Raw genomic sequence first — 72,089 nt, forward strand, 5'->3', positions numbered from 1 at the left:
CAAGAAGTCGAGCTATAGGAGTAAGGTCATGTGGTGTCCTGCTTGACCCCTCACCAAATGGCTCTTGAAGCATGGTTGGACAAGATATGTGGGTGGCACAAGTCCGCCGTGAGGGCGTCTCAGAGGCTCTGTCTGACCATAGCAAACCTCGTGAAAGGTGAATGGGTGACTCTAGAATCCTAAAAATCTCTCTGACCCTCGAGCTCTAGAGCCTATAGTCATGGCCTCTGAATGCAAAGTGAATGAACCCATGCCTTGGGTCAATCCAAAGAGAAGAGTAAAACTCATGGACCCATGATAGAACATAGCGACTAGTGCGTCCAAGAAGATCTGTCAACCCTAGCGGATATGAGAGGTGAGGACAGATCTACTCGCCTGCAGCTGTAACAAGTGACTCAATGGAGCAAACTCTCTATGATCAGAAGGCAACTCCACTATTTAGATAAGCATTATAGAAATCCTCCTACAGTACTATATAGAAGTGCTCTGAAGCATGCTCATCCCACCTCGGTGGAAACTAGTCCTCAAACTGCATGAAGTGGAGCTACTGCACCTGTTTAGCTATGGCTACCCTCAAGTCAAGGTGAACCATGGGAGGCAGACGAGAGCCCCCCTCTGTGCCTCAAGCCTTAGTGACACCTGAGTGCGTGTACAACCAGAGCATCAAAGCTATGGCTATGCTGTCTACTCTATCTCCTCAGTCTGCTCTAGCTACTGAGTACCCTCTATCTGCTTCACTAGCTGTGTCTGCTGCTCTATCTCCCCCTAAGGCTGACTCTCCTCTAAAGCAACACACCATCCTCCAAGCATGATAGTCCTAGTTGGACTACCATGAAGACTCTCAACCCTCTCGACGGTGGCCCTCTGAGCTAGTGATAGCTGATTGGCAATATAGACACCACTCATAGATCCACCTCTCTCCGTTCGCTCAGCAGCGACTGCCACTGCTGCTCTCTCAGTCTCCACATCAATGAGCTTCCACTTCCTTATTGTGGTCTTTTTTTACTTCCCCTTTTCTTGAGCAGTCAGGCAAGGCAGAGGCCTTGGATCCTCATCACCTACACCACCTCTAGAATTCTTGACTCATGTCATGCTGGAGCTAAAGAGAATTACTACCATGGACCAGAACCAACTGCCAGCTGACACTTGCGAGGCTTGGCCCCGATCCGTACTCGTGGGCTTGGCCCTGAGTTCACTAACAACTGCAAAGACAACCATAAGAGCATTGACTCGCTACATGATAGAATAGATAGGATATATAAATAATCACAATATTTATCTACAGATGTGAAACCCCGAAGAAGCAAGCAATAGATACGAAATTGAAAGCGATGGCTTGCTACCTGACGAACCAGCGATGGAAGAGCAAAGGAGAGGATCATGGGGCACCACTGGGTCGACAATGAAACATCTAGGGTTAGGGTTTGGGCGTGAAGTGGTGAGACGGCCGAGCAATGCAATGTAGCTACGGTGGATGGTGACTAGGACAATCGGTGGTGCAGGTGAAGCTTAGGATGTGTGCTGGAAGGAGCCACTACAGTGCAGGTAGGCAGCGTGGATGCACACGGGCATGGTGGAGCAGTGCTACACTAATGTACATAGGCGTGGTGGCGCTAGTGCATGATTGTAGCAAAGGAGGCGTAGGCGGCGGAGCTGGTGCGCTGTTGCGGGCGCGGGTGAGGTTGGCGTGGGCACAGCGGTGCAGTGCGATGGCATGGGTATGGTTAGGGCAATCTTGGGCACGGTGGCGCATGTGACGTTGTGTGATGGAGGTGGCATGGAATTAGGGGATTAGGGCAGCAAGGGCGCATACGGTGATATATATGGTTGCCCCCACATGACAGACAAGGAAGCGGAGAGAAATCTGGATCTACTCTATTTCCACTGACCGGACGCTCTGGTGGCAATGACCAGACGCAGCCACCTGGAGTCTGATCAACAACAGAGAGTTCCAAAACCCTTCAAATCATGACCAGACAAGTCCGATTACCCTTGACCGGATGCAACCAGAGTCCGTTCGATCCTAAGTTCGTCTTCTTTGTTTGACCGGATGCAGGGACACCTTCACACCGGACGTAGGATGAGCATTGTTTCAATGTCCGGTCACTCCTGTGCTGCTTCTGTTCACCTCCTGTGAACTGACCGAACGCTGGAAGCAGAGTTCGGTGCAGCTTCTGATCACCCTTTTTCAGCAAATCTTCAATGTTCCTTCGCGCTGCCTATTCCCAATCAAGTCCTTCATGAATCTTTAAGCTCCTTTTTAGATGATTTGAGCTCCTTGAGTTTGGATGACATAGTTTTATTTTCTTCCCTAAGCTCAACACTAGCTTTCTCCGCTATGTCATATTTAGCTAAGAGTGAGTCATTCTCAAGTTCTAGCTTTTCATTTTTAGGTCTTGTCTTTCTAATGATTTTAGTATATTGGTTTAGCAACTTGACAAGATCATCATATGAAGGTGATTCAAATTCATCATCACTATCACTATCATCATTGCTAGCATGATCATCACCACTACTATCATCATCATTTTGTACCTTTCGTTCACCCTTGGCCATAAGGCATAGGTGTGTAGAGGATGATGGCGGTGGTGTCGGTGAAGATAGTGAAGACTCAATTACAATAGTGGCCACCTTCTTGTTCTCACTTTCATCATCAAATGAGCAACTTGATGAATCAATATCCATGAGCCAATCACCATTGATGTATGCCTTGCCAATCTTCTTCTTATGGAAATCCTTCTTCTTGCCATCCTTCTTCTTGTATGGCTTGTTTTTCTTCTTCTCATCATCATCTTCATCACTTGAGTCACCTTTCTTGCCCTTGTACTTCTTATACTTGTCTTTCTTGGGCTTGGGGCATTGATGAGCAAGATGACCAAGTTCTCCAAAATTATAGCAATCCATCTCAGATATTGGCTTCCTTCTATTACTAGTGAAGAATTTCTTCTTCATCCCATCAAACTTTACACTGTTCTTGTTGAGCTTCTTCAGCATCTTGGCGGTTCTTCTCACCATTAGAGCAAGACTTGCATCATCAATTTCATCATCACTTGAGCTCTCATGTTCAACTCTTGCTTTGCCCTTATTCTCTTGGCTAGCCTTGAATGCCAAGTCTTTCTTCTTGGTGGAAGAGGAGCCATCTTGTGGTGTAATGTGCATATACATCTCATGTGCATTGATCTTTCCCAATATTCGAGTTGGTGTAGCGATGGAAAGATCACCTTGATGAAGCACGGTCACAATATGCCCATATTTGTCAATGGGGAGGACACTCAAGATTTTTCTTACAATATCAGAGGGTTGCATTTGTGTAAGTCCTAGCCCATTGACTTCTTCTACAAGAACATTCAAGCATGAGTACATCTCATTAGCACTTTCTTTAGGAAGCATCTCAAATGAATTAAGCTTTTTCATAAGAAGATGATAGTGTTCCTCATGCTCACTCTTTGTTCCCTCATGGAGCGCACAAATGTCTGACCATAGTGTATGGGCGTCCTTGTGGTTCCTCACACGGTTAAACACATCTTTGCAAAGGCCTCTAAAGATGGTGTTTCTAGCCTTTGCATTCCATTTCTCATAATTAACTTCATCACCTTGAAGGTGTGTGGGATCCTTAGATTTGGGGAAGCCTTGAGAGGCGGCTCTAAGAATTCCAACATCTAAAGCTTCTAAATAAGCCTCCATGTGGATTTTCTAATAAGGAAAATCATCTCCCTCAAAGATAGGAGGAGGTCCATCCCCGTGGGACATCTTTCTCTAGGCGGTTAAGCCTAATTTAGCGAGCACGAGGCTCTGATACCAATTAAAAGGATTAAGATGTCCAAGAAGGGGCGGGTGAATTGGGCTAATTCTAAATTCTTTGCAATAATTAAGTCCTACACTTAACCCACTTCACCCCTTGTGCCTAGAATGTGATTCTATTGATATACCGCACAAAAGTATTGCGCCCTAAGTTCCAATCATACTCTAGCATGATAATTCTAGGAATGTAAAGACATGAAATAAATTACTCAAATATAAATGCTTAAAGTAAAGAGAGGGAGAGGAACACGGCGATGGTTTGCCGAGGTATCGAAGTTGCCACTCCCCACTAGTCCTTGTTGGAGCACCCGCGCAAGGGTGTAGCTCCCCCTTGATTTGCACAAGGATCAAGTGCCCTCTATGGGCTAATTCTTCGACACTCCATTGTGGTGAATCGCCCACAACCGCTCACAACTTGAGTTGGGTCATCCATAAGCTCCGATGGATGATCATTGAACTGTCAATCACCACCAAGCCATCTAGGTGATGGCGATCACCAAGAGTAATAAGCACAAACTCTCACTTGACCACAACAAGCCTAATGAGAAGGGGTGGATGCACACTTGCTACTCTCCTTGCACTAATGAGGCCTTAAGCTTGGATTCTCAAATCTCAATCACCTCACTAGGCTCTTGCTCTCCTTTGCACTCTCAAGGGTGTTTCTTAGCTGAACAAATAGACAAGAGACCTCCCTTGGAGGAGTGGAGTAAGTATTTATACCCTCTCATTCAAAACATAATGTTTGGAGGCTAAGTCATCACTCTACGGGGTGATTAGATGCTCCGGTCTAGGTGATCGGATGCTCTGGTTAGTTATCCCCGCCACTTTGTTAGAAAGAGTCATTAAATTCTGACCGGACTCTAATCTACATCCGATCAGCACTGACCGAATGCGTTCGGTCAAGAAAAACGCTCTCTAGAACCTTACTGATGTTGACCAGACGTTGGCACCCAGAGTCCGGCCACTTCGCTGTTTAGCATCCGGTCAGCACTGATCGGACGCATCCGATCAGGAAACTCCCTCTCTAGAACCCCTTTGGAGTTGACTAGACACAGGCACCCAGCATCCGGTCACTTTTCACTTAGCATTTGGTCACAACCAGATGACTCCAGTTGATCAAATAAACTAACTGGACTCACCCTTCAACATCTGGTCACAACCAGACCAGCATTCGGTCAGTCATTTGACCCTCCATTCACTTTCAACTCGAAATCCTTTGTGAATGAACTTTGCTCCAATTGATCTTAGGGCTACTCCTGAGCTACCTAGTGCTAGATTTGACAAGTGTGCACCACACCTAACCCACTAGACTCACCTAGGTCAAGCTACTAGTCCATACCCCCCTTAATAGTATGGCCAGAGGAAAAACAAAGTCCTAAACTACTCAAAGTGTCTTTTCAACACCAAACGACACTTAGAACTAGTCCATCCTTAACCTTGTCGTCCATCCTTTGAAAACTAAAATGATTTCCATCGATGAGGGCATGACAACCATGATTGCCCAATCATTTGCCATTACCATAACCTAACTTAAATTGCCTCTATAAAACACACGTTAGTCATAGTAATCTCATGTCGTCATTAATCACTAAAACCCAACTAGGGGCCTAGATGCTTTCAAAGTGGAAGCACTTGATGAGAGCCTATCTTATAGGTCTTCATCCTAGCATTTGGGAGGTTGTTTGCAATGGATTTGAGCTACTGATTGATCCTAAGAATCCAATACTAGAAGAGATGAGAATCATTCACCTAAATGGTCAAGCCACAAGTGTGTTGCTTAGTGCCTTGGATGGTGATGAGTACAATAGAGTGATTAGAGTTGGTATTTCCAAGCAAATATGAGACACTTTGCACCTAGCATATGAAGGGGTTGACAAAGTGAGAAAGGCAAGAATTGATTTGTTGATCTCAAAACTCAACCGGTTTGTAATCTTGGATGGAGAGGGGCCACAAGAGATGTTTGATAGGTTGATGGTAATGGTGGGCAAGATTAGAGGCTATGGTTGTGATGAGCTAGATGATCATAAAGTTGTCAAGATTATGTTGGAAGCTTATTCACCTAGAAATGAGACCGTAGTCACTCTAATTAGAGACAAGAAGAAGTTTGAGTACTTCACACCAAATGATGTACTTGGGAGGATCTTGACCTTTGACATGCAAAGAGAAGAAGCAAATGAGAGGAAGAAGCTTGGAGAATTGCAAGCAAAGCTAGAAGACATCAAGATCAACAAGGATATAGCTCTCAAGGCCAACAAATCAAGCAAGTAAGGCTCTACTAGCAAGTCCAAGACCAACAAGCAAGTTTCAACTAGCAAGCCAAAAGCAAGCAAGCAAGTTCAAGAAAGAGTAGAGACCACTTCATCCTCTAGTGAGAGTGAACATGATGATGACCAATATGAGAAAGTGGATGATGTTGCTCTCTTATGAGGAGGTATCACAAGGGGCTAAAGAAGCAAGGCTACAAGGTAGTGAAGAGAAGCTTACCAAACAAGAAAAAGAGGACATGCTACAATTGTGGAAGCACCGATCACTTTATTGCCAAGTGTCCATATGAGATCAAGGACAACAAATACAAGAAGGACAAGAAAGAGGAGAAGGCCGACCATAGAAAGAGCAAGAAGTACATGGGAGAGGCTCACATTAGGCATGAATGGGACTCAACTAAAGAAAGCTCAGGTGAAGAAGATGAGAAAGTTGCAACCATTGCTATCCATGAGCCATCTTCTTCACTAAGACTCTTCACCAACATGTTCGATGATGACTACTACTCCCCTCACATTTGTCTTATGACAAAGGGTGAGAAGGTAAAATCTAAATCCAAGGCCAAAGCTCCTCCACCCCCACCTCCTAGTGATATCTCTAGTAGTGATATTAGTGATAGCTCTAGTGACGATGAATCTAGTGATGAAGAAATAAACATGATAACTAAAAATTTAGATGGAAAGACCAAATTATTCATCACTAAGATAATGGAGGACTTAGAGAGTGTCCAAGCTGAGCTAGAATCTAGAGCAAAAACTCTTATCCAATAAGAGGATCTCTACATTGCTAGCAAGGAAGCTCTTGCATTAGAGAGAAGTGAGGTGGAATCCTTGCACAAGGCCTTGGCCAAAGAACAAGGGGACCATGCTTCACAAAGAAAGAAAATATTGCTCTTAAGAAAAAGTATTGTGACTTAGATAAAAGCACAAAGAACTTGAGCTGTAATATAACATTCTTTGGGACAGCAACTCACATCACTCTAAGGCAAAGGATGCCTCTACTACCTCCACTAGTCAAGGTTGTGGAAAATATTATAATATTGATTTGAATGCTTATTCCACTAACCTTGCAAACATGGAGGCAATAAAAAAAGAAATTGCTAGACTCAATGTGATCATTGGCAAGGGCTGCTTGAGTGGTAAGGCTCAAGTAAGTGACAAAAAGGCAAATAATTCAAAAGTGCCTCAATTCAAGCAAGGGAGACACCCCCAATCAAGCATGGGCTTGGGCACACTGCAGGAGCCAAGACAAATGGAAGAAAGATCATAAATGGCTATGAGTGTGTCAAGTTTGAGAGGAAGAAAAGAGTTGGTATAGATTAGCCTGCACAGATAGCGACAGTGCCGTAGTCTAGAGTGGTAGTGTCGCACCACAGTAGTGCCATAGTGAAGGCCGGATGTGCCACTCCCCACAAAAATGGGAAGGCTACCAACTCAGCTCCTAATCAAACTAAGCCCAAGAATAAGGTGTCCCAGCAGAAATAAGTTTAGCAGAAGACAAAGGAATCAGTGTGGGGCCCTATGAACAATATGCCTATCAACCAAAGTTTCAACCACCTCGATAAAGCTTGACTTCATGTTTTGTTTTAAGGAACAACAGCAGTGAAAAAGTGGTTACCAAATATGTTGGAAAGGAAGCCAACACATATAGGAATACTTCTATTTGGGTTCCTAAATTTCTTGTGACTAACATGCAAGGCCCCAAGTCAAATTGGGGACCTAAATCAAGCAACTAAATCTGTTTTGTAGGCATACTCCTTCGGTGGGTCAAGTTGGGTACTTGATAGTGGATGTACAAATCATATAACCAGAGAAAGGAGTATGTTCTCTTCATATACCCCAAAGATGGACTCAAATGAAAATATTCTCTTTGGAGACAGCTCTTAGGGGGGTGTGATTGGTCTCGATAAAGTTGCTATAATCCTTGAGCATTCAATTACAAATGTTTTACATGTTGATTCATTAGGTTATAATTTGTTGTTCATCTCTCAATTATGTGAGATGGGCTTCAATTGTCTCTTTACGGATAAGGGTGTGGAAGTCTTTAGAAGGGAGGATTCCTCTATTATGTTTATGGGTCATTTAAAGAACAAGCTTTACCTAGTTGATTTCAACAAAAGTAAAGCTAATCTTGAGACTTGTTTAGTGGCAAAATCTAGCATGGGGTGGCTTTGGCATCACTGATTAGCCCATGTTGGGATGAGGAACTTGGCCAAACTTTAAAAGGACGAACACATCCTTGGGCTAACAAATGTTCACTTTGAGAAAGATAGGATATGTAGCGCTTGTCAAGCCAGAAAGCAAGTTGGCGTACCTCACCCACCAAAGAGCATCATGACCACGACGCAACCATTGGAGCTCATACACATGGATCTCTTTGGACTGGTCACCTACCTAAGTATCGGGGGTAATAAATATGGTCTTGTTATTATTGATGATTATTCCCATTTTACTTGGGTATTTTTCTTGTTTGATAAGTGTCAAGTTAGAGACAAAGTGAAGACTTTTGTTAGAAGAGCTCAAAAGGAGTTCGGTCTCCCCATCAAGAAAATGAGGAGCGACAATGGGACCGAATTCAAGAACACCCAAGTTGAGGAGTTTCTTGATGAAGAGGGCATCAAGCATGAGTTTTCAACTCCATACACCCCTCAACAAAATGGTGTAGTAGAGAGGAAGAACCGTACACTAATTGACATGGCAAGGACAATGCTAGATGAGTACAAGACGCCGGACCTCTTTTGGTGTGAAGCCGTCAACACCGCTTGCCATGCCATCAACCGCCTCTACCTACACAAGAAGTTGAAGAAAACTTCATATGAGCTTCTAACCAGTAACAAGCCTAAGATGTCTTACTTTAGAGTGTTTGGGTGCAAGTGTTTCATACTTAATAAGAAACCCAAAACATCTAAGTTTGCACCTAAAGTTGATAAAGGTTTTCTTCTTAGTTATGGATCAAATGAGCATGCCTATCGTGTTTTCAACAAAACCTTTGGGAGAGTTGAAATAGCGGTAGACATGACATTTGATGAATCTAATGGCTCTCAAGTGGAGCAAGTTGATTCAAGTGTTGTAGGAAAGGAGGATCCACCATGTGAAGCAATCAAGCAATTGGCTATTGGTGATATAAGACCACAAGAAGACAAAGTCACTGAAGTGGAGGTTCCTCAAGCTGCTGATGAACAAAGTTCCGCTGATGTACCTAATGCTAAGGGGGAGACGACCCCTGCTGCAAATTAGTAGAGCGGCAGTGCCGCACATAAGAGTGGTAGTGCCATACTCCCTCTAACAGCAGCAGCAAGTCCAACTCCGATTCAAGGATAGAACCTAAAACCTACATTTGAACAAGAAGATAATAAAGATCCAGAAGATGGACATGAGGCCATTGATCAACCAAGGCTAAGGCAAATAATACAATGGGATCATCCCATTGACAACATCCTTGGGAGTCTTCGAAAGGGGGTAACAACTCATTCATATTTAGCAAACTTTTGCCAATATTACTCATTTGTTTCTTCTTTAGAGCCTCTTAAGGTAGGACAAGCACTTGGAGACCCGGATTGGGTGATGGCCATGCAAGAAGTGCTAAATAACTTTGAAAGAAACCAAGTGTGGACCTTGGTGGAGAGACCCAACACCAATATCATTGGCACCAAGTGGGTCTTCCGCAACAAGCAAGATGAGAATGGCGTGGTGACAAGAAACAAGGCAAGATTGGTTGCTCAAGGTTTCACTCAAGTAGAGGGATTGGACTTTGAGGAAACAAATGCACCGGTGGCAAGACTTGAAGCAATCCGAATGCTTCTAGCCTATGCCGCTCATCATAATTTCAAGCTATATCAAATGGACGTGAAGAGTGCATTCCTCAATGGCCCCATTCAAGAACCTATCTATGTCGAGCAACCACCGAGTTTTGAAGATCCCAAGTTCCCCAACCGCATCTACAAACTCCAAAAGGTGCTCTATGGGATTAAGCAAACACCAAGAGCATGGTATGAATGCCTTAAGGAATTCTTGTTTAAACAAGGCTTTGAAATAGGCAAAGCCGACCTTATCCTTTTCACTCACAAAGTTGGTAAAGATATATTTGTGTGCCAAATATATGTCGATAACATAATATTTGGTAGTACTAATCATACTTTTTGTGAGGAATTTAGTAGGATCATGATGAAGATATTTGAGATGTCCATGATGGGTGAGTTGAAGTTCTTCCTCGGATTTCAAATCAAGCAAGTGAAGGGTGAAACTTTTATTAGTCAAACAAAGTACACCCATGATATGCTCAAGAAGTCTAACATGGTGAATGCCAAGCCTATCAAAACTCCCATGCCAACCAATAGACATCTTGATCTCAACATTGAAGGGAAAGCCATGGATACCAAGGTATATTGTTCCATTATCGGCTCTCTACGTTATTTGTGCGCATCTAGGCCTGATATTATGCTTAGTGTGTGCATGTGTGCTAGATTTCAAGCTAACCTAAAAGAGTGTCACTTGGTGGCCGTTAAGGGAATCTTGAGATATTTAGTACACACTCCTAACCTTGATTTGTGGTATCCTAAGGGCTCTAAGTTTGATCTACTTGGGTATTCAGATTCCGATTACGTTGGTTGCAAAGTAGATCAAAAAAGCACTTCAGGGACATGTCAATTCCTTGGACGATCCCTAGTGTCTTGGAATTCTAAAAAGCAAAATTGTGTAGCCCTTTCCACTGCTGAGGCTGAGTATGTTGCGGCCAATGCATGTTGTGCCCAACTACTTTGGATGAGGCAAACTCTTCATGATTTCGGATGTCATTTTACCAAAATCCCATTATTATGTGATAATGAGAGTGCCATTAAGCTTGCAAATAATCTCGTAAGCCACTCTAGAACCAAGCACATAGACATCTATCATCACTTCTTGAGAGACCACAAAATCAAAGGAGATATCAAAATTCGCCATGTGAGCACCGAAAAGCAACTAGCCGATATCTTCACAAAGCCCCTCGACGAGTCAAGGTTTTGTTCTTTGCGTAGTGAGCTAAATATACTTGATTCTCGTAACGTGGTTTGAATTTTAGCATGCCTTTGTTTGATAAACTAGTATTTAGGCAAAAGAGTTAAAAAATTTCATATTGTGCATGAAAATGATTTATAAATGGCAACTTATGTATCATGATCATGGTCTGTATTGATTATTTGTTTCTGGTCATGGTATGTAAGTGATATGTGTCCATGTCTCATATATAGAGAGTCATATAGATTATAGCTAACTCCCACTATTTTGGGGAGTGCGACAGTGCTGGGCTAGGCATGCGGCTATGCCGTACTTTGAATCCCAATTGAGATTTAGCCCAAACAATTTTACTATGGGGCCCATCTACCTTATCTCTTTACCTAGGCCTACGGTAACTCCCTCTCTCCCTCATTCTCACCCGACGCCGATGCTCGCACCTTCTCTTCCTCTCATGCCCGTGCGTCGTCATCGCCTGGTCGCATGCTACCGGTCTCTGGCACTGCCATGGTGGTTGCTGGCCATCTTCCAACACCGATGGTGACTGCTGCTGCTCTTGGCCCAAGCAGTTGCTCTTCTTCCCTCTCCAATCCTCGTTTGAGAAGATGGATCATGGAGATAATGATCAAAAAGGGAAAAGGAAGATGATTGAGCAAAGAAACAAGGATCCACCTCGCCGTGGTCGAGGGAGGTCAACTACAATAGGCTATAGTGTAGCTCCAAGAGGACTTGGTGATAGGGGGAGGCGTGAGCAATACATTGAAGATGAGGAGAGGCTGGACATGACATGGTTGATGCCATTTCTAACACCCCACAACATCTCTCTGAGCTTGATGGCAGGTACATGAGAGATTTTGAGGGTGAGATCATCATGAGACCTCTAGATGACTCCCGCCAGCATGTAGTTGTTAACTATTCCAAGAGTTGAAAGCTAGTGGAAGAGGCAAGGGGGATCAATCCCTATGCAGTGCGCAAGGATTTAGGCATTTATTATAGATTCTAGAATGAGTTTCATTCTAACTTTTATGCCACTGCTATTCTTGCATCCAAGAAAACTAAGATTATCAAGATGCAGTATGTTGATTGGGATGAGATGCAGGAGAAGGAGGAGCCTGAGTTTGATAAGGTAATCAAAATTTATGATAGGTTGCAGCTTTTAGACATCATGGGTTTCTAGTATAACTGGAATGAGGAGGTCCTTGCATAGTTTCATGCCACATACTTCTATGACCAGACCTCTAATGAGATTCACTGGATGACTGATGATTGGCACTACCGAGTCGACTTTGTCACTTTTAGCCAGATTCTTGGCTTTAGGGAGAAGCACAGAGGTTACACTTACATTCATGATGAGCCTCGAGCTAAGATCCATGACATCAGTTACATGTGGAGAGATAGAAGGATTGCAGATGACAAGAGGAGTGGTCTACATAGCATCTATTACATCCTCAACAACCTCATCAGGAACACCATCAACCCAAAGGATGGAGCAGCCTCAGATATTAATGGCTATGTGAGAAATGTGTTGGCCAGATTTGCTCCAAGTGGGGATAGGTTCAATGTCCCTAGATTCATGTGGACTAAGTTGAGATTTGTAGTGGAGTATGGGAGGAGGGGACTGCCCTATGCCCTGTACCTCATGTTCATGATTGAGATGGTCACTGGATTTTATTTTTTCAAAGGATGGGATGCACACCATCTACAAAATTGAGAAGACCTAGCCAGCTGTAGCTACTCTGGGAGCAGGGAGCTATCATGCTCATGTAGACATCCCTAAATCTTCCCGCTCTAGGTCTCGCAGAGGAGGCAAGATGAAGAAGTTTGGCAAGTGGTTGAAGGCAATTTTCGGCAAGTGCACCTATGCAGCTAACAGAGCATATGAGACACATGTTGAGAAGCGTTAGCAGCGTGGACAGAACCTTCCACCACTTCCTCCTATTCCACCTCCACAGTATGACCTTCCGAGTCTCTTCGACACAGATTCAGATAATGAGGATGAGGATGACAAGGAGCAGCAGGGATGACCAGCAGATTAGGATGAGACCCTAGAGGGATACTGTTAGAGACAGGAGCCGAGGTGTTCCACTCGTTCCACTCGCTATACCATCACTACTCACCATCAGGGCCGTGCATGTATTGACTCTGACAATGATGATGGCGATGGTGGTGCCGAGACTACTGCAGGAGGTGATGATATTGATTGGACGGACATCCAGGGAGATGATGAGTAGGTGTTGATCTTTCTTCTTTTCTTCTCTTTTTGGTTCTTTATGCCAAAGGGGGAGAAAATTAGAGGGGTCAATAACTTTTTGATGCCATGGTTGGTCAGCAGCTGTGCTTCATGTCCTATTCGATGAGTGTTAGTCTTTGCTAGGTGGAAAGTTTGAGAGTCGCTCAAAACTCTAAATTGTGAAATAATGCTACTATTTGGCTCTTTGTGTATCGGATATGGACATATATCGTTGTGTGGATTAGAAGTCATCTTATTGTGCTAGGTTGCATATTTTCTTTATCTGAACTAGTTGTGTGGTGCTTGACTCTAGCACTGCCACAGAACAGCAAACATGGTGTGCATAAACTGTCATTTGCATCATGTTTTACATACCTGACATAGTATGTAGCACCCCACAGGAGCATGGATGTAGGAAGAGCCCCATCACTTTCACTAAAATATGAATCTTGGCTTCTTATGCCAACTTAAGAATTCAATTCTCTATTCACATATTTAGGGGGAGGCTCTACACCTATGGCTCGAAAGTCTCAGTATTTATTTTAGATCTTTTATAAGCTCTAATTGGGTTATCATTAATCACCAAAAAGGGGGAGATTGAAAGTGCAATCAAGCCTTAATTGTGGGTTTTGGTGATAATGATCACGCAATTAGAGAACTAATGAGATTTATCGAGATGACAAGCAGAGAATTTATATTCGAGGATGCTACATAGAATGGAGGAACCCCCAATTATAAATGTAGATGGCTTCAAACTAAAAAGATGTTTAAGATTCTTTTATATCTTGAATTTGAGTATAGGAAAAGCCATACTATAAAGGGGGACATAATGCTTAAGCGAATATGTGCTACCAAGTGCTCAAACAACCACATGCATTCTCAGATTCACAGCCAAGATAGTCTACACTTCACTTTTACCCTTGCTGTCTTGCGTGGTGCGAGCTTCGACTCGCTCGACCCCTTAGGTGTGAGCTCTAACTCACCTGACCCCTTGGGCATGGGCTCTGGTTTGCCCGACCCTTTGGTCGCGGGCTCCATCTTGCCTGACCTCAAGGTCGCGGGCTCTGGCTTGCCCAACCCCAAGGTCACGGTCTCTGGCTCGCCCGGCCTTTAGTCGCTGCCTTATCTTGCCCGACCTCTTGGGTGCAGTACCCGTTTAGGGCTAGGGGTATATATACCTTTCCCTTTCTTCACCAATGACTATCTACAATTTAAAGTGACCATTAGGGGCTGGGGGTATATATAGCTTTCTCCTTCCTCCCCAACGGTAACTGAATGAACCAACCTGCTCTCTTCTTCCTCACTTTAGCACGCCCAAAATAGAGCAGGAGCTCTCTCTCTCTCTCTCACTCCATTGTTGACCTAAAGCCCCCAAGTAAATCCATTGATTTCCCCATCAATCCTTAGGGGAAAAGGGTCCATAACTTGATTAGAGAGCAACTCTATTGATTCCTAAACTCTAAAGAGCACTTGGTTCACATTTTAGACGGTGGTTGTGTTTGTTACTCTTGGAGCTTGGCTCCGAGCCGGCTAGAGCGTCGCCCGCGGAGCTTGCCAACTTGTGTGGCAGCCTCGGGAGGTTTGTAACCACCTCTTGTAGCAAGTAAAATCACCTCTCATCTCAAGAGTTCACTCTCTTGACTTGAGAACGATGTAGGGTTGCAAATCCCTAAGCCTTAGTGGTATACCTCAACAACGTGGACTTAGGCAAGCCTTGGTGGCGAGCTGAACCACGGGATAAATCCTTGTGTCATCTTGTGTTTGTGTTGCTACACCTTGTGTTCTTATTGTTGTTGAGGTGATTTCTAGGATTGAGGCCGATCTACTTGTGTGTGATGTTCCAAGCACTTTCAGTTGTCGATCTGTGATCTACCACCCTGCAGGAAGCTAAGAAATTTACCCTATTTAAATTTCATTGGGTGGATTTTAAACTATGAACTAATCTCTCCTGCAGGTGCGGTAGTGCCGCGCTCACAGAGTGGCAGTGCCATGGGAGAATTTGATTTCGGTTTAAGTTGAATTTTTACAAGCCTATTCACCCCCTCTAGGCGTACCAGAGATCCTACAGAGAGCAGTGTAACACCCGTGTTTTTGCATCATATTAAAATCCACTAAAAATCTGAACTTTTTAAAACTTTACAACAAATTAAAACCCTGACTAGTATTTATCGCAAAACCATGTCGAAAATATAATTTTGAAACCCTGCATCAAAACCCACCATATGCATTTTGTGTGTCGCGTAGGATCTAGTTGTCACGTTAGGACTGACTTACAGTAATAGGAAATCACTTTGTAAATTGATTCCATTGCCTGCGTTTTGTTTGCTTGAGTGTATGTTTGAATGCTTGCTTGATTTCTTGTGTATATTGTTGCTCCTGGAATTTATTTGCGGCACCAAAATCACTCACCCTAATTTCCAATTCCATTTTTGAATCATTAAAATCCTTTTCTTTAGAAGCACTAAATAGTTAGAACAGTATAATATTACAAGTTAGGAGATATAGCATAGTTACATTTCACAGTTATTTAGAGCCACCTTTCGAATACAAACATATTTTGCTATCTAGGGATTCATAATTTCTCGATAATTAAATACCTCTGACGTCTCCCCTTTCAGTTTCCACCACTTTGTTCTTTCAATCTTAGCTTGTTTATCCCTACGGGCACGCACCTGAAAACGAAAATCTGCCACCAAAAGCTTATGTTGAGAAACAACACACTCCCCTGGTATCACCTTGCAATCCAAGCATGCTCGTTTGTCCTTTCTTCTTGCGAGGACAAAGTCAATCTGACTACAGTGTTGTCCGCTACTGAAGGAGAAGAAAGAATGTTATAGACGCTTGTATCATGACAGGAGTGTGGGCAACATAGAGAAATACAAGGTGGCAAAGAAGACTGCAAAGCGAGCTGTAAGTGTGGCAAAGGGTAGAGCATACGAGGATCTTTACCAACATTTGAGTACGAAGGAAGGAGAGAAGGACATTTATAGGATGGCTAGGGTTCGTGAGAGAAAGACACGGGACTTCAACCAAGTTAAGTGCATTAAGGATGAAAGGGAGCATCTCTTGGTAAAGGAGGATGAGATCCGACATTGATGGCAAGAGTATTTTGACAAATTGTTCAATGGTGAGAATATGGACACAACCTTTCAGTTGGATGACTCTTTTGATGACACCAATAGGCGCTTTGTGCGGAGAATCCAAGAATCTGAGGTCAGAGAGGCGTTGAAAAGAATGAAAGGAGATAAGGCGATGGGACCGGATGGTATCCCAATCGAGGTGTGGAGATGCCTCGGGGACATAGCTGTAGTATGGTTGACCAAGTTGTTCAACCATATTTTTCGATCGAACAAGATGCCTGATGAGTGGAGGAGAAGTATATTGGTACCGATCTACAAGAATAAAGGAGATATTCAAAGTTGTACAAATTACCGGGGAATTAAGTTGATGAGCCATACTATGAAGCTATGGGAGAGAGTTATCGAGCATCGCTTGAGAGCAATAACGCGGGTCTCTATGAACCAATTTGGTTTCATGCCCGGAAGGTCAACCATGGAGGCAATTTTCTTAATAAGACAAGTTATGGAGCGGTATAGGGAGAAGAAGAAGGACCTACACATGGTTTTTATTGACTTGGAGAAGGCTTATGATAAAATACCAAGGAATGTTATGTGGTGGGCTTTGGACAAACATAAAGTCCCAACGAAGTACGTCGGGCTCATTAAGGACATGTACAACAATGTTGTGACTAGAGTTCGAACAAGTGATGGAGACACAGATGACTTTCCGATTAGGATAGGACTACATCAAGGGTCAGCTTTGAGCCCTTATTTGTTTGCTTTAGTGATGGATGAGGTCACAAGGGACATACAAGGGGACATCCCTTGGTGTATGCTTTTCGCGGACGATGTAGTGCTAGTTGATGAAAGCCGGACATGAGTGAATCAGAAACTGGAGTTATGGCGGGAGACTTTAGAGTCCAAAGGTTTTAGACTTAGTAGAACTAAAACTGAGTATATGAGATGTGACTTCGGCACTACTACTCGGGAGGAGGAAGATGTTAGTTTGGAAGGTCAAGTAGTGCCTAGGATGGATACCTTTCGATATTTAGGATCAATGCTACAGAGGGACGGGGATATTGATGAAGATGTTAGCCATAGAATCAAAGCAGGGTGGATGAAGTGGCGGCAAGCGTCTGGTGTCCTATGTGACAAAAGGGTACCACAGAAGCTAAAAGGCAAGTTTTATAGGACGGCGATTAGACCTGCTATGTTGTATGGTGCAGAATGTTGGCCTACGAAAAGACGACATATTCAACAGCTAAGTGTCGTGGAAATGCGTATGTTGCGTTGGATTTGCGGGCATACAAGAAGGGATCGAGTTCGGAACGATGATATACGTGAGAGATTAGGGGTAGCGCCAATTGAAGAAAAGCTTGTCCAACACCGGTTGAGATGGTTTGGACATGTGCAACGGAGACCTCCAGATGCACCGGTGCGTAGTGAAATCCTAAGTCAGGATAGTAACGTGAAGAGAGGCAGAGGAAGACCGAAGTTGACTTGGGTAGAGGCAATAAAAGGAGACTTGAAAGGATGGAATATACCCAAAGACTTAGCCTTAGATAGGAGTGCTTGGAAGACAGCTATTCACGTGCCTGAACCTTGATTGTTTCTGTTGGGTTTCAACTCTAGCCTACCCCAACTTGTTTGGGACTTAAAGGCTTTGTTGTTGTTTTGTTGTTGTTAATTAGAAATACACCATGAATAATGCATCACATATCTTTTCTTGATTTACATCATCTAGCTATAATAGAAATAAGAGATCATTACTTTTAGTTACTATCGTAGTTAAAATAATTGGCTATATTAGGATGTATCTAGTGCATCATACAAGTATAATAGTATTAATACAAACTATAATTCTCTAGGAAAAATAGAAAATGGAAACTCCTTCTGTGTACTCCTTCCCGAATGGGCCTGCTTGGCCCAACCCGCAGCCCAATCCCCTCACCCTCTCCCCTCATCCCTCCTCTTCCCACCGACGGGCCGGCCCAACCGCCTTGGCCCAGCCCATGCTCCCCCTTTCCCTCCTTCACCCCCTTCTCCATCCCGCGATGGGCCCACACCACGACCCAGCCCATTCAATCTTTCCCTTCCTCTCCCCATCTTCCTTTCCGCTTGGGCCACCTTCAGCCCAAGCCGCAAGCGAGGCCTAGCAACACAGCAGCCGCCCTTCCTCTCTCCCTTCTCCCTCTCACCGACGTGTGGGGTCCGCCGGTCAGCTTCGTCTTCCCTAGGGAGACAACAATGGCGCTGTACTCAGGTCGGCGTCGCCGCTGACCCACTGTGCCGGGGGGGTCATCGCTGCCGCTGACATTCGGACGCGTCCCGCCGTCATCCATCCTAAGCCACCGCATACCTAGCTGTTGCCTCGCCGTGCTCCGCTGTATCCTGCCGACGTTGTCAGAAAATATCTCCGCTGCCGGAGATAGCTTCCCTCACCGAGCTGACTTATGCACGGCTATAAATAGTCGGCCACAGCTTGCCGAGGAGCCTCGCCCCATCGAGTCCTCCGCGCCAAGGTCGCCGCCGTCACCGTGCTCTGCTCGTCTCCCTTCCCCCTCTGGTCAGCATCTTCCCCTTCTCTTCCCCCTACTTCTCTTCCTCCTTCCTCCACTGCTCTGCCTCCCTCCGCCTCACTCTCTCCCTCCGCCTCACTCTCTCCTTTCTGGCTACCTCCCTTGCCCTCTTGTGGAAGCGCCATCGCCGCTGGAGCCCAGCTCTGCCGGCATCCTGCTTCCTCACTCCCTCCCTCTGCCCCACTCTCTTTCCCCATTTCTGCTCTGCCTTGCTCTACCGTGCCACAGCGTAGCGCCGCCGCCGTCCTGGCTGGAGCTCGCCGCCAACCACGCTCTCTCTAGCTCACCTCTCTGCCCCCTCTTTCCTTTCCCCCTTCCTCTTTCTTGCTTCCTTTCTGTTCTGTTCGTTGACCGCCGGATGAGGATGGGGACGAGCAGATGCGCTCGCACCCGGCCTAAGCCACGTCGCCACACGGGACCCACGCGTCAGCCGCTGGGGCACAGTGAATTGCTAAGCGTACCCAGGAAACGTACACAGGATATGAAAGATAAGCTTTTTAATTATAGAAAAATTCCCAAAAAAATTCTAAATAAACTAGAGTCACCCTAGATCACACCTAGATAGTTTGCCACTCATTTTCCTTAGATAAAACTATAGAAATGATTTGCATGTCCCATTCCATACGCGTTTAGTCAAAAAAAAAATTAATGATTCATAACTTCATCGTTTTAATTCCGAATTCCATAATTATTGCACCATAATTATTCTAAAATAAAACCCTACATAATCATACCCCTACCCCTAATTTTTTGTGCCCATTTAAATTCTAGTTTGATTGCTTTCCCTTTTATAATTAGATTGAGTAGCGATAATAGTAATTATAGCGGTAGCCCTTAGCCATAGTAGTAGTAGTAAACCCCATATATTCGCGTATGTGCATGCACCATGACACATACTCGAATATATCCGTACCCAATCACCTAAAATAATAGGATACCTATACATACATAGATATGCCCAATACCCGGGGTATACATCTATGTACGACTGACCCTAACAACCTAGTTACTCAATTCCACCTAATCATGGGCGCATATGCCACTAACCCTAACCATAACATAGCTCACCTAATTAACCTTAGTCACACGCATATGCACATGCATATGTGTGGCTAACCCCGGTGGACCTAAAGAGGTCGGCCAGGTCATTTATGATGATTTGGTCAGACTTTCTCTTTCAAGTTCACATAATAGTGAACCCTAATAATGTGGTCTGGTTTTCCATCAAACCAACCACCCACCTTAGCCTAACTCATAGAAGGCCTACCTTATGAATGGAATACCTCTATCCAAACCTTACTTCAAATTGACATAATAATGATAACCCTAGTTAGCAACCCATCACCCAATAGGACCAACCTGTCTAGGATCGTTTGTTTGCCCATGCTTGTTTTACATGTCTTGCTTGTTATTTTCCATATTTGTGTTCTCTTGTTTGTCGATGCTAGACCATGTAGGATAGAAGACGTGAGAGAACCCGGTGGAGTCCCAAAGAAAGGAGCAAAAGGTATAGGAAATTGGATGAGGATATAATCGTCAGCGAATGGAGGCAAGTCCTAACACCCACCTAACCCCTCCCTCTATATTACATGACACCTCCTTAACCACCTTCCTTCCACCACCATCACATATTGCTAGCCTCCACCATAAACCATCCACTTCCCATCTTCGATGAATAATAAACCCAACCTATATTAATTGAAACCCCTTATAAATTGATTATGAGAATTTGATTTATAAAAAAGGTAATGGTTACCTTGATATGATATGAGTAAGATGAACTTGATAATAATAACTATAGAACTTAAAATTGGTAAAACTTGATAAACCCAGACATGGGGCGAGTGGGGGTAATTTACGGAGATAAATTGCCTTAGCAGGAATGCCTGAAGAGGATTCCTGTGGGAGATACTCGTCTCGGTCACATAAGGACCGGTTCGTAGTCCCTCTCACCTAGTGAGTTATTACGTACAGCCACATGTATGGGTAGGCTTGATCTCACACCATGTTAGATAGAAATATAATGTCTACTAGGAGGCCGGTGTAGGTAGTGGAATATCAGGAGCCGACACAAGGGATAGGTTTCCTTCCATGTCCGGTTGGTGTGGATGTTATGTGATCTTCCACGTTAAGCTTTAGGTTTTTAGGCCACGTTCGAGCCACTCTTTTTCTTGGCCGTGCTCGAGCCATGTTGTCTTTGTGATGATTTGGTATCATCATGTTTGGGGGGATTTGGTATCTTCCCAGTTTTGTGTTTCCAACCCTTGAGAAGCCATAGTAGAGATTATATAGAACTCTTGGTTAGCTTCTGAGCGGGTATGGGATCTCGTTAGACCTATCTAAGCCATGATGATGGTGTCGGACAGTGTCTATCGTATGGGGAAATTTGTACACCTCTGCAGAGTTAACTAATTCTATTCGAATAGCCACATCCTTGGAATGGGCAAATGCTAGGATAGGATACTATGATTAGACTACTACAACTTTGATAATATGGTAAGACGTATTTTGCTAAATTGGTAATTATAATAAATAACGGGAACTGGTGAGAATGGTAATACTCTGCCAAGTTCCAACCTATAATTATAACTACTTCACCCTACTACTTTCACCTCAACCACCATAACCACCTCCACATATAGCCCTCCTCTTCCACCTCACCTCCATCCAAAGTTTAGGGCTTGCCGAGTACTTTATGTACTCAACCCTCTCCATTCTATGTTTTTAGGAGCATAGCTACAGGAGTACCCACCTGGATGGATCTTCTGGAGCTATGTGAGAATAGGATAATTGGAGTACACTTGAAGTTGAAGCCGTATGAGAGAGCTACGCTAGGAATATGATGATCGGAACATAGGAGTACGCTGTAGGAACAAGTCTAGGGTTACGTCCGCACTCTAAGTTGCCTATAGGAATGGAGCCACGTTGATATAGGATCATTGTCTTAGAACTCTGATATATGATAGAAGGCCATTGGCCCAAGCTATGTAAACCCGAACCATGTAACATGTTTTTCCCATTAGCAATAAAAGTAAGGGGGTTTTTTATATCAATCTTGTGAGTTGTGCGTATCAGCTACTGATCTAGGGACTAATACGTATGTACTGTGGACCCTAGAATTAAGGGGCCCCAACAAGCATCACGACGATTGGACACTGGCATAGGGGCACGACCACTATTCCTTGGCTAAGAAGGCAACAGTGGCATGCCCAAACGCTGGGCGTGTCCGGTCACTCCTGACCGGATGCGTCTAGTCAAGAAAATTGTCTTTGGACCTCTCTGGACACGAACCGAACTCTGAGGGATCATGCATCCGGTCAATCTAGGGGTGTGTCCGGTCCAACTTAACTGAGCGCGCGAATGTGAAGTAGCCATTGGGGGATCGACAGGTGATGTTCAGTGCTTGACATGTGGCGGCCATCGGCCTACCGGACCCTGGCTCAGAGTCTGGCCAGTGAGTCTGGTCGTGTCTGTGTGAGCCCAACGGCTCTTTGAGCCAAGGGGGCTCTATAAATACATGTTGGCTAGCTTTAACTCACTCTCTTAGACATTTTCATCGGTGATACATCCTTGTGAGCTAAAGCAAACACCTCCTACTCATCTCCTCCGTAGATTCATCATCTTTATGAGATTGGGAGAGATTCTAGTGCATTTGCTTAGTGTTTGAGCATCTAGTGGCACTAGTGATCGTGTGAACTGTGGGATTGCTTGTTGATCTTGGTGGTTGCCGCCACCTAGACAACTTGGAGCAGCGGAGGAGCATCAACACGAATTGGTGATTGTTCGTGGCCATCTCCCGTTGACTGTGAGGGGTTCTTGACCTTATTCCCCATGGGTGATCGTGAAAAGGTACTCTAGTGGATTGCACGTAGCCTGTGGATCCCCATCTTGTGTTGGTTGTGCGGCACCCAGTTGCGGGTTAGACGTGTGATGCGTATTAGCGCGTGAACCTCCAAGTGGGTGAATCACTACAATGGGGACTAGCTTGCTAGCAAGCAAGTGAACCTCGGAGAAAAATCTTTGTGGCATCTTGTCTCCATGGATTTCATTGGTTTTCATTGATTGATCTCTTGCCTACTTATCCCTAGCTCTTGTATTTACTTTCACATACTCTTGTGTAGAGCTAGTTGTAGTTAGTTGAGTAGTGTAGCATAATTAGTTGTAATTATCTTGCTAGCTTTCTCACTAGGTGTAAAGTAGTGACCTAGCCATTGTTTGACACTTAGAGATCATAATCAATAACATTGGGTAGGTGGCTTGCAACACAATCACTAGAGCTAGTGCAAGTTTGCAATTATAGCCTTATTGTCATCTAACCATTTATTCTAGTGATTTGTAAAAATTTTATTAGGCTATTCACCTCCCTCTAGCCATTTAAGACCTTTCAGACAGCCGGGCCGAGGTGGCGCTCATGACTACGCTGGCCCTTGCGACGGCGGGGCGCGAGGATGCGAGAGGGGGGCGCATATGCTCGCGATGGTGAGGAAGACGCAAAATTGAACAAAATGAATCGTTATTTTTTTGTAACTAGTGATAGCGGTGGTTAATTTTCTCCAACTCTACCAAATTTGGATTTTCTGGAGCACCCCTTAGAGGTGGTCCACCAATTTGGTGAATCTAGGGCAGATCCACCATGTTTGTAGATCAGATCCACCGTGGAGCTGTTGGATCCTAGAGCGTTTGACTAAAAAAAGTGAATCAAGATCTGTTTTTCGTGAATCTAGAGCTGGTAGAGCTTTGCCAAGCAACCCCTTAGACTAATTGTTTCTTTCTGAAAGAATTGACTGAATGATTCTTGCAAAAATATAAGAAAATTACATATGTGATTCATAAACTATTACATGATTCTCGTTTAGATCCCAAACTATACAAAATTATAGATTTATGTCTCTAATCTGTCTAATTACTCTAATCCTAATTAAAACAACTATGCACTTGATGGACCAGGATCCAGAGGGTTCCCCAGATTTATAGTCTAGGTGAATTGTGCAATGAGCTTATCTAGCTTATATGAACAAATTGTAAGCTTGCATCACATTGCACTACTATATATAGCTTATTATTGGTGGCGGTGACCATCAAGTTTATATGAGATGTATCTTTATATAAATTTATTAATTGATGCTTGTATGGACACAAATTCAAGTTTGTATGAATGATGTATTTTTTACTTAAAAATAATTAAAAATAATAGTTATGCATTTTCTGTTTTAGCACCAAATGGTAACACACGGCACCCAAAATAGTTGAGGGCATTACTGACTTTATGTTCTTGAAGAGTATTACAAACTCTTAATATCCAGAACTAGCAATAATCAAACCTACACCAAAATCCAAGTTTTATAAGCGCTTTTCAGAATATCTAGAGGCCTAACTAGGTGGACACTTTGTTGATGGCTTAATCACAACATGGTGTGGATCATTTTGTATAACCACTCTACTTATTGAAAAATAGCATGGAGTTAGTAAGATAAATATCAAACAGCTTGAAATCAAAAGGAATCCAACCCACCATCACAAAACAATTTGTTACCATCAGGAATCAAGTTTAAAACGTAGCCTTACAAAATAGAGTACAGTCAAGCATACGGTCCATCTATCTACCATTTGGGGGTGAGCTGGTAACATCATTTATGCTGTTTAATTTCTCTAAATCAATCACACATTCTTCTTTGTTCACTGTCCTTATATTGAAGTAAGCTGGCTGTTTTGGATCGGGCAAGCTTGTGCTCTCGTTCATAAGAAGAGAGATAATATCTGTCATGTTTGGTCGATCTACAGCGTTGTCTTGCACGCACATCAGTGCGATGTTGATTAATCTCCTTACCTCCATGTTTTGATGACTAGTATCTAGACACGGGTCAATAACTTCATTCCACTTTTCCTCTTTCCATAGAATCCATGCCTGAAAATGTGGTAGTCATAAGTGATAATGAACTAATGCAGTGGAAAACATACTCAAAATGAATTAGTGCTACAGAAATCCCTTGTGTTCCATGATTCTTGTCGTTTTGGACAGCGTTGCGGTCTCTAAAATATAACTTTGTTTCTTTTGAGAGGGAATATAACTTTGTTTATTATACACACATAAAAAAATAGCAAATATAAAATTTTAATGAAGTACTTTTTAAGACTAATATATACATACTGTCTTAGTCTCTTCAAACTAAGTACTTCAAAAATAATTTATAGTTAAAGTTTAAAAGGTTTGATCGCAATCTTGTCCAAAATGATTAGAACTATGGAACTGGAAGGAGTATTTGTTAAGTGAAGTAAATATAATATCCTTACAAATAACATTACTAGTTATAGAGAATTAGCAGCAGGTTCAAATACCGGTAACCTCAATGTAGTGAAATTTATGTCTAAAATAAGATTAGTAAATTGAAGTAATTAGTCATGAAACAAAACAAAGTATTATTAGAGGATAAGTTACACAACTATTGTAGTACTTTTCCTTTCGGTAAATTTTACTCACATGTCCTTGAAAAGGAAAGGTCAGTGTTACTCACATATCCAAGAAGATTTGAAAAATTTCCTGTTTCATGAAACCCAATGTTTCGTTTACCATTAATTATTTCCAAGAGCAGCACTCCAAAACTGAAGACGTCAGATTTGACTGAGAATAGGCCCTCCGATGCATACTCAGGAGCCATATAACCACTACACAGAACAAATAAACTAAATCAAATTTCTAATTGACAAAACAATTGTTCATTTAGATGTTATGATTAGTACTATAGCTAGGCTATGATCTTACTAGGTCCCCACAACTCTACTTGTATTTGCATGAGTTTCATTTGATCCAAATATTCGAGCAAGGCCAAAATCAGAAATCTTAGGGCTCATATTATCGTCTAAGAGAATATTGCTCGCTTTTAGGTCTCTGTGTATGACCCGAAGGCGTGAGTGCTTGTGGAGGTACAACAGTCCTTGAGCTATCCCTTCAATTATATGACGCCTCTTGTTCCAGTTTAATAATGATCTTCTTGTTGTATCTGTGTATACATGGCAAATGGCATATAAATACAATAGAGGTGCAGCAAACTGCAAAGCATGGTGAACATGAGTTATTATATTGTATATAAGAGAACTTTGTATAACGTACCAAAGATAAAGAAGTCCAAACTTCTATTTGACATGTATTCATATATCAATATCTTCTCTTCTCCTTGAATGCAGCATCCCAAGAGTCTCACTAAATTCATGTGTTGAAGCTTCGCAATAAGCTGAATCTCAGTCTTGAACTCAGTTAAACCTTGTCCTGAATGTGGGTTTAGTCTTTTCACTGCTATCTCGAGTCCGTTTGGTAGTTGTCCCTAAACAATTCAAAATTCTTATTGATTTTAATATTTAATAACTAGAAGGAACCAAGTATTTTTTTCATCATCAGTAATAACTAACTATTTCAGAAGATAATCATTTAGCAATGAGACTCTTTGTGTCTTTTGGAAGGCCTTTTATTTCCACAATTGGGTTTTGAGTTATACTTGTTGTAAACTCTCCTTTTGAATTCTTTGTGATTTTGAGGTGTAATAAGGTTGTTTGATTCCTCTTGTTGGAGGATGAAGCCAGATATTTCTTTTCATTATCTAAAAAAAGTCAAGAGTAAAGAAACTTTATACTGGAACTAACTGTGAATATTTATGATGTTGTAAGTTAGTGCATACTTTTGTTGTTTAAGGTACATTTTGTGTCCACAAGAATGACAAACTAACTTTCCTAAAAGAAAGAAAAAGACCATAGAGTCAATGTACGTCCATCGCAAAATACACATCATTTTGTACTATGTAGTCTTGACTCCAACTAAATGTGTTTTGTTTATGTTCTAGAAACAGATTGCAAAAACAAGACAATGCCCTATAACATGGTGATTGGGAACATCACACTAGATCTGTGAAATACTTTTAAATGTGTATCTAATGGATTTCATATTTTTACTAGATATTTGAGCTCTTTTAGTAATATATAAGACATATATGTTAAGTATTTTACCTTGTAGACTCGACCAAAACCACCCTCTCCGAGTTTATTTCCATCTGAAAACTTGTTCGTAGCATCTGCTATATGAGAGAAATCAAACATTGAGAATTCAGTGCAACTCTCTTCCATCCTCCATATGCTGACTGGTCCCTATGTGTCACGCGGTGCATCTTCTTGCAATTGTGAATTCTTGTTTCCTAACATACGCATGATGACATTTCAGAAACATTGCGATTGAGAAACAAAAAAATCTTGGAGATCCTTAATTTGTACAGCAGTCCACATTGAACTCCAACCTAATGAACTTAATATTGGTTCTTAAGATTGCAATGAACTGCAACCATAAGTCTATGAACATGCAAATTATGAGAAATTTCATTCTCAGCATGGTAGATTCTCACCATACCACTTGGAATTGAAACTGTGTGAGTTCTCAAAAAGTTCTTAGATGTAACATGTTTTGGAACGTGTCCGAATGCAAAAACTTGAGAAAATTTGTGGTATAGTGTGTTAAAAGTTCGCTTTCTTTCCTATATTTGACCTTACATTATTTATTGTATCTATAAGTTTTTTTAAAAAGTGAAGCACATATGAAAATCTTATTGATGGAGCTTATGGAACCACATCATGATATAAGCTTGTACATCCAATGGAAATAGCCCAAGTGACCCAAATTTGCAGTGACCAATACGTGTACCGGACACTCTCTAAATTCAGACTATTTTTATATAGGAGAAGTCCATTTTTAGACACTCAGCTATAGTTGGAGTTTGATTTTGGCTATTTATGTCTAAAATAGAAATCTTTGGCCATTAATAAACTATCAAAAGTGTTCATATTTGGCTATTATGAGTCTGTTCGGCAGGACTGAAAAATAAGCCAAAATACTGTTCCGGCTGATTGTTGTGAGAGAAAAATACTGTTCCGGCTGATTGTTGTGAGAGAAAAATACTGTTCTGTCTGAAAACAGTGCTTTTGTGAGTGGGCTGGCCAGCCAGCCAGCCGAACACCCTCTATGTTGGTTTCAATATAGTGGTTTTGCTAATGTGGATGTCAAGTAGGTAGTGGGCCCACTCATTAGACCCTCTCTCTTCCCCTCTCCATGACGTCTGTATCACCCCCTCTCTCTCTTAAACTCTCTCTATTCCCCTTCTCTCTTTAACCGTGGAGAGCCACCTTTGTCGTGGGCGTGGACCTCTCCATCCTAGGTGGCGTATTCGAAGTAAAAAGATATATATGTTTAGAGATATATAGAGATGAAAATAAACTCTAGAGATAAAGATAGAATCGTAGAGATGGAATAGGATTGGGCTTAGTACAACTTAACTTGTATTCTCTGCCATACATACCTATAAATAAAACATAAGGGGCAATTAATATATATCAACAAACATATTTTTTTTAATAATCAACAACAGATTTTTAGGGTTTCTACCATATTCACCCTTTTCCACCTGGCGCCCATACCTCTCACTCCCCTTAGCTCTCAGTCACCACGAGAGCCCATGGTAGAGATCATTGCCGCTGCTCTCGATTTCACCAATCACGTTGTCTCTATCCATGGTGAGCTGCTCAATGGCTTCTCATGAGCACAAGGAGGCATCCTTGGTGCTGAATGGAGCTACAATACTGTCACTTCTTGCCCACCTCTCATCAACAGTAGACACCACTAGGGGCCGACAAACACCCGATACTCAATTCCTAAACCTAAACTATTCAAACCCGGACTCGAAGTACCAAACCCAAAATACCGGATCATAGTTTCAGATAGTAACTATAAAAACACGAATTTAGTTCGGGTAACGTTTCTCGGTACCCAAAATATCTCAAATCTTTGTCCTTCTATTTCTAATATGAAGACACGAAGTGATTTGGTGCAGTGTAAATGTATTGTTTGATATGGCTCATTGTAGATCTATGTTAGCTTGATAATTGATTTGTTGTTAATTGATAGTGATTTGAAAGACCGTTGTTTATTGTTTTAAAATGATAATGGAATTCCATCAAAATTGTTGTTTTTGTCAATTTTCGGGTAATATCAGATAAACCCTTAACCCGAATCTGAATTATCGGGTATCCCAAATTTCACGACAACATCGGATAGCAATATTTAATACTTGAATTACCTAACCCAAAATTTTTGGGTGAGCTGAATGCTCATCCTTAGACACCACCACGCTGTCTCCATGCGCGAGAAGCTAGCGCCACTCAAAACACATGGCCGTTGTCTAGAACGATGGCACGACTAGCGACAATGGTAGTGGCAGCGACCTGATGATGTTGGCCGCTACTCCCCATCGGCCATCGGGGCCGATTCTAACCCCTACACGTCAGCGTGGGCATGGTTCTAGGCGCATGCTGGCTGGGCCCACCTCTGTGAAAGCGGGTCCTGGCTTGCCGTTCCTAGCCTGGTTCCTCAGGTACGAGCGCTACGGACGGTTCACCAACCATGGTGGAGTGCCCCGCCCGCTGCTCCATGTCAGCAAAACCACCGTTAAAATCAGAACAATAATCAAATATGAATGATTTTAAGGTCAATAATGGGCTTCTCTTTTTTCCCTATGTACTCTGTTTTGCTGGCTTTTTAAAAGCGAGGGTGCAATAATATAATCCCTTTGAACTTAGAAGAAACCATTGAACTAATTAAAGTGTCACTTCATGAATAGTTAGGATACATCTGATTCAGTTTTCTGTCAAAGAAATATCTCAAGATTAGCGAGCAAACTAAGGGAAAAAGAAACTCCTTACCCTTGTCTGAATGTCTTGAGCGAGTCCACGTGAAGGCAAAAAAGATACACAAGAATAGAAGTACGAGGGGCACACTCACTGCAATTATCCAAATCTTAGTTTTTGTTCCTGAAAAAAAAAAGATACGGAGTACAGTGATATATCAAGAATAGAAGTACCAAACATCTGCTGGCAGGCTTCAAGCATATTCAGTCGTCGCTAATTTCCTTACGCCTAAGGTTTGTAATTTTTATTATTTTCCTTTGCTTGGTTTCTAACCTTTTACAAACTCAGGTGATTTATAGCGTCCTGACACCCGAGTGAGACGGGTAAAAATCGCTCGATTTCGCCAACCAGACACAATCGAGTGATTTGAAGCCATGAATCACCCGATTTACAGAAACCACAAGATCCAGATCTAGAAAATAAAATTGTCTTTGGACCTCTCTGGACACGAACCGAACTCTGAGGGATCATGCATCCGGTCAATCTAGGGGTGTGTCCGGTCCAACTTAACTGAGCGCGCGAATGTGAAGTAGCCATTGGGGGATCGACAGGTGATGTTCAGTGCTTGACATGTGGCGGCCATCGGCCTACCGGACCCTGGCTCAGAGTCTGGCCAGTGAGTCTGGTCGTGTCTGTGTGAGCCCAACGGCTCTTTGAGCCAAGGGGGCTCTATAAATACATGTTGGCTAGCTTTAACTCACTCTCTTAGACATTTTCATCGGTGATACATCCTTGTGAGCTAAAGCAAACACCTCCTACTCATCTCCTCCGTAGATTCATCATCTTTATGAGATTGGGAGAGATTCTAGTGCATTTGCTTAGTGTTTGAGCATCTAGTGGCACTAGTGATCGTGTGAACTGTGGGATTGCTTGTTGATCTTGGTGGTTGCCGCCACCTAGACAACTTGGAGCAGCGGAGGAGCATCAACACGAATTGGTGATTGTTCGTGGCCATCTCCCGTTGACTGTGAGGGGTTCTTGACCTTATTCCCCATGGGTGATCGTGAAAAGGTACTCTAGTGGATTGCACGTAGCCTGTGGATCCCCATCTTGTGTTGGTTGTGCGGCACCCAGTTGCGGGTTAGACGTGTGATGCGTATTAGCGCGTGAACCTCCAAGTGGGTGAATCACTACAATGGGGACTAGCTTGCTAGCAAGCAAGTGAACCTCGGAGAAAAATCTTTGTGGCATCTTGTCTCCATGGATTTCATTGGTTTTCATTGATTGATCTCTTGCCTACTTATCCCTAGCTCTTGTATTTACTTTCACATACTCTTGTGTAGAGCTAGTTGTAGTTAGTTGAGTAGTGTAGCATAATTAGTTGTAATTATCTTGCTAGCTTTCTCACTAGGTGTAAAGTAGTGACCTAGCCATTGTTTGACACTTAGAGATCATAATCAATAACATTGGGTAGGTGGCTTGCAACACAATCACTAGAGCTAGTGCAAGTTTGCAATTATAGCCTTATTGTCATCTAACCATTTATTCTAGTGATTTGTAAAAATTTTATTAGGCTATTCACCTCCCTCTAGCCATTTAAGACCTTTCAGACAGCCGGGCCGAGGTGGCGCTCATGACTACGCTGGCCCTTGCGACGGCGGGGCGCGAGGATGCGAGAGGGGGGCGCATATGCTCGCGATGGTGAGGAAGACGCAAAATTGAACAAAATGAATCGTTATTTTTTTGTAACTAGTGATAGCGGTGGTTAATTTTCTCCAACTCTACCAAATTTGGATTTTCTGGAGCACCCCTTAGAGGTGGTCCACCAATTTGGTGAATCTAGGGCAGATCCACCATGTTTGTAGATCAGATCCACCGTGGAGCTGTTGGATCCTAGAGCGTTTGACTAAAAAAAGTGAATCAAGATCTGTTTTTCGTGAATCTAGAGCTGGTAGAGCTTTGCCAAGCAACCCCTTAGACTAATTGTTTCTTTCTGAAAGAATTGACTGAATGATTCTTGCAAAAATATAAGAAAATTACATATGTGATTCATAAACTATTACATGATTCTCGTTTAGATCCCAAACTATACAAAATTATAGATTTATGTCTCTAATCTGTCTAATTACTCTAATCCTAATTAAAACAACTATGCACTTGATGGACCAGGATCCAGAGGGTTCCCCAGATTTATAGTCTAGGTGAATTGTGCAATGAGCTTATCTAGCTTATATGAACAAATTGTAAGCTTGCATCACATTGCACTACTATATATAGCTTATTATTGGTGGCGGTGACCATCAAGTTTATATGAGATGTATCTTTATATAAATTTATTAATTGATGCTTGTATGGACACAAATTCAAGTTTGTATGAATGATGTATTTTTTACTTAAAAATAATTAAAAATAATAGTTATGCATTTTCTGTTTTAGCACCAAATGGTAACACACGGCACCCAAAATAGTTGAGGGCATTACTGACTTTATGTTCTTGAAGAGTATTACAAACTCTTAATATCCAGAACTAGCAATAATCAAACCTACACCAAAATCCAAGTTTTATAAGCGCTTTTCAGAATATCTAGAGGCCTAACTAGGTGGACACTTTGTTGATGGCTTAATCACAACATGGTGTGGATCATTTTGTATAACCACTCTACTTATTGAAAAATAGCATGGAGTTAGTAAGATAAATATCAAACAGCTTGAAATCAAAAGGAATCCAACCCACCATCACAAAACAATTTGTTACCATCAGGAATCAAGTTTAAAACGTAGCCTTACAAAATAGAGTACAGTCAAGCATACGGTCCATCTATCTACCATTTGGGGGTGAGCTGGTAACATCATTTATGCTGTTTAATTTCTCTAAATCAATCACACATTCTTCTTTGTTCACTGTCCTTATATTGAAGTAAGCTGGCTGTTTTGGATCGGGCAAGCTTGTGCTCTCGTTCATAAGAAGAGAGATAATATCTGTCATGTTTGGTCGATCTACAGCGTTGTCTTGCACGCACATCAGTGCGATGTTGATTAATCTCCTTACCTCCATGTTTTGATGACTAGTATCTAGACACGGGTCAATAACTTCATTCCACTTTTCCTCTTTCCATAGAATCCATGCCTGAAAATGTGGTAGTCATAAGTGATAATGAACTAATGCAGTGGAAAACATACTCAAAATGAATTAGTGCTACAGAAATCCCTTGTGTTCCATGATTCTTGTCGTTTTGGACAGCGTTGCGGTCTCTAAAATATAACTTTGTTTCTTTTGAGAGGGAATATAACTTTGTTTATTATACACACATAAAAAAATAGCAAATATAAAATTTTAATGAAGTACTTTTTAAGACTAATATATACATACTGTCTTAGTCTCTTCAAACTAAGTACTTCAAAAATAATTTATAGTTAAAGTTTAAAAGGTTTGATCGCAATCTTGTCCAAAATGATTAGAACTATGGAACTGGAAGGAGTATTTGTTAAGTGAAGTAAATATAATATCCTTACAAATAACATTACTAGTTATAGAGAATTAGCAGCAGGTTCAAATACCGGTAACCTCAATGTAGTGAAATTTATGTCTAAAATAAGATTAGTAAATTGAAGTAATTAGTCATGAAACAAAACAAAGTATTATTAGAGGATAAGTTACACAACTATTGTAGTACTTTTCCTTTCGGTAAATTTTACTCACATGTCCTTGAAAAGGAAAGGTCAGTGTTACTCACATATCCAAGAAGATTTGAAAAATTTCCTGTTTCATGAAACCCAATGTTTCGTTTACCATTAATTATTTCCAAGAGCAGCACTCCAAAACTGAAGACGTCAGATTTGACTGAGAATAGGCCCTCCGATGCATACTCAGGAGCCATATAACCACTACACAGAACAAATAAACTAAATCAAATTTCTAATTGACAAAACAATTGTTCATTTAGATGTTATGATTAGTACTATAGCTAGGCTATGATCTTACTAGGTCCCCACAACTCTACTTGTATTTGCATGAGTTTCATTTGATCCAAATATTCGAGCAAGGCCAAAATCAGAAATCTTAGGGCTCATATTATCGTCTAAGAGAATATTGCTCGCTTTTAGGTCTCTGTGTATGACCCGAAGGCGTGAGTGCTTGTGGAGGTACAACAGTCCTTGAGCTATCCCTTCAATTATATGACGCCTCTTGTTCCAGTTTAATAATGATCTTCTTGTTGTATCTGTGTATACATGGCAAATGGCATATAAATACAATAGAGGTGCAGCAAACTGCAAAGCATGGTGAACATGAGTTATTATATTGTATATAAGAGAACTTTGTATAACGTACCAAAGATAAAGAAGTCCAAACTTCTATTTGACATGTATTCATATATCAATATCTTCTCTTCTCCTTGAATGCAGCATCCCAAGAGTCTCACTAAATTCATGTGTTGAAGCTTCGCAATAAGCTGAATCTCAGTCTTGAACTCAGTTAAACCTTGTCCTGAATGTGGGTTTAGTCTTTTCACTGCTATCTCGAGTCCGTTTGGTAGTTGTCCCTAAACAATTCAAAATTCTTATTGATTTTAATATTTAATAACTAGAAGGAACCAAGTATTTTTTTCATCATCAGTAATAACTAACTATTTCAGAAGATAATCATTTAGCAATGAGACTCTTTGTGTCTTTTGGAAGGCCTTTTATTTCCACAATTGGGTTTTGAGTTATACTTGTTGTAAACTCTCCTTTTGAATTCTTTGTGATTTTGAGGTGTAATAAGGTTGTTTGATTCCTCTTGTTGGAGGATGAAGCCAGATATTTCTTTTCATTATCTAAAAAAAGTCAAGAGTAAAGAAACTTTATACTGGAACTAACTGTGAATATTTATGATGTTGTAAGTTAGTGCATACTTTTGTTGTTTAAGGTACATTTTGTGTCCACAAGAATGACAAACTAACTTTCCTAAAAGAAAGAAAAAGACCATAGAGTCAATGTACGTCCATCGCAAAATACACATCATTTTGTACTATGTAGTCTTGACTCCAACTAAATGTGTTTTGTTTATGTTCTAGAAACAGATTGCAAAAACAAGACAATGCCCTATAACATGGTGATTGGGAACATCACACTAGATCTGTGAAATACTTTTAAATGTGTATCTAATGGATTTCATATTTTTACTAGATATTTGAGCTCTTTTAGTAATATATAAGACATATATGTTAAGTATTTTACCTTGTAGACTCGACCAAAACCACCCTCTCCGAGTTTATTTCCATCTGAAAACTTGTTCGTAGCATCTGCTATATGAGAGAAATCAAACATTGAGAATTCAGTGCAACTCTCTTCCATCCTCCATATGCTGACTGGTCCCTATGTGTCACGCGGTGCATCTTCTTGCAATTGTGAATTCTTGTTTCCTAACATACGCATGATGACATTTCAGAAACATTGCGATTGAGAAACAAAAAAATCTTGGAGATCCTTAATTTGTACAGCAGTCCACATTGAACTCCAACCTAATGAACTTAATATTGGTTCTTAAGATTGCAATGAACTGCAACCATAAGTCTATGAACATGCAAATTATGAGAAATTTCATTCTCAGCATGGTAGATTCTCACCATACCACTTGGAATTGAAACTGTGTGAGTTCTCAAAAAGTTCTTAGATGTAACATGTTTTGGAACGTGTCCGAATGCAAAAACTTGAGAAAATTTGTGGTATAGTGTGTTAAAAGTTCGCTTTCTTTCCTATATTTGACCTTACATTATTTATTGTATCTATAAGTTTTTTTAAAAAGTGAAGCACATATGAAAATCTTATTGATGGAGCTTATGGAACCACATCATGATATAAGCTTGTACATCCAATGGAAATAGCCCAAGTGACCCAAATTTGCAGTGACCAATACGTGTACCGGACACTCTCTAAATTCAGACTATTTTTATATAGGAGAAGTCCATTTTTAGACACTCAGCTATAGTTGGAGTTTGATTTTGGCTATTTATGTCTAAAATAGAAATCTTTGGCCATTAATAAACTATCAAAAGTGTTCATATTTGGCTATTATGAGTCTGTTCGGCAGGACTGAAAAATAAGCCAAAATACTGTTCCGGCTGATTGTTGTGAGAGAAAAATACTGTTCCGGCTGATTGTTGTGAGAGAAAAATACTGTTCTGTCTGAAAACAGTGCTTTTGTGAGTGGGCTGGCCAGCCAGCCAGCCGAACACCCTCTATGTTGGTTTCAATATAGTGGTTTTGCTAATGTGGATGTCAAGTAGGTAGTGGGCCCACTCATTAGACCCTCTCTCTTCCCCTCTCCATGACGTCTGTATCACCCCCTCTCTCTCTTAAACTCTCTCTATTCCCCTTCTCTCTTTAACCGTGGAGAGCCACCTTTGTCGTGGGCGTGGACCTCTCCATCCTAGGTGGCGTATTCGAAGTAAAAAGATATATATGTTTAGAGATATATAGAGATGAAAATAAACTCTAGAGATAAAGATAGAATCGTAGAGATGGAATAGGATTGGGCTTAGTACAACTTAACTTGTATTCTCTGCCATACATACCTATAAATAAAACATAAGGGGCAATTAATATATATCAACAAACATATTTTTTTTAATAATCAACAACAGATTTTTAGGGTTTCTACCATATTCACCCTTTTCCACCTGGCGCCCATACCTCTCACTCCCCTTAGCTCTCAGTCACCACGAGAGCCCATGGTAGAGATCATTGCCGCTGCTCTCGATTTCACCAATCACGTTGTCTCTATCCATGGTGAGCTGCTCAATGGCTTCTCATGAGCACAAGGAGGCATCCTTGGTGCTGAATGGAGCTACAATACTGTCACTTCTTGCCCACCTCTCATCAACAGTAGACACCACTAGGGGCCGACAAACACCCGATACTCAATTCCTAAACCTAAACTATTCAAACCCGGACTCGAAGTACCAAACCCAAAATACCGGATCATAGTTTCAGATAGTAACTATAAAAACACGAATTTAGTTCGGGTAACGTTTCTCGGTACCCAAAATATCTCAAATCTTTGTCCTTCTATTTCTAATATGAAGACACGAAGTGATTTGGTGCAGTGTAAATGTATTGTTTGATATGGCTCATTGTAGATCTATGTTAGCTTGATAATTGATTTGTTGTTAATTGATAGTGATTTGAAAGACCGTTGTTTATTGTTTTAAAATGATAATGGAATTCCATCAAAATTGTTGTTTTTGTCAATTTTCGGGTAATATCAGATAAACCCTTAACCCGAATCTGAATTATCGGGTATCCCAAATTTCACGACAACATCGGATAGCAATATTTAATACTTGAATTACCTAACCCAAAATTTTTGGGTGAGCTGAATGCTCATCCTTAGACACCACCACGCTGTCTCCATGCGCGAGAAGCTAGCGCCACTCAAAACACATGGCCGTTGTCTAGAACGATGGCACGACTAGCGACAATGGTAGTGGCAGCGACCTGATGATGTTGGCCGCTACTCCCCATCGGCCATCGGGGCCGATTCTAACCCCTACACGTCAGCGTGGGCATGGTTCTAGGCGCATGCTGGCTGGGCCCACCTCTGTGAAAGCGGGTCCTGGCTTGCCGTTCCTAGCCTGGTTCCTCAGGTACGAGCGCTACGGACGGTTCACCAACCATGGTGGAGTGCCCCGCCCGCTGCTCCATGTCAGCAAAACCACCGTTAAAATCAGAACAATAATCAAATATGAATGATTTTAAGGTCAATAATGGGCTTCTCTTTTTTCCCTATGTACTCTGTTTTGCTGGCTTTTTAAAAGCGAGGGTGCAATAATATAATCCCTTTGAACTTAGAAGAAACCATTGAACTAATTAAAGTGTCACTTCATGAATAGTTAGGATACATCTGATTCAGTTTTCTGTCAAAGAAATATCTCAAGATTAGCGAGCAAACTAAGGGAAAAAGAAACTCCTTACCCTTGTCTGAATGTCTTGAGCGAGTCCACGTGAAGGCAAAAAAGATACACAAGAATAGAAGTACGAGGGGCACACTCACTGCAATTATCCAAATCTTAGTTTTTGTTCCTGAAAAAAAAAAGATACGGAGTACAGTGATATATCAAGAATAGAAGTACCAAACATCTGCTGGCAGGCTTCAAGCATATTCAGTCGTCGCTAATTTCCTTACGCCTAAGGTTTGTAATTTTTATTATTTTCCTTTGCTTGGTTTCTAACCTTTTACAAACTCAGGTGATTTATAGCGTCCTGACACCCGAGTGAGACGGGTAAAAATCGCTCGATTTCGCCAACCAGACACAATCGAGTGATTTGAAGCCATGAATCACCCGATTTACAGAAACCACAAGATCCAGATCTAGAAAATAAACAAATAAACATATTCATTTATGGAAAGGCAAATAGAATAAAACAAAAGGAAAATCATATAAAAATATACAAATTGCAAATAAAAAAATTATCAGATCAGTTCTATCGAAGGCAAATCGGAAGAAATTCAAAAAGAATAGACATAAATACAAATTGCAGAATACATATTAACAAAAAAGAGCAAACTAACCAAACCAAATGAACTGATCTGTTTACTAATAATTCTGACATTCCTATTTACGAATAATCAATTTACACCAATCGAGCGTAGAATTTACACCTAAATAGAGAGAGTAAAATACAGTACAATGAGGTGTAATTTGCTCCTACTGAAACAATAAAGCCCCGTTTGGCAGGGCTTCTCCACCGGCTTCAGGAGCCGTTTAGAGCTGTTTTCTATCAAACGGGGTAAAGTAAAATAGCTTCACTTGTGAAGCCCCTAAAAACATGCTCTCACAGTGATTTGGGGTGGGATGGAGCCAAAAAAAAAAGTGGCTTCTCCCGGCTCCTCCTCCAGGCCCCAAAAACATGCTCTCACAGGGAAGTCATTTTGCCAAACGGTTTATCAAAACCGCTTCAGCTCCACCGGTGGAACTGTTCGTGGAGCTGAAGCCAAAAAAAAAAATGGCTTCACTAGTGAAGTGAAGCCCTGCCAAACGAGGCCTAAATATACATGCTGTAGCAAAGCAGTCACTGCACCTGCAGCAAAGCTGCATGCACTTGCCCTCCACGGCTTCAGGTCATTAAGCAAAGCTGCACCGCCATCGCGCGTCATGGTCATTAAGCAAAGCTGCATGGTCGCAGGCGCGCGGCAGCACCTGCACCGCATGCACCCCGCACCGCCACCTTTCACCTGCACCGCATGCACCCGCATGATCCCCCTCCGTTCACAGCGAGATCAGACGGGAGATCGAGTGACATGCGGCCAAATTTCACCCGAGCGCCGTATAGATTTAGCGTTTTTTTGACCCCTTAATGAAATAAGCCATGTTCGTGAAAAAAATAGTAATAGCCCGTGAGTGTTTTCTTACTGAACTTAGGAGCATATGTAATCATATACACCCCTTCAAATTCAGGACTCGAATGGTCAGCTTCCATGGAGATGATTTGGGGAGGAAACAGTTGGGAGGGATTTGAAAGGGGAATAATAAATCCAAATAAACTAACTGAACAGAAAACGCACGAATCTACGTATATCCCACGGCTACATACTATTGAGAAAAAAAGGGAAAACCAAGTGCTTTGCTTGCACTACGTACCTTTCTTATTATTGTTCGGAGGACTTGCCGCCGGCGTCACCGGCCTGGGACTGGGAGGCAGCAGCGGACTTGACGACATCGGCGCAGGTGATGGTGCCGCCGAACCCGAACCCTCCAAGACTACCATGGCCTCGCCAATATAGAACGGGTACACCTGGAACCGGAGGTTGCACCTCACCCCTGCCACCCTCTCTCCCAGAGAGCCAGGCCTCCTGAGTGCCAAGATGCCCAGGACATGCTCGAGGCACCGACTGCACCCCGCTGGAGTCAGGTCGGGCGTGCACTGCACCAAGCTGTACACCTTTGTCGGCTGATCGTCCCCCGCGTCAGTGTCAAACACGGCCTCACCGGTGGCCATCTTCTTGGTGGGGATGCTGCTCGCCGCCGCATGCTCCGCCGTCTTGTTCATGAGGCGGCCCACCAGGGCATCGAAGCTGCTGGCCAGCGCGGCCGGCTTCGTCATCGTTTCGTTGAGCACGACCACGGGCTCGTTGTCCATGGTTCCCAGGAAGTCCTGGTTAGAGAAGCGCATGATGCAGCCGTCATAGAACAAGGTCGCGTCTTTGTCGCGCGGGCAGAGCAGCGGCGCCATCTCGGAAGCCGTGGAGAGGCACTCGTAGCAGGTGACGTTGTCCGGGGTGTCCCCACGGCAAAGGCCGAGGCCGTACACCACGTCGGGGGCGGCGCCGGAGCTCGTACTCGCAAAGCCAGTGCCGGCAGTGAAGGTAGGATAGTTGACGAGGTAGTTCGTAACGTCCTGGACGTTGTCTTGGTAGGTGCTGTTGATCTTGTACTTGCCGGTTTTGCCGCAGACGGTGGCGTAGGTGCTGTCACCATTAGCCAACGGTGGCAGGGGCAGCAAGCAGGAGAGGAGGAGGCCGAGGCGCCATCGCCATGCCCAAAGGCTCATAGTATATATTGTACTAGTACTTGAGTGTGGTTGAGCCAAAGAGAGAAGCTAGCTGTCGATCGATGCAGCACACTTGTGTTCTATTCTATAATACTTGCGCCTTTTATATACTCATCATGGTTCGTAATGTTTAACTGTATCCTCATGGTTCGTAATAATGTTTTGAGAGAAACATGCATGTGTGCCCTTGGGTGGGCAAAGCAAAGTAATGACTTGACATCAAGGCAGCCCGTCATGTACGTTATGGGCGTGTTTGGTACGCCGCATGCCAGCAGCCATGCATGCCCTCATGCAGATTTCGGTTGTTTGGTGTCCTGGTCTTGGCTTTGGGCCTGTCCCGCTAGATGCAAAAGGAGCCCCCCGGCCAGGCTCGGTAGGAACGCGGGGAGGCTTCGTTTCCACCAGGCCAGGGCTCCGCGGGCACTCGTGCTGTGGCCGAAGCTGCTGAACGCATTCGTCTCAGCTTCATACTTTTCTCCATCGTGTCCTCGTGACACGTTTTTCATTCGGAGGAAGCAGATTTTAACAAGTTACAACCTAGGTAATCCAGAGATTACTAGATACATAAAAAGAGAGGAAGAGCAGCGAAGAGGAAGAACCCACGACCCCAAAACCCTACTAGCCATAACCTGCAAGAAGATACATCAACACAAAAGCTACCTACGGAGCGGTCCAAGCCACGGTGACAAAACATCCACCTAGAGAGGTCAAAGAACCAGTGACAACGGCAGCAAAGCATCCGCCGGAGAGGACAACAACAACGGCGGCCAAGCATCCGCCTAAGCAACCGGTAGAGCAACCGCAAGCACTACGGGAAACACGTGATTTGCCGAGTGCAAAATTTTTTGCCGAGTGCCAAATTTCGGGCACTCGACAAAAACCTGCTTTGTCGAGCGCCGCACTCGGCAAAATATGACACTCGGCAAAGGCAGACACTCGGCAAAGATTGGTAGGGGCTTAACGGCATCCAGCGGCGTCCTCTTTGCCGAGTGCCCCCCGTTTGGCACTCGGCAAAGAATTTATTTTGCCGAGTGCCAAAACTTGGCATTCGGCAAAATAATTTTTTTTGGTTTTTTGCCACCAATTTTTTTGAAACATGTTTAAATTTGGGACATTTTCATTGCCTTTTGGCATATTTCTATAGTTTATTTTGTTTTGTTGAATTTTTCCAGAAAATGTAAGTTTGAACTGCAGGTGCATCGAATAATGGATTATATTCGTTTAAAAAATGTTATCCTTGTTTCTTAGTGTAAATTTAGGCTAAATCCAAAAACTGTCTCGAAATTTCGATCAACGTGCACACAGGGCAACGCCGCCAACTTGTGTGGGAGTGGTTTTTTAATTGTATAAAATGCGAACGAATTCCACAAATCATGAAACTTGTCGAGTTGTCGCCATATCATATGCGTATGCAGTAGAAAAAAAATTGAAAAAGTTTCGAGCACGTTGTCACGTACGATGCTCACAAACCAGGACATCTCTACATGTGATCACATGTGGAGATGTCCTCGTTTGTGAGCATTGTATGTGACAACGTGCTTGAAACTTTTTCAAATTTTTTCTACACATGTGGAGATGTCCTGGTTTGTGAGCATCGTACGTGACAACATGCTCGAAACTTTTTCAAATTTTTTCCACGCATACGATACGGCGACAACTCAACAAGTTTCATGATTTTCGGAATTCGTTCGCATTTTATACAATTAAAAAACCACTCCCACGCAAGTTGGTGGCGTTGCCCCGTGAGCACGTTGATCGAAATTTCGAGATAGTTCCTGGATTTAGCCTAAATTTACACTAAGAAACAAGGATAACATTTTTTGAACGAATGTAATCCATTATTCGATGCACCTGCAGTTCTAACTTACATTTTCTGGAAAAATTCAACAAAACAAAATAAACTATAGAAATATGCCAAAAGGCAATGAAAATGTCCCAAATTTAAACATGTTGTTTGTGGTAGTGTACTAAAGCTTCAAAAAAATTGGTGGCAAAAAACCAAAAAAAAAAATACTTTGCCGAGTGCCGCCCAGCTGGCACTCGGCAAAGAGTTGCTGAATTTTTTTCTAAACTTCGCCGAGTGCCAGATCACGACACTCGGCGAAGAAAATTGACTTTGCCGAGTGCCGCCGATCTGGCACTCGGCAAAGCCGCCCTTTCCCTTCACCCATGCCCGGTCGGCGCGCTCTCTCTTTCTCTCATTTCTCTCTCCCTCTCACCTCTCTCCCTCAGCCGCCGCCGCCGCACTGCGGCGCCCGTCCCGGCCACTGCGCCTCCCTGCCCCGGCCACCGTGCCTCCCCGCGCGGGCCCCCGTGGCCTCCGCCTCGGCCACCGCGCCTCCCCGCGCGGGCCCCCGCAGCGCCCGTCCCGGCCACCGCGCCTCCCCACACGGGCCCCCGCGGCGCCCGTCTTGGCCACCGCGCCTCCTCGCGTGGGCCCCCATGGCCTCCGCCCCGACCACCACGCCTCCCCGCCCTGGCCACCGCACCACTGCAGAAGAGAGGAGGCAAGGGAGAAGAGAGGAGGGGAGAAGAGAGGAGGAGAAGGAGAAGGAAGGTGCCGGCCTAGGCCCGTCGACCCTCACGCCGCTGCAGTCGTCCCCGCCGTCGTCACCGACCCTCGTTGTTGCCATTCTCGTCGCGAAGGTATTCCCTACACCTGTAGTAGTTAGTAGTAGTACTTGGTAGTGTTAGTAGTAGTTAGTAAGTAGTAGTAGTTAGTAGTTAGTAGTGTTAGTAGTATTGTTAGTAGTAAGTAGTGATAGTAGTAGTGTTAGTAGTAGTAGTGTTAGTGTTAGTAGTAGTTGTAGTGGTAGTAGTACTTGTTGTACTACTTCGATACTTTCATCTGCATGGAAAGAGAACTAAAGTACATGGCTCGTCTTGGTATATATATGTTTGTTGGCCTTCGTGCCTATGTTTGGTATATATGTGGTTGTTGGCCATCGCGCCTACGTTTCTTGCAGGTTTTGGAAACCTCCCCGTGCAGGGGAGGTGCTGCTGAAATTTTCAATGGATTCTAACCTACTGCCTTTTTATGTAGGAGAAGGACCCATGGGAGGGACTCGGCGACCCCGATCGTCTTCATCGGCGCTGCTGGTCTGCTTGCACCGCATCGCCTCACCACTGCACCGACACACCACTGCCCCGCTAGCCTGACTCCACCGCCACCCTAGGTATAACCCCCTCCTCCTTTGCATGCATGTTTTATATGGTCACGTAGCCCAGTTAGGCGTCTCCCGTTCGAAAGAGATACGGTCGGAGGTATGCAGATCTTTGCATATCTGCGACCATCTCTTTCGGATTGTCCACATATTTTGGACAGCCCACAGATGCGTAGATGAGGTTAGTTTCCATGGTTCGCTTCGGTCCGAGATAAACTTTTGGCATCACCTTCCTGTTGTTCTCTAGATACACACTCTCCCTTGCAGGACATGTATCGGGAGAACAGCGGGGAGGTGCTGCTGAAATTCTATCTCGGATAGGAGCGGAGCATTGAAACTGACCTCATCTACGCATCCGCGGGTGGGATTAGGACTTATCCTCACCTATTAGATGGTAGGAACGCCGTGCAGATGCAATTGCTGGTTATATTACTCGCTTACATATGTATATGCCAGAGGATGGAGAATCGTGATTGGATGTACACGGGCCACGCAAGTATGACCCCAGAATGGATGACTAAGACTAATGCTTTCTTGGAGCATTCATTTAGCGAGGCTGCTAGAGGGTCAAGTCGGATGCCGTGTCCCTGCAGCAAATGTGACAACCGTGTAAGAAAGAATAGGAAGAACGTGGGGGAAGATCTTTGCAAGTATGGATTCACGCCAAACTATACCTGCTGGATCCACCATGGTGAAGCCAATCGTATTAGAGAGGAGGTGGTGAGACCACGCCTCGAGGCTTTTGATGGAGATGCCGGGGTAGCAGACTGGATGGATGACTTTCAGGAGGCATGGTTCGGTGAAGGATTAGAGGACGAGCTAGAGGAATCCGCAAAGGCGTACTACGATATGCTGTCTTCGGCACAGAAGCCCCTTCACGAAAAGACAATGGTTTCGTAACTAGATGCCATTGGACGCCTAATGGCGTTCAAGTCACAGTGTAGCATGAGTCGAGACAACTTCGATGGTATGTTGGCAGTTGTTGGATCCCTGCTTTCGAAGGGTCACATTCTGCTGAAGAACTTGTACGAGTCACAGAAACTTCTTCGTGCCCTTAAGATGCCGTATGAGCACATCCATGCTTGTCCGAATGGTTGTGTCCTATTTAGGAAAGATCACGAGAAAGCAACGCACTGTCCAAAGTGCAAATCCTCTAGGTATCTAGAGGTCGACACTAGTGATGGCAAGAAGGAACAGCTTGGTATCCCCGCGAAGGTCCTATGGTACCTTCTTGTCATACCGAGGATCCAACGGCTGTACATGATAGAGGAGTCTGCGAAACAGATGACATGGCACAAACATGGCAAAAGATACAATGCTGACAAGATGGTACACCCATCGAATGGTGATGCATGGACCCATTTCGATGGCATACATCATGGTAAAGCTGAGGAGGCTCGGAATGTACGTGTAGCGCTAGCAACAGATGGGTTCAACCCCTATGGATTGCTGGCGGCCCCATACACTTGTTGGCCCGTGTTTGTGATCCCCCTCAATCTCCCCCCCGGCGTCATGTTTCAACCCAAGAACGTATTCTTGTCACTGATAATTCCTGGACACCCGGGGAACAAGATGGGTTTGTTCATGGCACCTCTCATTGATGAATTGATCCTTGCTTGGGAAAAGGGGTACTGACATACGACCGAGCTACAAAGAACTTCACAATGCATGTGTGGTACCACTGCTCCTTGCATGACTTCCTAGCGTATGGCATATTCTGCGCGTGGTGTGTTCATGGGAAGTTCCCATGCCCAATATGCAAGACAGCTGTAGGTTCACTTGGCTGAAGAGGGGTGGCAAGTTTTCTTTGTTTGACCAACATCGTCAATTCCTCCCTCTTGACCATCCATTCAGACGAGACATCACGAACTTCAGGAAAGGGGTTCAAGTCACCGACCCTGCACCTCAGATGATGACCGGTGCCGAGGTCCGTGCTGCGATAGAGGCTCTCAAAGATGATAAAGAGAAAGGTGGTTTTATTGGATATGGTGAGGAACACCAGTGGACTCATAAATCGGGCTTGACTAGGCTCTCCTATTTCAATGACCGTCTTCTTCCACACAACATTGATGTAATGCACACAGAAAAGAATATCACCGAGGCACTTTTTGCAACACTCATGGACATTCCTGATAAGTCAAAGGGCAACATTAAGGCTAGACTGGACCTGGCAACGATGTGCGATAGGCCAAAGCAAGTGATGAAGCCTTCTGCGCCCGGCAAGAAATGGAGAAGGACTCCGGTCGATTTTGTCTTGAAAAAGGACCAAAGGAAGGATGTACTACAGTGGATTCAGATGTTAATGTTCCCTGATGGGCATGCGGTGAATTTGAGTAAGGGAGTGAACTTGTCCACTATGCGAGTCTTAGGGATGAAGAGTCATGACTACCACATATGGACTGAGCGGCTCCTTCCTGTGATGACCCGGGGATACGTCCCTGAGCATGTGTGGCGCGTGCTGACAGAGTTGAGCTATTTCTTCTGCCAGCTTTGTGCCAAGGAGTTATCTTGGGACGTGATTGATGACTTGGAGAAAGTAGCACCTGTGTTGCTCTGCAAGTTGGAGAAGATCTTCCCACCCGGCTTCTTCCTGGCGATGCAGCATCTGATTTTGCACCTACCATAAGAGGCATGAATGGGGGGGCCGTGCAGGCCCGTTGGTGCTATACAATTGAGAGATGTCTAAAGATTCTTCGGAAAAAGTGTAGAAATAAAGCCAAAATTGAGGCTTCTATGGCAGAGGCATTCATTCTGGAGGTGTCAAACTTCACAACAGCATACTATAAGGATGGCCTTCCCAGCGTGCACAATCGTCCCCCTCATTACAACACGGACAAGAGTTCATCGAACCTTAGCCTTTTCAAAGGGCAACTCGGAGAGGCAAGCGCATCGGGCACCATGACCTTGCGGCATGATGAGTGGCGCACTATCATGATGTATGTGTTGTTGAACCTTGACGAAGTGAAGCCTTATGTGCAGTACGTTCTCAATGAGCTTGTTACATACGCCCTTGTCACTATCCTCCATCTATCGAACCCCCTTATCTCTTGTTTTTAGGGAATTTCTGAATAAATACTGGAGAGGGAATAGGGCTCCTTCCCTTCAAGAAGAAGATAGTCTTCTCAAAGATGGTGTGTCCGATTTCATATCCTGGTTCGATACGAAGGTACCGTCCAATTTACCTCGTTCAATCTTTGACATCCCACTTTGCTCCTATGAGCGAGTAATGTAACGATCTATCCGGCCTCACCTTGCAGGCCCTCAAGGATGCGAAAATGGATGCTGAGTTGAAAGGGCTCACCAAAGGCTTCACCTACAAGGTCAAGTCATTCACCGTTTATGATGTGAATGGCTATCGCTTTCACACAAGAAACTACGAGCGGAGTCGGCCCAATCGAAAAACCACGAATACCGGAGTTCATACGCCCGGCACCGATGAGCGCGACTACTACGGCATAGTAGAAGAAATATACGAGCTCAATTTTGAGTGTCGCAAAGCTCCTAATCAAGTCATATTCAAATGCCATTGGTTCGATCCTAATGTCACGAGAACAACCCCTGAGATTGGACAAGTCAAAATTCGATAGGATTATGTCTATCAAGGAGAGGATGTCTATATTGTGGCTCAACAGGCCACGCAAGTTTATTATCTCCCATGGGTGTGCCAAAAAGACGCCAATCTTATCGGTTGGTACCTTGTGCAGTTGGTATCGCCGCACGGTAAACTGCCTATCTCAAACGATGAGGATTACAACTTTGACCCAAACACATGGGAGTTCTATCAACCAGAGGGGCTAGAAGGGAGGTTTGACATAGACATGTTTTCGCTGATGGGCATGGAAGTAGACAATGACATTGATCAGGACAATGGAGATGAGGACGATGGAGAAGAGGTGCAAAATGCTAAGGACTTACAAATGCTTGAGCAATTATAGTTAGGCGATGACAATGATGACAACGATGGAGATGAGCCCGATTTACTCGACAATATTGATAGTGATGACGACACCTATGATCCAGCCGCTGCCGATCGTGAAGAATATTTCCAATTCATGTAATACTATATTATTATTATTATTATTATTGCAATTATATTTCGTTCATTTTGCATCTCTTTATAAGTACTTGTAATTTAACTGTGTTAATTGGTTTACTCTTTGAAATTGCAGGCACTCAACAAAATGCCGGGCGGAAGGCAGGCCCGTCGGGGGTCAACTCCCTCTACATGAGGGAGCGCTCACCACCCCACTCTGAGGAGGACCCCTTGCCGGAGCCGCCGACGAGGACGAGGAGCGGCCAACCCCGCAGCCGTCTGAGGACGAGGGTGCAGCTGGCTACCACCCCGTCGGTGGACCAGGACGACCAGGCGGTGGGCCTGCACATAGGAGGGGGTGGCACTTCCTCTGACTCGTTGGACCACGGGGAGGCGGCGATAGCGACAGAAGGGGGTTCCACTTGCACTACCTCTAGCTCTACCTCATTGGGAGTCTACTTGCGCGGGCCCTAGCAGCTCCCGGCACGGCCAATCCCACTTCACCGACGCCCGGTGATTCGACCCAGCGGCGACAAGTAAGTATTATTTCACTACTATTTCATATGACATGTTGAAAATCAAACTAGAGACTAACAATTCTTCTTAATGACTCTTGCAGCAACTGGGAAGTTGTGTCCAGAACGGGCCGGCACATCAATGGCACCCTAGGCCTTCTGATTCGGCAGCACTACCCTAGCATGGTCACCTACGCCTTGGTGACTTCGCCGCCCTGGACGTGGGACCACTTCTACGCCACCGAGGACAGCGAGTTCAGAACCATTGCGGTGCGGATCAAGGCTAAGTTCTAGGTTAGTCTTCATCGCACTAAATTGGTCAATACTATGCATTCATTGGTCGTTCTTGAAATAATGAAATGATACATGATGTCTTTATGCAGGACTTCTTCAGGTGCAATGAAGGGTTTGAGGACCGAGCGGCGTGAGTGCAGGACAAGGTCTGTAGGTCCCGACTCTTGGACCTATACCACGAGACGCGGCTCCAGTGCATCATCAACTATAGCGCCGACGTCCTTGGTCAGGTGGTGAGGAAGGCCGATGCCAGGACCAGGACGCTCACCAAGGAGCAGTACCTCTCAATAAGTACAAAACATTAATACTGACTCCTTCCATGAAGAATAGGTAGGCTTCATTTCATTTTCTGACATATCAATAACTTGATGGCATGCAGCAATGTCCTGATTAGTGTGCCAGGCACCGACTCTCCTGGGAGGCCATTGTGGACAGGTGGCTCTTGAAGGAGTGGGCGGAGAAGCACAACATCCGTCGGGACTGCCGTCTGCAGATGGGTGGGGCGCCACACCACCAAGGCAACCGGAGCCTCAGCGCGTACGCCCAGACATGGGTAATATTTTTTGTGTTTTCATCTTTATTTATTTATTCTAACACTCAATTCTCATTACTTGTAATCATCTTTGTGTTTTCCTCGCAGTCACAGGCGCACCAAGGCCAGGAATGCAACGAGTTCATGGCGTACGCCCTGGCACACAAGGGCAAGGCGACGGCCCCGGAAGTCACCTACAACCCGACGGACGGGCCCGAGGCATACACCAATGCGAGCGTCCACAGCAAGCTTAGCGAGTACACCTCGGCGGCCCGTGAGCGCCATGGGGAGGACTTCGATCTGGCCACCCAACCCCTGGACATAGACCTCCTGATGAGGATGGGAGGAGGGAAGCAGTACAGCCGGTACTGGATGGCGGACAGCACCGTCGACTCCGCCTCTGTTCCTAACCTCGCCGAGATTCGAGCAAGGAGCACGAGCTCCTCCCTCCCCATACGCTCTCGGTAGCAGAGCTCACAGCAGCAAATGGCAGAACTCTAGGTTAGTACTGTTTTATTCGTCGTTCATTGCTTTTACACATCTACCTTGCCTTTGCATTGTTTAAACATTATGGGTGGAATGTTGCAGGCCGACTTGCGGAGGTTGGAGGCCCAGCAGGTGGCCTAGGTGGAGGCCCATCAGCTGGAGATGGAGGCTATACAAACCCAGAGGGCAGCCAAGGCACAGAGGCTATAGGACATGTTCAGCTTCATGGCGAGCCTTCAGGCCTTGCCAGGTGTGGTCATGCCCCAGTCGTTGCTCGCTCCAGTTGTGGCTCCTCCTCCTCCTGTAGGGACTCCGGTGAGTATATATGGTTGTTTATTCCTTTAGCTTGTGCGGTCCTCCTGTAGATACTCATGAATTCGCTTCTCCTTTGTGCAGCAACAGTCGGCGGGTTCGAACCGGACTCCTCAAGGTGGCCCTTCTCCACAGGCCTGGTGGACAACTGGCCCTCCTCAAGGTGGCAGTTCACACTCCGGGTGGGGAGGCTGGTAGTAGGTACCGTTTATTTGTTTCTTTTTATATTGTATGGACTTGTGTTAGACTTAGCCTTATATTGGACTACTACTAGAGACATATATATATTGTGATGGATATTGTCATGGATGATGCGAATGTATGTGATGGATTATGGACAATAGATTTGGATTATGGACAATAGATTTGTATATGATGTATTATGGATGGTGGATGTGTATATGATGGGTTATGGATGTATATGTGATGGAATATGGATGTGTATGTGATATATCCTGTGCTGTGTGTTGATATATATGTGATTTCTTTGTTTGTGCTGATGGAAAGCAAAAAACAAAAAAATAGCATTTCCCCCTCTTTGCCGAGTGCCACACTCGGCAAAGAGGGCTTTGCCGAGTACCGTGACCATGGCACTCGGCAAAGCTGGGAAGCAGAGGCCCAACGGCAAAGATTTTTTTTAAAAGAAAAAATTTCTTTGCCGAGTGCAAGAGTATGGCACTCGGCAAAGAATTTTCAAAAAAAAGGAAAAAAATTCTTTGCCTAGTGCCGCTGAGGTGGCACTCGGCAAAGAGGCCGTCAGAGTTAACGTCAGATTTTTTTTCCAAGTGCTGAGGTGACACTCGGCAAAGGCTTTACCGAGTGCCCGATATGTGGCACCTGGCAAAGAAACCTTTGCCGATGGGTTCTTTGCCGACTGCTCTTTGCCGAGTGTGGCACTCGGTAAAGCCTTTGCCGAGTGTATTTAGGGCTTTGCCGAGTGCCGCAAGCACTCGGCAAAGCGCCTGAATCCAGTAGTGAAGGTGAGAGGCCCGCACACCCTCAGCAGTAGGTATCTGCCAGAGAGGGGAGGAATCATCTCAGCTTCATATTTCACGTGCATGCAGCTGACACTACTATAGAATTCCACTGTAGGGGCGGCTCTAGAGCCTCTGTAGGGGCAGCTGCGCCAGCCGCCCTTCCCAGGGTGTTCCTACAGAGGGTGCCTTTGTAGGGGCGCTTTCCTGACTATCCCTATAGTGCCCTCTGTAGGGGCGGCTGGTGTTTTCAGCCGCCCCTATAGTGCCATCTGTAGGGGCGGCTGGTAATATCAGCCGCCCCTGTAGTGGGCTTCTGTAAGGGCGGCTGTATCACCAGCCGCCCCTGCTGTGTGTATTTGTAAGGGCGGTTCAATCAAGAACCGCCCCTACAGTGAATTTTCCAGTAAAAAAAATAATTCAAATTCAAATCTGACCATATATATATATATATATAATTCAAATTCGAATCTGACCGCCACAAATATACATATATAGACAGTATATGTTGAAGTGAAATGAGTCTAAACATCGTACATAAATTTAGGGAGGATGGCGGTCAGGCAAATGCAATGAATCGCAAAGAAATTAGGAAGGAGTGTTAAACATAATTTGAGTAGCATGTATAGAATCCCAATATGTGATCTCGCAAAGAACAACATTGGGTAATTAAAATGACAAATTTTGTAACAGACAGGAAAACATAAGTGCCTAAATCTGAGGACACACACGAACGCAAACTGAAATGATGTACCGTGTTGGCATAAAGAGGAGTCTGAGTCTGCAACAGCACCATAAAAGAAGCCGTTCATTTTGCTATCATCCTGAGGCCATCTATGCAGATGAATAGACCTGTTGATAAGCTGAAGCATGAGTCCAAAACTATAGCGAAAAAAAAAATCCAATTGAAGAACCACATTTGCAGTGTCATGATTCATGGCTAGATAAGATAAATCCAGTAGAAGATGCTCAGGTTTTTGTACAGTTTAATGTTTATTGACAGTTGCCGTCGATAGTTTAATGTTTTGTTCGGAACTACATTGATTGCGATAGGAAGGCAAATGTTTTTTATGAGATGAAACACTGCACTCCATGTTTAAACATCAGGGTAAGAATGGCATCTGCAGTGTAGGAAATGGAGGCCAAATTTTTTTATGTAAAGCATCAACCTCTGCCACCTCATCTTTTCAGCAGAAGTAATAAACGGTAATGGCAAAATATTCCAGTGGGATAAGAACACCATTGGATCTGAATTCTACCAAACAATTGACATGGAACCATGAGATAATGAAGGAAAATAACACCCAAATTAGAAGTGTTTTAAGAAACAGAGACATGAATTTTGGAGGCATCTTGGAAAAAGGTGAGACCTAAAGCATGTCATCGTAGAGCACCAATTTATAACAAAAATAAAACAGGAAGGTACAGACGAACTGGGGCTAAAGAACAACCGGAAACTAATAGAAATAGCAAGTATCCCAAATATGGCACGCAGAATTTCTAAAACAATCGAACCTAAGAACCAATAGGTTGGGAAAAATACAAAGATCTGAGCATATGAGTTACCTCTTATAGAAATTGGAATGAATCACAGTTCATGAGGAGTCAATTTCATGTAGCACCTAAAGTTGCTCTTTCCCTGGACCAAGAGATAGAATGTATGAGAAAAATGAACTGTGAAGTGAGAAAGCAAGCAGCGTAATCAAAATTGACTGAATTATAACAAAAGCAAAACAGCAAGGTACAAACGAACTGGGGCCGAAGAACAGCCGGAAACTAATAGAAATAGTAGGTAGCCCAAATATGGCACGCAGAATTTATGAAACAACTGAACCTAAGAACCAATAGGTCGGCAAAAGTACGGAGATCTAAGTATGAGTTACCTCTTATAGAAATCGCAATGAATCACAGTTCATGAGGAATCAATTACATATTGGCGTAGCACTTGAATCAGTAAGAAATATTGTGCAGGAATGAAATCCATATGATAAATACGCGCATCAGATAGCAGTATGGAGGTTGTCCGAAGTTAGCATGTCTATGCGATCTTACCTGAGAAGAGGAAGCCGGGAAATTACTTAAAAAATGAGGCACATGGTCAGATTAAGATGAAACCTGAAGGTGCGAGAGGGAGGGACATACAGAGCAGTCCTCGAGAGCCGGCAGTGGAATGGGCGGCTCCTACACAGGAGAGGCGGCTTAGACTGCAACGGCGCCCAATCAGTTGCGCAAAGGGAGAAACGGAGGGAGAGAGGATGCGGGGGAGGAGGCACGGGACGAAAGAGGAAAAGGAAGCAGTCACCTGCCTAGGGATCCGGTGCCCGAGATGAGCCGCTGCCACTGACAGAGAGGAAGAGACGACGCTGGGCCGGTCGCTGAGGAAGAGGCAGCCGGGGCCGCCTCGGCTGTGCCGCCGGGGTGCCGCTTGCGACGCAGGCGGGGTCGCTGGTGCAGGGTGCGGCCGACGGGGCCGAAGCCGCTCCATGCTGCTCGCGCTGGCCTGCGCCGACCGGGCCGCGTCGTGCCGCGGGGAGCGGGGCGGAGGGAAGGGGGCCGGCGGCGCGCCGGCCGCAGCAGGCGCCGTCGCCTCGCGGCCGCCGCCGCCTATGGAGGAAGGGGAGTTGCCGCTGTGTTTTTTTTTGTTTTGTTTTTTTGGTGGGTGTCGGTGGATGTGGGCAGAGGATAAGGGCGAGCGGAGAAAGCAGGAGGGGCGCAGCGGGTGCAGGAGCGTGGCGGGCATCCAGCGCATGGGGAGCATGATCGGACGGGCATGGGCAGAGAACTGTGGATAAATAGGGATTTGGGTGAGGGAATTTTTTTTTGAGACACCATATGATCTCAAATGAAAATTTGATAAACATCAAAGTTGTAGAGGTCATGAAGATCTACAACTTTTATTTTGATCATCTTGTCATTCGACAAAATTTAAACCTTTCAAATTTGAAATTTTAAAAAATGACAAGTTTGAACCAAAATTTGAGACCCAAAATGATTTAAACATAAAAAGTGATGAATACCAAAGTTGTTCAACTCATTAATATCTACAACTTTTATTTTAGTAATCTTGTCATTTGACAAAATTTAAACCTTTTAAATTTGAAATTTTGAAAAAAAACAAGTTCGAACCAAAATTTGAGACCCAAATTGATTTCAACATAAAAAGTGATGAATACCAAAGTTGCTCAACTCATGAATATCTATAACTTTTATTTTGGTTATTTCTTCATTGAATAAATTCTTAGCACACATTGTTCACTAATCTTACATATGTCTCACATAGTTTATAAAACCTTATGAGAAATGTGTCACATTTGTGAACAATGTTATTACCACTTTGTCATATGAAGAAATGACCAATACAAAAGTTGTAGATCTTGATGAGTTATTCAACTTTGGTATTTATCACTTTTTCAGCTGAAATCATTTGGGGTACCAAAATCTTGTCTGAAGTTGTATTTTTTTTAAAATTCAAAATTTAAATTGCTCAAACTTTTCATATGTATATATTGACAAAACCAACAAAATAAATTGATAGAGAATGATTTTAGAAAATTTTAAGAAAAAATCATCAGATTTGGAGTTAGTATGAGGAAGAAAAACTAGTTACAAATTTGACCCACAGATTAAAAAACAAAATCATATTGTTTACTATGATCATGTAAGGATCATCTAGAACAGTGTGATTTCTCTTTTTAATCTGTGGGTAAATATTGTAACTAGTTGTTCTCCCTCATACTAACTCCAAATATGATGGTTTTTTTCTAAAAATTTCTAAAATCATGCTTCAGCATTTAAGTTTGATCAAACTTAGATGTGACAATGTTTTACACATTTTAAAATTTGAAATTTGAAATTTGACAAGTTCAAACCAAATTTTTAAACTCTAAATAATTTCAGATATAAAAGTGATGAATACAAAAGTTGTTCAACTTATCAAGATCTACAACTTTTATTTTGGTTATCTTGTCATTTGACTAAATTTGAATATTTCAAATTTTGAAATTTGAAAAAAGACAAGTTGAAACCATAATTTGGACCCCAAATCATTTCAACTGAAAAAGTAATGAATACCAAAGTATCATCATCCACCTTGGGATTCATTCCATCGGTGCTTAAGCCGAACCGTATATTCCGTGGGTCATCACTGAATTCTGCTTTGTACTTAGCATTGAACGCTTGCCACTTGCTACAATCGGCCGGGTGTGTGAACGTATCATCATCCACCTTACGCTCATCATCCTACCATGTCATTAGTGCGGCTTTCTTAGGGTTTAGGAACATACGCCTCAAGCGGTCGGTCACTGGCAAGTACCACATAACCAAGGCAGAAATTCTTCTCTTATTTGCATTGTTGCCTAATGGAGATTTCTCTGGGGGCTGAGATTCTTGCACCACCTTCTTCCCACCCTTCTTCCTCTTTCCTGTGGAGGCTTCCACCCCACTTTAAAGGTCATTGTTCTTGTACCGACTAGCCCCACACCTAGGACATGTATCATCACCACCTTGTTGATTGCCAAAGCCACCACCTTGTTGATTGCCAAAGCCACCACCTAGTTGATTGCCATAGTCACGATCTATTTGTTGCTCAAGATCGTCTATGAATCGGGACAAGTATGCTTGGGTTTCAGCTTCATCAGCTAGATCATCGTCGCTGTCATCAACAACCACTGTTTCACCATGATGAATCCACACTGTGTAGTCCGAAACAAATCATCTCCTAATCAGATGTTCTTTGATGGTACTCACATCTCGAAATGCAATAAGGTTCTTGCAATCTTTGCAGGGACAAATAATCGTGTCATTATTCTCTTTCAACGTCGTTGCATGCTTCTCCGCGGCTTTGATGAATTTGTCCACCTTATCACGGAAAAGAGCGTCGTGTCTTAACGAACCATACATCCAAGAGTTCATGTAGTCCATCTTATAGAAACAAAACAACCAAAGAAAGAATATTACTCAAGAATAATTATATATACCTGAGACACGCACTATGGTAGTAGAGGATAGTTAATTAATTGACTATTAATGCATAAATATTTTAAAATATAAATTAATTGGTTCAAATAAACAATTTCAAAGAAAATAATTAGCAACATTTAATATTTTATCCACTACCTTTCATGCAAACTCCATTCCAATTTTATGGTAGAGGATAATTAATTAATCGCCTATTTATCCATAACTAATTAAAAACACATATTATAGAAAGGAATCAAAATAAATATTAAATGATAATTAATAGCCATGGTAGAGGATATTTTACACATTAGCAACAATTAAAATCTTAAACATTCACCTACATGCAAACCCTAGTCACATAAAGAAAAAATTGAAAAAGAAAAAAAAACAAAATCCTAATCTAAATCTAGATATAGGGTTTCATGACACATGCACCAAACTTCACTAATACTACACTAAAATCAACAAAGATGTACTAACAAAGGGTGCAATCTTACTTTCCTACCTAATTTACCTTAGTATAGTGAAAATTAGGGTCCAATTTTACTCATAACTAGCTCAAGCTCCATGGAAGAGAGAGAAAACCAAAAATCAAATTACTCACTAACCAACGAATTAAACTTCAAATAAAGAGTTGCAGAAGCATTTTCTTACCTTTTAGAGCCTCTCCTAACCCTAGACCTTCACTGTGTAACCCTAAAGCCGTTGCTGAGCTCGCTCGAGTTTATCATGGCCGGAGATGGCCGGAGCGCCGCCGTGCAGCTCCGCCATCCGCCATGGCCGCCGTAGAGCAAGCTCTGGCCAACCCCTTGGCCGACCAACCCCTCCAGTAGATGCGCATGGAGGTGGAGAGCACAATGGTGGTGACTGTGTCGCTAGAGACCTCGCCGTCGGCGATCTTTCGCTAGTCAAACGCTGCCTCTGTCTCTGTGTCTGTGACAGGTGGGGACGAGTTGACCATGGGACCCAGTTATCAGCGCCTCTGGGTGTAGTACGCCGGCTGCGCTTAGCAGTTAATAGGGTTTTGATGTTTTCTTTAATTGTTTTTCTAGATTTTGATGCAAACTTGTAAAATTCATAACTAATTCTAGGAGTGTCCAAATGGAGTGAGCCAAATTTTTTTAACTTCATCTTGATGAAAAATAAGAAACTTGGTATGTGCTACAGTTTGGTACCTTGTTTAAATTATCTTGTTTATTCCTTATTAATCTTGAAAAATCCGTAACTTGAGTCTGAGAGATGCTAAAAATGTGATTCAAATTTTGTTTTTCATGTTTTGACATGCTGTAGCTAGAAAAAAATATTAAACCTACAGTAAGCATGCTTGGAATAGGACTTCTTGTTTTAGCTTGATTAAATGCTAGTTTCTTATGGAATTAATTGTGGTAGATTTATGTAACATATGAGCATGAATTAATTTTCACAGCATTATTGTGTTATGAGGACCGTAGGAAAAAATAGTAAATCTGTTGCTTGATACTTTTCACTATGCTAAACCTATTTAAGTTGTTATAAGCCTATGCCACTTGTCATTTTTATAGAGGTTGCTACACTTATTTAAATGGCTTGAAATTTGAACAGTAGTCCCTTGAGAGTATGTGTAGGCTGCTGTATTTTTTTCAGAATTTATTGAGCAATCAAAGTAGCAGTTCCAATTTTGACCTTGTTTATGTAATAAATTAATAAAAGCATATAATTAGTTGGTTTGGGCTTAATCATTATACTTTTCAACATATTGGGATGTATATAACATGTGGGTGCAGTTGGTTGTGCCCAACTTTGATTGGTTGTATGCAGTTAGCTATTTATTGCTCTATAATTCACTTGCATCTAGTTTCTGGACTTGTTTGCTTTGTATGAACTTGATGCTTGTTGATTAGATGCCTAGGCTAATTAAGATAAGTTGTTAGCTGTAGGTTTTAGGCCTCTTACTGATGATGAACAACTTTATCTTAGATTGTTAGAACTTTGTGAGTGTATGTTTCCTTTGCTAGAGAAGAGATATGCACCTACTCAGTAAAATAAAATTAATCTTGTCGTCACCTTGCCATCTTGTTGCTAAGAATGAGTATATATATGCATGCATTGCACCCTATCATTCATGTCATCCCTTGTGCATTCTCTATATTTATCTATATCTTCATGCATATAGGATCGCCGGAGGGGATAACACTTCTAGAGTTCGAGGCCATGGGAGAGGAGGACCAGCAGGAGACCCAGCAGTAGGCGGTTCCAGAAGGTGAAGGATAGGTCCAGGAAGAACTTCCTGAGTGCCTAGACCATAAGCCCTTAGCCTATCTAAAAGGCAAGCCTCGGGGCATTCTAAGTCTCCGATGTTTTATAAATGCCAACTTGAGTTCTTTATGTTTGATGCATTATGTTGTAGAAATTGATTGGAAACACTTAATGCATATGATCTCCTTGTCTAGAAATATATCTTGAAAGCCTATGTAGGTCCAGGATCGAATAAATGCTTAGCCATGCTTAGTTCGGTAGAAGTCAGGTGATTTCCTGTCACCTACGAGCTATAGGTGGATACCTGGTCATGGTTGGTTATATTTACTATCATAGAAAAGAACCATATAATGATGTAATTAGAGGTCAGATGGAGTCTATGTTGTAGGTTGACTCATGTGATTCTGTCTGTGCAACTTAAGGACCGTATCATTGTTGGTCCTCGATCATTTTGAACACAGCCTCTCACTTAGCTGGCCAGATAACTCGTTCCAACCACGAAGCCAAGTAGCTCAACTCAGGTCAGGACTCGTTTTGTACGAGTGCGCACACTAGAGGTAGTAAGGATGTGCGGGGAGCTAGATGTGAGTCCAAGGGCAGGCCGGGCCTGATCGTCCTGGCAGCTAGTCAGTCCCTGAGTGTGCGGTGCTGATCGAACCCGCGACATACGATCTAAGTTGTACCAAAGGTGACCTAAGGCTACCTTGGCACAGGTACACCTGGGTTTGTGTTAGGATTTTTGCCTAGCTGGTTGCAAGAACTGCTTCTCTCCAGCGATGGACAAGGAGTGAGACCATGGGCACGGTCCTTCTATATTAGTTTATTCAGGTTGCTTTTGTTGGACTTGATCATGGAACTAGCATATATGTAAACTATGTGTGTGAGATGTTTTAAAACTATATTGCTTCCGCTACTGAATTTGAACTTTGTGTTGTAATAATTATATTTGAATTCTAAAGGATGTTGAACTACTTGTGAACTTTATGTAACATGTGACATGTGTTCACACCAAAATTTGGGAAGAAAAACGCGGGAACTCGAAGCTTCCAAAATTGTGCTGATCAAAGAATCAATTGCATAAGGATTGGTATTAGCTGATTCAGATACAATACTACAATCAGCTCTCTTTGAACGATGTCAACAGATAATGATAATGAGCTACGGTTGGCGTCGGGAAATACATATTGGCCTCTACAAAAAGGAAAAAATTAGTGTTCAAGATATCTTAAGATAGGAATGTTTTCTTTTATACCAAAGATTGTAATGAGTCGTACTTGAGTAGGATTTATGTTTAGGCTCTGGTATAAATATTGGACCCCGGCTATTATAAAAGAACATCCAATCAATCAAATACAAGTTATTTACTTTTTTGTCTCTGGCCAAGCCTTAGGAGTAGGAGTAGAGTAGATCTCGGCGAGTTCTTCAGCAAACATGGCTGCATCTGTCTGGTCGACCTCTGGTTTGTTTGTAAGTATCATCGTGGTTTATACTTTGGTTTGTACGGCTGCATCGATCCAGTCGACCTCCATTGCGAACTTTAGTATAAGCTAGTTATCAACTCTTGTCTAGTTCAATTATAGCTGCATCGATCCGGTCGACCTCCACTACTTGAACTAGATTAAGGTCAAGTTATCGGCTCTATCTAAGGGTGGCGTCCTTCGGGTAGATTCATTAAGTTACCGATCTTGCTAATATTTTCATTATTATTAGTTTGCAGCAACATCAATCTGCCCGATCAAGATCGAGTTAGATCGGACTTATATCCCTTTAGTTCATCGTTCGCTTTATTACAACACGATGTTTCTTACTTTGAGCGATGGGTTACATTTCTTCGGCTGTTCTACTTCGATCTTGATTGAGCATAGTACGTGGTTAAGGCGTGTGTAGTCTTGAAGAGGTTTGCTGGCTAGTTAAATTTAGTTTATAGTTCACCATTATAGTTGTAATGATCTGGTCGATCCCCACTGATGGCACTGTAGATTGGAGGATGCTAGTTAGTAGATCTATTCTTGATTAGGCATGACCTTAGCTGTTTGCTATGTCTGCATCAGCTAAATAGCCGATCGCCTATGCTTTAATGCCTATAGTGTGTGTCCATGAATCTGTTAAGTGTCAATAGATCTGTGTACTTTAAGGGTTGATTTGTTGTCTTTATCATGGCTACATCGATCTGGTCGAACCCCACTGTTAGAGATAGTAGGTTAAGTCTGATGAGTCCATAGGTTTGACCATGTGAAATAGTCGATTGCTTACACGCTATAGTCCTTTTTCACCTAAATCGGCTATTTCAGCCGATTCATCTGAGCCTTCACGTATAGCATAGCATGTCTTTCGGAAAGCCTATCGAAGTATAGGTGGTTTTATGAATTCTTTGGTTTTAGTTTGTTATTATCATCATAGCTGCCATCGATCCAATCGAACCTCACTGTTGATGGTAACAGATTAGATTTAGAGCGTTTATAGATCCATTGGTATTATACAGTTGATCTATTTGCATGCTATATCTTTTCCTGATTAGATTCATCGGCTCAACGATTCATATTGGTAATATTCACCTGGCTAATGATCTCATTTATGTCTATGAACATTGTACTTATCAACATAAAACTAATCGCGATTCATAAGCTTTACTATCTGTAATAGCCGATTTATGTGCGTATCGGCTATTTAGTCGATTTTCCTGTCTGGCTGCTCCCGAAGCAGCACACTTGGAACTGTCTGGGCAAAGATAGGCATGTTCCACCTTAAATTACTAATAAACTTTCTCTCCTTGTCAATCGCAGGGTTAAATTAACTGGCACATCTCGAGAGAAATTCGCAGGATCGGTTACCCCTACGTTGAAGCTAAGCGAATCTCCAGCTCCATCAAGCAGATCCTTCCAGCTTGCCATGTGTCGACGTATTTTTGCGCCGACAACATGTATGTTGAATCATGTACGATCTTGGTTTGTATGTTGGTTATGAATCAAGGTCCTTTGTGACACTCGACGGATTACCGGGTTTATATGGGCTCAAATATGATAGTGCGACCATCCTAGTGGTTGCCATTGTACTTGTGCTCTTATAAATTGGTTGGTTTTGTGATAGCTGGCATCGGAGCAAGATTCAACATTATTTGTCATATGTGTAATTAAAACAAAGGTTTTTGTTTTACAAAATCCATTATGGCTACCTATAGCTATATATATAGGTATTCAAATCTGAAATTTGAATCTAAAGTGTGCCAGTGATCATTTCCTTTATGCCTAGTTAAGGATTTCAGGTGGCTTAGTAAGTACTAACTTTGGGGGGTTACTTTCTTGTAATTTTTATTTTGTCATCCATACAACATGCTATTGTATGGGTGTGATTCACTTGAATGGTAATGTATGGATCAATATACCTCTACGCTTAGCTAAGTTGGTGAGTGGCATGACCGCAAGATGTTAGCGTGCGGTCTAAGGGGTGAGGTAGTTTTGATACTAAAGTATATATATTCCATACATATATAGAAGTATTTAATTGTGGGTGGGTTTTGATATGGCTGTATATGCATATTTATATGTATGTATGGACGTATTTACATATGGGTAGCTTTGATATAGAAGTATATATATATGGAAGTATTTAGAATGAGACCTAGAGACCAGACTTTCATTTCTGTATATATATAATTTTTGGGTTGGGCTGAAATGAAATTCTTCTACAGGTACACTAACAACGAAACGTGTAGTTCGACTAGTTATGATTATATTATGAGAGAATTATGTATGCCACCATATATGTTGCTAGAACTTTAAGAGTTTTATTAAGTTTGTAAGGACGTACGGAACGTGCATGCATCACAATAACTCATCCATTTCCATTGTTACATTGTTCCTCCCCTTATAAGTTGCTTATCCCAATGAATAAATTTTTCTAACGTAAGACTTGTTCTCACAAGAGTTGCACCATTTTTGGTACACATGGTAGCACTAGGGTCACCGGCTGGGAACGATACATTCTTAGGTTTGTTTGGCTCCCCCGCTCTACCTTGGAGGGTGTTGCACTTAGTGGGGTACATGAAGCCGCCTCTCTACTTTTGGTCACAGGAGTACGTGGAGGGGCAGCCATGGTATGAGGTGCAGGTGACCATTCCCGCTCGTGCATAGGCACTGCAATGGTAGGAATGGAGGGCTAAGTCCGAGGGAAAGTCTCCTTAGGAAGGTGCGCATGTGGCAGCTTTTGAGGTTTTGAGCAAGATCTGTCAGCAGCATGGTGAAGAGCTCACCGGTAGTGCCGTTGGGACCTTTCCTCAGGTGGATCCATCCATTACAGCTTGGGTACAAACTAACTGCAATGCTTTAGTGCGGGACTAGGATGAGTGGGCATAGAGTTTGAGTCCTACTATGAGTGCCATGTTTGCTATGATGCAGCTGTTCTATGCATGATAGGATACTCAAGATTTCTAGCAGGAGTCTTATACCATCTGTGTGGACAAGCTCATGAGAGCTAAGGTCGCACAACAGAAGCTAAGGAGGCATGTGCGCAAGCACAAGAGGCCAACTAGGGTGGCTCTTTGGGATACGGATGACACTTAGACAACATTGTGGGCCATCCAGGCTCAGATGGTATAGGCAGGCTAGTAGAGGGATGAAGCCAACCGTCGCATAGAGGTGTGACAGGAAGCTAGGACCAGGACTATGGTGCTAGTTTGTCGTCAGGTGGTAAAGTTTGGTCGGAGAGAGAAGGAGTACCCGTGTTGACTTCAGCAGGCCCAGAACACCATTGTAGAACTTCAGCACGACGTTCACTACCTCAACAATATCACTGACCCCATTCCTCCCCCAGGTGCAGATGAGGAGGACCCAAATATGTTGATCGAGGATGATGGTTGGGAGGAGGTTGAGGAGCTAGATGAGGAAGTTGTGCCCGTGGAGGACAACGATGATGGTCCTATGTATGACATCGACAGCGACCACTCAGACAAGTAGAGTAGCTGTAGTGACTAACTAGCTACGCTAGATGTTATCTTTTGCGTTCTTAAGTAATGGACATGTAACTTAAGTCTCGGTTTAGTTAATGTGACTTTTATGTAACCTTGGAACCTTGTATGGTTGATCCATGATATTGCCTGAATACTAAAATGTCCAGTTCTATTTTGCTGGCAAGATTTGGCAAGTATGTGAACATGTTGCTAGAATGCCAAGTAATGATATTGGTGATGTTGTGTTGTGGAAATGAATTATTGTGCCTCTATTTTATTGTATGAATTTATTCTCTCCAGTGAATTTAGTTTGGCATGATTATAAAATTCTTCTATAATTTATCAGCATCATCTAATAATTACTTGTTGAAATTCGGCAGGTGATGCGCACCCGTGGTCAGGGGTCTGCTGGTGGTCAGGATGGTAACAACAATCCACCCCCACCACCGCCGCCCTCGGCAATGGAGTTCCTAGCCTAGATTCTAGGGAACCAGCATGCTATGGAGGAAATGCTGCATAATATCACATAGAATACCGCATGCGGGGGACATCAGCATCAGGGTCAAGAACCTAACCAGTACAACACGTTCAAGGATTTCTTGGACATGAAGCCACCTATCTTCAAGGAAGCATAGGAACCACTGCAAGCCGATGAGTGGTTAAACATAATTGAGCAGAAGTTTTGACTCCTAAGGGTCACAGATCAATTGAAGGCTGAGTATGCTTCGCACCAGCTATAGGGACCTACAGGCATATGGTGGACCCACTACTTGTCTGCTTTACCTGCTGATGCTAATGTCAGTTGGGATCAGTTCAAGATAGACTTTAGGGGACATCATTGAGGAGAAGAAGATTGAGAGCTTCAAGCGTGGACTTGGTACTAAACTGATGAAGACCATGGCAAATTCCAGGTGTGCAACCTACAATGAGTTTGTTAGTGATGCTCTTACCCAAGAGAATCACAACAGTTTGCATGCTACAGCTAAGGGCCATAAGTGAGCCTTTGAGGTAGGTTCATCTTAGCAGAAAACTCCTATGGCAACGAAGCCTCAGTATCATCCACCTACACCTTGGTTCAGGCTGTCACAGAAGAAGACACAGTTCAATCAGCAGCAGAAAGTGTATCGCAAGGCCTTCTCTATTGCTCTACCCAAGGGAAATGCAGGATAGGGAAGCTCAGGAGGGCCAAGGAATGACCAGTCGTGCTTCAACTGTAATTAGGTTGGTCACTGGTCAAGAGAGTGCCCCTATCCTAAGAAAGGCAACAATCAGAACCAGGGCAATCAGAGGCAAGAAAATGCTAAAACACGCCCAGGGCATGTTCATTACACTGCCGTGGAAGAACTTCATGCTGGAGAGGTTGTTACTGCTGGTATGTTTCTTGTGAACCAACACCCTACAATTGTTTTCTTTGATTCTGGAGCTTCACATTCATTTATGAGTCAGGCATTTGCATCTAAGCATGATCAGAAGATAATTGTTGTAGACAAGGGTGGTTATTGCATAAGTTTAGCTAGGGCTAGTATCTCTACCAACCAGATAGTCAGAGATGTGCTCATCTCCATAAAAGAGAGGGGGTATACTATGGATCTTATAGTGTTGCCAGGATTAGGAATAGATGTGATCTTGGGTATGAACTGGATGAGTGGTCATGGTGTTCTTATTGACACTTCAACTAGAACCATTATGTTGAGGGAATCAAAGGGGGATGGTGCTTTTCTAGTGCCACTTCCTAGGAGTTTTGACCTTCAAAACTTATCTTGTGCTATCCAGACCATGACTCTCTTTGATATTCTAGTGGTATGTGAGTTTCTAGATGTATTTCTAGATGAGTTACCTAGGTTGCCACTAGATAGAGATGAGGAGTTTAAAATTGAGCTAGTGCCTGGTACAACACCTATCTCTCTAGAAGACATTATAGGATGCCACCAAATAAGCTAGCCAAACTCAAGATTCAGTTACAAGAGCTTTTAGAAAAGGGACTTATTCGACCTAGTTCTTCTCCATGGGTTTGTCCAGCTTTGTTTGTAAAGAAAAAGGATAAGTCATTATGAATGTGTGTGGATTATAGGCCACTCAATGCCACGATGATTAAAAACAAGTACCCTTTACCACGCATTGATATCTTATTAGATCAGTTAGCAAGGGCAATGGTATTCTTCAAGATTGATTTGAGATCAGGCTATCATCAGATTAAAATTAGGTCGGACGATATACCTAAAACAACTTTTTTAACCAGATATGGCTTGTATGAGTATCGTGTCATGACTTTTGGTCTGACAAATGGTCCTGCATACTTCATGTATTTGATGAATTCGGTATTCATGCCTGAACTCGATAAGTTCGTGGTTGTGTTTATTGATGACATCCTGGTTTACTCTGAGAACGAGGAAGATCATGCAGAGCATTTGAGGATTGTCCTAACTAGGCTGAGAGAACATAAGTTGTATGCCAAGTTTAGCAAATGTGAGTTTTGGTTATGGAAAGTGCCTTTTCTAGGTCATGTGTTGTCAGAGGATGGAATCTCTATAGATCCAAGTAAGGTACAAGAAGTCTTGGATTGGAAGGCCTCGACCTTAGTTACTAAAGTTCGAAGTTTTCTTGGGTTAGTAGGTTACTATCGTCGCTTCATTCTAGATTTTCCAAGATAGCTAAGCCAATGACGAGGTTACTATAGAAGTATGAGAAATTTGTTTGGACTCTGAAGTGTGGACTCCGAAGTGTGAAGCTACTTTTCACACTCTATGGACTTGGCTAATCACCGCTCCTGTTTTAGCACAACCTGATATAGAGAAACCTTTTGATGTGTTTTGTGATGCATCTGGTACGGGTTTGCGGTGTGTTCTTATGCTGGAAGGCCGAGTCATTGCTTATGACTCACGTCAACTGAGGAAGCATGAAGTTAATTATTCGACCCATGACTTGGAATTAGCAGCAGTTGTTCATGCACTAAAGATCTAGAGGCACTATTTGATTGGGAATGTGTGCCATATCTATATAGATCACAAGAGTCTGAAGTATGTCTTCACTCAACCCGAGTTGAATATGAGACAGAGAAGATATCTAGAGTTGATCAAGGATTATAACTTAGAAGTGCATTATCATCTTGGCAAGGCGAATGTGGTTGTAGACGCCTTAAGTTGGAAATCTCATTGCAATTTCTTGGACTCACTGTTGGAAGATGGATTTAACTTGTTGCACCCTGCCGTGTTGCACAATATCACTATTAGTTGCTCACTTGAGAGCAAGATCATTGAGCGTCAGAAGACTGATGTGGGTGTATTTCGCATCAAAAGAAAGATGAAGGAAAAAGACACCAAGCATTTTAGGCTAGATGAAAGAGGTGTACTATGGTTTAAGGATCGACTTGTAGTACCGAAGGATCGAGAAATTAGAAATCAGATCCTAGATGAAGCTCACTCTTCCAAGCTGTCTATCCATCCTGGTAGTAGTAAAATGTATCAAGACTTGAAGACACGTTTTTAGTGGACAAAGATGAAGAAAGAAATCGTAGCATATGTTGCTAGGTGTGATATCTGTAGCAGAGTCAAGGCAGATCACTTGAAACCTGCTGGACTACTTCAACCTTTGTCTATCCTAGGTTGGAAGTGGGAGGAAATAAGCATGGATTTTATTATTGGGCTTCCGCCCACTCAAAAGGGTTTGATTCCATATGGGTAATTATGGACCGTTTGACCAAGTCCGCACATTTCATTCCAGTCAGGACCAATTATCATCCGCATCAATATGCAGAACTGTATATAACTCATGTGGTACGTTTGCATGGGGTACCAAGAACCATCGTGTAAGATAGAGGATCTCAATTTATTGCTCGTTTCTGGGAGCACTTGCATAAGCAGTTAGGTACCAACCTAGTTTGAAGTTCAACATATCACCCTCAAACGTCTGGACAGACTGAGCGAGTGAATCAGATATTGGAAGACATGTTGCGAGCATGTGTAATCTCTTCGAAAGGTTCATGGAAAAAGTGGCTACCTTTAGCTAAGTTTTCCTATAACAATAGTTACCAAGAAAGTATCAAGATGGCTCCCTTCGAAGCTTTGTATGGTCGGAAATGTAGAACTCCTTTGAACTAGGTTGAACCTAGGGGGATGAGATATTATGGAATTGATTTTGTTAAGGAATCCAAAGAGCAAGTTCGTATTATCCAACAACACATTGAAGCCACTCAATCTAGATAGAAAAGCTATGTAGATAAAAGAAGACGACCTATCGATTTTGAGGTTGGTGAGTATGCGTACCTGAAAGTGTCACTAATGAAAGGAGTGTAATGGTTTGGTATGAAAAGAAAGCTTGCACCAAGGTATGTAGGCCCATACAAAATTATAGAGCGAAGTGGAAGAGTAGCCTACAAATTATAGTTACCTCCAGAAATGAGAGCTATTTTCAATGTCTTTCACGTCTCTCAAGTGAGGAAGTGCTTGCATATTCCTAAAGAAAGAGTAGAAACTAAGGATATCAAGATAGAATCAGACCTAACTTGTGAAGATGTTTATACCAAAATTTGGAAAGAGGAACACGGGAACTCAAAGCTTCCAAGATTGTGTCATCAAGGAATCGATTAGATGTGAATTGATATCAACTAATTTGGATGCGATATCAGAATCGGCTATAGATGACGTTAGTAGACGGCGTCAATGGGCTATGCTTGAATGGCGTCAGGAAGATGTGTCGAACTCTACCAATAAGGAAAATTAGGGTCCAAGTTATTGTTAAGTTTAGAAGTTTTCTTTTATTCCAAGAATTATAATGAGTCGTATTTGAGTAGGATTTATATTTATGTTCCGGGTATAAATATTATACCCTGGTTATTGTACTAGGACACAAACACTCAATCAATACAATCTTTTTGGCTTTTGCCATCGCATTAGGAGTAGGAGTACTATAGATCTCGGCGAGTTCTTCAGTAAACAAGGCTGCATCGACTGATCGACCTCCAGCTTGCTTGTGAGTACCGTCACAACTTGTATTGTATATGTAAAGCTGCATTAGCTGATTGATCTTTTATGAGCTATAATATAAGTTAGTTATCGATCCATACTATTGTTTGTAAGGCTACATCAGCTGATTGATCTCTTATGAATTATAATATAGATCAAAGTTACCGATCTTGTGTTAAATAACTTATTTAATACAATATCACCAGTTATCGAATCTGCTAAGATTAGTAAGATTTTCCTTGTTGTTTTTGGTTGATTCACCAGTTATCGATCTTGTTATAATTAATGTCTTATTAATTATAACAAATCAACTGATTGAGATAGAGATAGATCGGCATCATATTATCTTAATTGGTCGTCTCCCAATCTGGTCACACTTTAAATCTTATGATTGATGGCTTAATCCCGCTAAATCGGTTGTTTTATCTCTATTTCAATCGAACATAGTATGCATTCAAAGACACGTTTTAATCTTGAATGAACTCACTAGTTAATGAGATCTAATTTAATGACTCTATAGCTGCATTGATCCGATCGAACTTCACCGGTAAGAGTTTAGATTAGAAATTATTGATTAGTGGTTTTGTTCATGATCGAGATATATACTATGTTTGTTTGCTATGCCTGCATCGGCTATTTAGCCGATTGCCTATACCTTCACGCATATAGCATGTTTTCATGAATCTGTCGACATATAGATGGTTTTATAGATTCTTCGACTTTAGATTGTTATCATTATCATAGCTGCATCGATCCGGTCAAACCTCACTGTTGATGATATAGATTAGATCCAGATTGTTTATGGATTCATTTACATTAGATAGTCGATTGTTCGTGTGTGATACTCTTTTCATCAAATTTATCGGCTCACACTTTATATTGATTATGTTCTATTTAGTCGATGATGTTTTCTCATATCGCTTCTTTGCTGATTATCAACTCTATAATCGATTGATAACATCAATTGACCATTTGGTCATATATATTGGAATTTTAAGGAAAGATCTTTTGATTTTTGTATTTGGGTGTATTGTACTTATTTTTGTCTATATTAATCGGTCACCATAAATTTGCTATAATCCATGAGCATCGGTTATTTTAATTCATATTATTATCATTTAATATTAGCCGATAATCCTTTATTTAAAGATCTTCATTTCATGGATACACCAGATATCGACTATTTAGTCGATGGCCTTATTGAATCGGCTATCTAGCCGTACATTTAGAATTGTTTGGAGCAACACCGACATGTTCCACCTTAAATTACTGATAAGATTTTCTCTCCTTGTCAATTGCAGGTCAAATTGACTGGCACGTCGTTGAGTTTTCAGAATCAACTGGTTTTGTGTTGAAGCCAAGCAGATCTCTGGTCTCATTCCTATCAAATCTTCCAGCTTGTTGTGTGATGATCACCTCGTCATATTTTTGTGTCAACACACTTTTTGGCACGCCCGGTGGGACAACAATCGTCATGGAGGTTCACAACAACAAGGACATTCTTATGGTGCCTTATGAAGACATACCTGATGAGGATAAAGATATCATTGATAAGGCTATAGAGGAGTTTCCGAATAAGTGCTTGTTGTCATATACCAAAACATGTGACAATAAAGTTATTCAGAAATATCCACTGCCGAGAGTTTTGATGCATGGACAGTTAGATATAGACGAAGTAAATGATAGGCATTTTTTTGTAGAAGCTACCAACAAATCTGTTCATGATGCAATGCTAAATCGTAATACAACTTTCTTGAATACATTCCACAATACCATAAAGGATGTGTTTCATGGATTTCCACTTGATCAGGTTGGACCGGGTTATTATAATATTCCATATTCGTCGACTCAGGGGACTAATCAAGCCGGTACTAGCCATCAAGAAGCAGCACTAGCTAAGACTGATGATGCCCAGACAATTCATAATTCATCTGAGCAAATTCATGGTGCTACTACTAATCAAATGCAATATAATCATGTATCATCAGTGCAACATGTGCAACAGACGATAGGACAAGTTTAGAATCAATTGGTTAATTTTGGTACATCAGGCCAAATACCGCTGTTGGCTCAAAAAATGTCACCATCAGTTCAAAGGATTCATAGATATATAGATCATAATGTTTTCAATCAGAGATTTCAAGCAGCAAATCAGCAAGGGGCCCGACAGATAGATATTTCATAAGGATATCATTATGGTTCAGATTATAATACCCTCAATATGACTCCAAATCCATGGTATCAAGGCACTCAGAATTTTAATCTATAGATGAGTCAACAATTGCCAAGAAATCCAAACTCAAATGATGATGAATTGTTGCTTAGAGTAACCGAAATGATAAAAAATTAGTTCGGTTTAAAACCCGAAGGGCAGACCTTTTCGTACAAACGTCCATATCTAGAGTGGTATGATTTTGTGGCCCTTCCTATGAACTACAGGCTTCTAGAATTTGCTAAGTTCACTGATTAAGATAGCACAAATATAATAGAACATGTCAGTCGATATCTTACTCAGTTGGGTGAAGTCTTTGTTGAAGAAGCGCGTCGAGTTTGTTTCTTCTCTTTGTCCCTGTCAGGACCAGCTTTTACTTGGTTTTCATCATTAGCGGTTTATTATATTGCCAATTGGAGTGACCTTGAGAAGAAATTTTATACATATTTCTATATTGGGACAGGGGAAAAAAGATCACATATTTGACAACTATAAAGCAAAGAGCTAATGAATCGGGGCTGAGTTCCTTCAGAGGTTCCGAGAAACAAGAAACTTATGCTTTTCGTTAAATTTGACTGATGATCAGCGAGCTGCGTTGGCCGTTCAAGGAATGTTGCCAACATGGAGAGAAAAACTGCTTGGGCAAGAATTTGATAACTTAGGTCAATTGGCTCAATGGGTGACAGCACTTAATAGCCAATTCTAGAATATGTGCAGAGATACCCGATTCCAGAAGAATGCTGCAATCGCTGAAGCTTATAATCCATATTTGGTCGATGATGATGATGAAGAATAGTATGTTTAGCAGGAAGGACAGTGATGTCCAGGAGGTTTGACAAGAAGGATCACATGAAAGGGTACCAAAGTACTGTGTTGCCAAAATCAGAATTAAATACATCGGCTGATTCTTGGAGGCATCGGCTGAGAAAAGGATGGGCCGATTGCAATTATTTTGATCGCCACCGCATTTGGCCAGAAGACGATTACATTCATTATTTCAAGACCAACGCCCAAATCTTATTTTGTGTTGGCTAAATTTAAATCACCAATTTCAAGGCCGATGCTAATCTTGGTATTGGTTGAACCGTGAAGGAAAGTGGACATGAAAGACAGAACTAATAACACCCAAGAACCTGCACGGTAAAACACAGGATGGCTATTTAATCTACGGCAAGCCCAATGGTATGACTCTGTTATCGGCTTGTCGTATGTGCATGACTGACAACCGATTTATAGAAGAGAATTTCAAGTGGAGGCATCCATCGGCTCAGAATGGAAAATTAAGGCATCAAGCCGATAGGGCCCTTTATGTGGTAGTCAGGCATCAAGCCAAGGGAGTTCCAAGCTGAATGGGCAGACATACAAGCTGACGAGGTCTGTAGCTAATCGGCAAGAGCATAAAGCGGATGGTTTTCTGGAAAGCGAAGGGAAAGATGACTGAGATCTCTTGCTAATATGTCCAAACATGTTAATTCAAATATTATAATAGCTGAACTTGACTCGAGTGACCCGAGTTCGGCTGGAGGGCACCATGTTCGCCAATTACACCGGCTACGGCGAGGGTGAGCGAGAAGCGCTGGCTATGGTGCAGACGATAATGCTGCATGGCCTCAACCAGGCCACCGCCAATGCCGATTTCGTCAGCAACATCTAGGACTGTCATAAACTATCAGAACTCGCCGAGCCGGTTGCAAAGTACAACACAACAAGGTAGTCAGGTTCAGGGAGCTACACATGTTCAAGAGGAATCAAGAGTCCAGATGCATCACGTTGAATTGAACTCCATCTGTTTCTCACCTTCATCATCTCCAAGAATAGATAAACAGAGATCGGCTGGGGGGCAGTGCTGGCTCAGTTTCCACTTCAAAGCATCAGGCGACAGGGCCATCTGGCTTGGCAACCATGACATGGCCGGCTCGGATAGAGTAGCCACTAGCAAAGGCACCTCAACAATAGCCGACCATGTGCGACATGGAGGGCTTGGATATACCGATGGTACCGAATGCACAATCGGATATGTACAGCTGATGTAACCACAATCGCTGAATTCTCTGCTAAAACGAAAAGAACGGAAAAGACCAGAGCATTCACGCACGTGCCTAAGGATGTTTGAAGACCATCTTTTGTGCAGCTCGGGAAGCAAATATGGTTTGAGCAAGCGAGGAAGGAAGCCGTACATGAAGCTGTCTACAGAACTCGTACGTGTAGGTGTCAAATTACTCAGGACATCAGGCCGATGGTTGTATTGAGATTAGATTGAGTTTTCCTCCATCGGCTATTATCATCTGTTGTTCGACTAGGCATATTTTTTGTGGAGCTAATTTATATAGAGATGAGCAGTACAAATTCAAGAGGCCAC

The 72,089-nt window shown here is 42.6% G+C and overlaps 1 long non-coding RNA gene and 2 pseudogenes across 1 annotated transcript; all 3 read right to left on the bottom strand.

Moving 5' to 3' along the window:
- Positions 1–24,397: 24,397 nt before the first annotated feature.
- LOC136541687 (G-type lectin S-receptor-like serine/threonine-protein kinase RKS1) lies at positions 24,398–30,049 on the bottom strand (annotated as a pseudogene).
- Positions 30,050–32,269: 2,220 nt separating this feature from the next.
- On the bottom strand, positions 32,270–50,018 carry LOC136541686 (cysteine-rich receptor-like protein kinase 10; annotated as a pseudogene).
- Positions 50,019–50,986: 968 nt separating this feature from the next.
- On the bottom strand, positions 50,987–53,066 carry LOC136541688 (uncharacterized). Its single transcript, XR_010780432.1, has 5 exons — positions 52,721–53,066; positions 52,561–52,622; positions 52,302–52,470; positions 51,985–52,057; positions 50,987–51,270 (listed from the first exon to the last, which is right to left on the bottom strand). It is a non-coding gene; the product is annotated as an uncharacterized lncRNA (long non-coding RNA).
- Positions 53,067–72,089: the final 19,023 nt, after the last annotated feature.

This window comes from Miscanthus floridulus, chromosome 3, assembly GCF_019320115.1.
Source record: "Miscanthus floridulus cultivar M001 chromosome 3, ASM1932011v1, whole genome shotgun sequence".
In the NCBI taxonomy this organism is placed as follows: Eukaryota; Viridiplantae; Streptophyta; class Magnoliopsida; order Poales; family Poaceae; genus Miscanthus; species Miscanthus floridulus.